A 71,230-nucleotide genomic window follows, 5' to 3' on the forward strand; every position below is an offset into this window, starting at 1 on the left:
GCACCCACTGTTTATTTATTTATTTTTAAACCCTTACCTTCCGTCTTGGAGTCAATACTGTGTGTCAGCTCCATGGCAGAAGAGTGGTAAGGGTGGGCAATGGGGGTCAAGTGACTTGCCCAGGGTCACACAGCTGGGAAGTGGCTGAGGCCGGGTTTGAACCCAGGACCTCCTGTCTCTAGGCCTGACTCTCAATCCACTGAGCTACCCAGCTGCCTCCCCCCCCCCCCACTGTTTATTAAGCACCAACTATGTACCAGTACTATGCCAAAGGCCTTACAATTATAATCTCATTTGATCCTTACAATGACCCTATGAGGTAAATGTTATTGTGATCCCCATTTTTACAGTTGAGGAAAGTGAGGCAAACAGAAGGGAAGTAACTTGCCTGGGATCATCTTGCTAGTAAGTGTCTGGAGTTAGATTTGAACTCGGATCTTCCTAAGTCCAGGTCCAGTGCTCTATTCATTGCACCACCTGGTGGCTGTGGTGGCATAATGCATCAGTGATCTCCTCAGCAAAAATAACTCCCTCCACCAAAGGCAAAAGATTTGGTTGATAAACCCAGGGAGCTGCCTGAGACACATGGGACCCGCACAGAGATTATAAGGGCAGAGGTGAGATTCCTGTCCAAGCCCTCCAGGCTTAGCCCATCATTCTCTCCACTGAGCCAAGGTGTCTCTGTATCCTTTGCATGTAGTAGTTTCCTAATAAGTGTTTGGTAATTTTTTTTTAATCAGTGGTACCCTTGTCAGAAATAGGAAAGTCTGTAGGAAGGTGACTTTGGGAGGAATAAACTTGGTTTTAGAAATGTCTGCATTTGAGGTGCCTACCCAGGCGGAGAGGCAGGACCTGGAGCTCAGGAGATAGATGGGGGCCCTCTACAGGAATAGAGAAGGGCTGAGGGGGCGAGGGGCAGTGATAGACTATGGCAGCTGGTGAGATGAGAGAGAGAGGCAGAGACAGAGACAGAGAAAGGCAGAGAGAGAAAATCAGAGACAGGCAGACAGAGAGAGAAGCAAAGACAGAGAGATAGAGAGAAAGTCAGAGACATGGAGAAGGCAGGATGTCGATGATGAACTTGCAAAGGGGACTGAGCATAGTCAGACTGGAAGAACAAGTTGAGGGAAGAAGGGGGTGGGCTGAACAGTGACCAGGAAAAGACCACTGGGCTTGGCAATTAAGAGATTATTGGTATCCCATAATCCAAGAGATGGAGACAGAAGTCAGAGTTCAAGGAGCTGAGGAGTGAGGCGTGACAAAGTAGAAGAGAATATAGACAAAGAAGGTAAGAGATAGAATGATAACTTCAGAGCACCAAATGAAATTTTTTTGTTTTTTTTAAAAGAACCTATTTTCTGTCTTAGAATCAATACTGTGTATTGGTTCCAAGGCAGAAGAGTGATAAGGGCTAGGAAATGGAGGGCAGATTTGAACCCAGGACCTCTGATCTCCAGGGCTCACTTTCTATCCACCTAACTGGCCCAAAGTAAAGGATGACAATGGGGAGGGAAAAATCAGGAAATTAGAGAGAGGGGGGAATGATGGAAGGGCCAAATTCCTGGAGGAAACAGAATCAAGGACACAAGTTGAGAGGTTCCAGCCTTTTACATTCTGCTGAAAGCACTCTCCAGAGTTATCACTGAGCCCTCGCTTAGTCGCCAGACCTAGCGGCTTTGTCTGAATGCTCATCCCTCTGGAGCCCTCTGCCGTCTTTGACACAGTCGTCCTTAGTACTCTTCTCTCGGTTTTTGGGCCACCACTCTCTGCTGGTTCTCCCTCTATATCTATCTGGCTCCTCTTTCTCCGTCTCCTTTGCTGAATCCTCCTCCGGGTCATTCCCTTTAACTCTACGTCCCCCTCAGGGTTCCGTCCTGGGCTCTCTTCTCTTCTTCCGTTATGTTACTTTGCTCCCCTGGACCGAATGGCCATCTCCAGACCGATGACTCTCAAAATGACCTCTCCTGCTCTAAATTCTCGACTGAACTCAGTCTCAGATCTCCAACTGCCTTTCAGACATCTCAAACTGTATATCCAGGAGACATCTTAAACTCAGTAGGTCCAAAAGAGAACTCATTGTCTTTGTCCCTAAACTCCCACCTTCTCTGTTACTGTAGGGGGCAACACCATTCCTCAGGTTCAAAACAGAAGAGTCATCCTGGACTCCTCCTCATCTCTCATCCCCCCATATCCAAGTTGTCACCAAAGCCCACTAAGTTTACCTTTGCAATCTCTCTCCTGTGTGCCCACTCCTCTCCTCTGGCACTGCCACTACTCTAGTGCCGGCCCTTATCACCTCACGCCTGGATTATGGCAATAGCCCATTGGGCTCTGCCTGCCTCAGGTCTCTCTCTCCACTTCCATCTAATCTCCATTCATCCACTAATGTCTGGTCATGTTATTTGCCTACCCCACTCCCCCATCCCCAACTGGAACTCCAGCGGATCCCTATTGCCTCTGAGATCAAATGCAAATTGGCTCTGTTTGGCATTCGAGGCCCTTCATAACGTCCCTCTACCCTTCTAATATACTCTATTCTCCCACAAGTACCCTTGGATCCTGTGACGATGCCCTCCAGTCTGTTCTACCCCCGAGATACTTCATCTCTGGGCCTTTTCTTTGGCTTCCCCATGCCTGGAACATTCTCTCTTATCCACTGCAGCTACTGACCTCCCTGACTTCTTTTAAATCCCAACTGAAATCTCGCCTTTTACAGGAAGCCTTTCCTAACATCTCTTAATTCTAGTGCCTTCCCTCTGCTAATTATTCTCTCCTGATCCTGAATAGAGCTTGCTTTGTCTATATCTGTTTGTTTGTGTCTCCCCCAATAGATTATGAGCTCTTTTTGCCTCTTTTGAATCCCCTGTGATTAGTACAGTGCCTGGCGCATAGTAGGTGCTTAATAAATGTTGATTGATTGATGTTGACCAGAAGTCTCATCGTCTCAGACTGGACCAAGGAAAGAATAAACAGGTGGCATATGGAATTGATCTGAAGTGTGGAATTGAGGGGGGAGAGGCAGTTCACAACAGATGAAGTGACACACTTTTATATTCATCGCTTTTTTTGTTTCTATATTGTATTCTTATCTCTTAAAAGAAAAAGACAATTAAGTTAGTTGATAAATTTCCTGGACAGATACATGTTTAATTCAGTTCAATTCAGCAAACATTAAGTTATTACTTGGTGCTAGTTATTAGCTGTCTTCAGACAGATGCCTCACTTCCTCCATATTGGAATTGTTTCTATTGTGTCCAGAATTTCACTGGTTCAATGTCAGAGGATTTGCAGAGTTCCGATCTCACATTTAGTATTTACTCCCTATGTGACCTTGGGCAAGACACTTAACCTTTATGAGCTTCAGTAAACTTAAGGGATTGGGCTAGATGATTTTCTGGATCTAAATCTATGTTCCTATCATCTTATGAACCTCTGATCCCTTCTGAGCTAGTTTCCTTTAAATAAATTAAGGCCATGAGATCCAATCTACCCTTTCTGTGATCCTTTTGAGATCTGCTTAATGCCTAGATTTCCTCTCTTCTGTCAAAAATTCAGAAATAGTAGTTACTTTCCCCAGAAATTCCAGTTCTTCCTTTTTAGTGAATATTAGGTCCAGAATATCAGTTTCCCTTCTGACCTCCTCTACGATTTGAAAGAACAAACAGGGAATAGCTGAGTGATTTTTAAGTATGATAGACTGTTGGACTGCCAGAATGCCAGGAAAGCAGGACCTTAGTCCTAAGGAGGGTGATTTGAAGTCTTTTTGTTTTCTTTTTAAGACCTTACCTTCCATCTTAGAATTAATACTGTGTTTTGATTCTAAAGCAGAAGAGTGGCAAGGGCTAGCTAGGAAGTGGAGGTTAAGTGACTTGCCCAGAGTCACACAGCTGGGAAATATCTGAGACCAGATTTGAACCCAGGGCTTCCTCTATAAGCCTGGCCCTCAATCCACTAAGCCAACTAGCTGCCCCTCGTTTGCAGTCTTTAATTGGGCAAAGGCAAAACTTAGACATCCGAAAGACTTACTGACTAAAGTCAAATAATAAATACAAATCAGTTTGACAGAGACTAGAAATGGGAACTGGATCCAAAATTGTATAAGAAGATCCCAAGCGGTTCCATACTACAAAAATCTATCTTTAGAGTAGTGCTTGGGGTGCCCTTTACCCGTGAATTTCCTGAAAGCGACTCCAAATTCAAGGATTATTAGAGGGCAGCATCCACTCAAAGATCATAGCATGTAAGCCCCCACCAATCTGCTTCTTTAACACTCAAAGAAAATATAAATTCAAAGCAAAAGACATTTAATCAGTGACAAAAAAGATTTCCCCCTTATGTAGGAGGGTATACTTTCCCATGGGTCACCACAAAATCAGGAATATATGTGACCAGAAAACATGCACATAGGGCTAGGAGATACCACAGCTCTGAGCAACTCATGTTCCTGGTTGCTTTCCTGAAGCGCCAATGACTTCTTCCAGTCATGTTATCAGGCTGAGATAATTTGTGCTGTTGTTGCTGATCACAGGTGGTTGTCTCTGCTGCACTCCTATTATTTCATGGCCTCTTCCCTGTCTGAGGGAAGGGTCTATCAGCTATTTTGTGTGATAGCCCCAGGGGCTTTGTTAGCTCTTTTGATAGAGACCTCCTCTAAGAGTATCTAGCCAGAGCCAACCCACTGACTCGCTAGAGAAGCTCTTAGTCATTTCAGTCTATCTTTTGAACTAAAACCCTTCTGCTACCACTTGAACGGACTCATTTTAAACTCGTTTGACAAAATTCCTTTTAACTGCTATCCTTGTTGACCCCCCCCCCCCCCCCCCCTGGGCCCTGAAAATCATCCCTGGAGTTCTCAGCAAAATTACAAAGAAGCTGAGTGGAGCTATGATAAGAGGGTTCCTTTCAACTCCCATCACGCTTTCAGCCCATGCAAATCATTGAAGCTGGTGACCCTGGTTCTACTTCCCCCCAACAACCAAAATCAGATACCAACATTTCCCTACAATACTCTATGCTGCAAATCACTGAACTCCTCCGTCTTAGAAGATCCAAACTGTTAGGGGACCTGAAGGGCAATGAAAAGGTGGACGGGGGTTATCAGCAGGTTATATAGCCTAGACAATGACTGGTGGGAGAGAGGTGTCGAAAAAGATACCATCCAATGGACAGAAAAGAAAGGAGTCTGGCTGGGAAGGGAGCAAATGGCGAAGGCAATAAATACGTAGAGCCGGAGTCCTGTACGGTGTCTCAGAAATACCAAGCACACCAGAGGAAGCCCCCAGCACACGGGGTAGATAAGACGTTCGCCCGAGAGTCCCAATGGAGAAGGACGAGCGGAGGTCGCGACGGGCTCCCCCTACATGGACGAGATCGCGAGAAGACCCCCCCCAGCACGCCCATCACAGTGTCCATCCCCGAACGAGCCCACGACTGCGCAGAATTGCCTTACAAATAAATCCTGGACGAGATGATCCCGGAATCAGCGCCGGGCTGCAGAAGGAGGACCCGTGAGCTTGGAGCTGAAAGGCAGACACGACTCAGGGGGAGCAGAGAGAGAGCCAAGCCCCTCTTCCTCACTCGCTGACTCTGCTTCCTCATCGTTGTCAACCCGAAAAAACACAGGACCACCAGAGGAGTTATAATAATGGTCGTCTGTAATCGAGGCGGGAGGATGCCGAGAACCTCCGTCCTGGCACTTCTGATGGACTACAGAATGCGATGCGCTTAGAGAGATTTCTGGAGAGAGGGAAGGGCGGGTGCTCTGCCACCCACTTGGGAAGCGACAGCCACGGTCTAGAATAGCTGGGAGAGGGGCAAATGATGGAGAGATGGGAGGTTCTAGGTTCAAATCCGACCTCAGATACTTCCTAGCTGTGTGACTCTGGGCAAGTCACTTAACCCCTCACTGCCTAGCCTTTAGCACTCTTCTTCCTTGAAAGTATTGATTCAAAGACCAAAGGTAAGGGTTTAAAATAATAAATAAAATGGCTGGGAGACGACGGTACCTGGGATCGGCCTAGATACAAAGGAGAAACTAAAGAGACAGAAAGGATACCTAAAATTGCTTGTCAGCTCCGGGAGAGGCGAGGGAAGAGGGGAGGAAGAGAAAAATGAATCATGTAAACATGGGAAAATATTTAAAAATAAAAATAAATAAATAAAAATGTAAAATGTAAAAAGAAACAGTACCTAAGATTTGACTTCATATCTAGGGTTGTCGGGGGTGCTTCAGGGTTTGTAATTCAGTCTGGCCATGGGCCAGTCGGTGGGCTTCTCGAAGGCAGGTTATCAGGGACGAGGGTGGGCCATTTGGGGTTTCATGGTTGCCACCATAAAGTGGGACTAGAGATAGGGGAGCTGCTAACCAAAAAAGGTGGATTTGAGGAAAACCCTTGTGAAGCTGTAACGAGTCATACAGATAGGAGTCAGGGAGGTGGGCTCGACTATTATTATCTCTGAAAGTTCCTTCTAGCTCTAAGATCTCACCTTCTGTGACTAAGCCTCCCTTCCACCTCCTGGCCCAGGAAGGACTCAGCCTGAGGCAGATCTCTGTAGTTTGGGAGTTGGGGCGAAGGGAGAGAAGGGAACAGAAACTGTCAGACCCATTCTCCTTCCCATGCCAGAGGTTAAAAGAAGACCAAGAGAACGTTTAGGAACTCACTTTTTATTGCAGAAATTGAAATCTTTTCTAGTCCTTGAAAACTTGCGGAAGGCTGTTGATTGTAATAAGCTGGGATTATTGGGGGAAGGGGGTTGCAAATCGAATCGTGGGAGCTTTTCAAGGACCTCAGGCTGCTATCTCAATATTAGCAATGGGCAGCCTGAGAAGTATCTATATGAAAAAAAAGAGAGAGAGAGAGAAAGAGGTTTAAAAAAAGAGAAAAAAGGGCAGCTGGGTAGCTCAGTGGATTGAGAGTCAGGCCTAGAGACGGGAGGTCCTAGGTTCAAATTCGACCTCAGACACTTCCCAGCTGTGTGACCCTGGGCAAGTCACTTGACCCCCATGGCCCACCCTTACCACTCTTCCACCAAGGAGCCAATACACAGAAGTTAAGGGTTTAAAAAAATAAAAAAAGAGAGAAAAAGGCGGCAGCTAGGTTTTCAACATGCTCCTGGGGATACTTTCAAAGCATTTCTCTCATCTTTGGAGTCTCACAATGACTTGGTGTTGAAGGGTTTCTATTGTGCAGGGACAGTAGCTCTCTAGCTTTGGATTTCCAGCAGGGGGATCTAATTTTGTGTCCCATTTTGATACTTTTGTTGGCAAATCACGGAGTCACTTACCCTCTGTGAATCTGGAAAAAGTGGGAAAAGTTAGGCTTTCAGGACCTACCTCCCAGGGATGTTGGGAAAAAACAATTCTGTAAACCCAAAGTGCTCCGTAAATGTGAGTCGCTGTTTTCTTTAGCATTTTACAAAGATTATCTCATTTGATCTTCACAATAACCCAGGGAGGAAGGTGCTATTATGATTCCCATTTTACAACGGAAGAAACTGAGGCAGACAGAGGTTTGTCGTGTTTGTTTTTTTTAAGTAACTTGCCCAGAGTAACATGACTATAAGTGTCAGAGGCCAGGGTTGCAATGGATAGAGTACTCTGCCTAGAGTCAGGAAGATTCATCTTCCTGAGTTCAAATTCAGCCTCAAACACCTGCTAGCTATGCAACCCTGGGTAGGTCACTTCATACTGTTTGCCTCTGTTTCCTCATCTGTCAAATGAGCCAGAGAAAGAGATGGCAAACCACTCTAGTGTTTTTACCAAGAAAGCCTGAAATGGGATCATGAAGAGTCAGGCACGACTTTAAAAAATGACACAACAACTCCCTAAATCCTTACGGCTACTCTATCTATTGTGCCACCATTTTTCAGATGAGACCCAGAAAAATTAAGTGACCTGCTCAACACCAGCTGGCAGATTTGTGGGAGAATTGGGACCGTAATCCTAGATCTCAACAAGTAATCTTAGCCCTGAGACCCCCCCCCCCCGCATGGACGGGCCCCTCCTTTCATCCTCTCCCCCTTTCACTCCTAAGTTCTTTCCACTCCTCCAAGCTGTTCATCCTTTCTTCTTCTTTACCTGGTCCAAGAGGCCATAATACTAGTGACAGCTCGAGTGTCGTTAAAGGGTCATCCCCAGGATTCGAAGGACAGAAAAGGCGGCAGGAAGTCAAATCAGCAGCAGAAGCCACCCTGGGACCCTGCTGCCCCTCGGGGGTTCTTACCAGCCGCAGCGGGCGATCACAGGTAGGTAGTGTTCTGAAGAAAAGACTCGAACATCTTCAGAGCCTGGGCTGGCCGATACTGGGGAACCATGTGTCCCGATCCCTGCGGGTCAGACGGAGAGAGGTGAAGAGCCCCCCGGGAGGAGGCACGAACAAACGGGAACAAGGACACCGGCTCCCCGAATGTGGGCTTGGCGCGTGTGGGCCTGGCTGCGAGGGAGATGGGGCGGGGATGAAGCTACACAAGTACTAACATCCAAAGCCACGCCTAGGAAATGAGGAGAAGTGGGGCTGGGCGATAATTCTTGGCTCGGACCAAGACTATCCAGGAGATGCCAGGAGCACCGCAGAAAGAGAGCAGCCCAAAGAACCCGTCTCATGGAACCACCCAGGCCTAGGTCAGTTCAATGTCACTCTGTTGTGTGCAGAAGAGAGGCAACAAGGCCAAACAGATGGGATGTTGGACTGGGACAAGAACACCTAGATTCAAATTCTGCTTCCTACCTGTGGGATCATGGGTAAGTCACCTTAACTCTCTGAACCTCAGGCAACTTTTGAAAACTTTGAGTCATAGAAAGCTGCAGTGGCTAGAGTGACTTAAGAATGTTAAGAAGAACTGCATTCAAATCATGCTTCAGACACAACTCTGTGACCTTGGGTAAGTCATTTAATCTTTGCTAGCCTCAGTTTACTTATCTGTCAAATGGATATAACGACAACGACAACAACAATAACAGCACCTACCTTTCCCAGAGTTATCGTGAGGATAAAATGAGATAATATATATAAAGTTCTTTGTTAACCTTAAGGTGCCACGTAATTACTAGACACTATTAATTTATACAGTTGAAATCACAGGGCCTGGATATAGTGGATGTGTACAGAGCACCGTGAACGCTCTGTTCCAGCCAGGTTATCCCAGTCTCCTTCCCAGCCCCGCCACACCCTCCCCAACACAAAGAGATGGATGGGAAAGTGATGGAGATATAAGCTCAAGTCCCGATTCCTCTAGAGACACGTCAACAAGCACCCAGAGATTATCCAGCAAGCTCTGTAGAATGTAAGGCACGTGAGAACATGGATTGTGCCATCATGTTTTAATCACTATATTCTCACCACTTAGCACGATGCATTGAAAAAAAAAAAACAACAAACAAACCCTTACCTTCCGGCTTAGTAGCAATTCTAGCTACAAGAGTGGCAAGGGCTAGGCAAGAGGGGTTAAGTGACCTGCTTAGGGCGACACAGCGAGAAAGGATCTGAGGCCACATTTGAATCCAAGACCTCCCCATTACAGGTCTAGGTTCTCTATCAACTGGGCTACCTCGCTGTCCCTATAGTCTCACCACCTAGCACAGGGCATTGCACATAGTAGGTACTTCACAAATGCTGACTGAGTTCATCCCCACCAACAGTGGCTTTTCAGTCCTATTGATTGTGACCTCCTTTGGGTTTCAATTTCCCCATTTGCTTTCTTGAGATCATTTTTGGGGAGCTCCCATCCCCTCTGCACCATTCCCATTCCCATGAGGTCAGAAGGCTGATAGCCAGAAGAAATCTTACGGTTCAACTAGTCCCTGATTCTGTAGGTGTAGTCTAGGAGCCACTGGGGGGTCCTGGAGGTCAGATCTATTTTTATAATAATACTAAGATGTTTTTATTTCTAATGCAGTAAAAATCTACAGAACAATCGATTAATCCTTATTAAGTGTCTCCTATGTGTCAGGCACTGTGCTAAGCAGTAGGGATGCAAAAAGAGCAAAAGACAATCTGTTCTCTCAAGAAACACACAATCTAACAAGGGAGACAACATGCAAACAAACATATCTGTAACTCATCTGAACAAAAGCTCTTTGGTGGGAAGTTCTCAATCACTTTTTAAACTCTTACCTTCTATCTTAGAATCACTACTATGCATTTGTTCCAAGGCAGAAGCTAGGCAATGGGGGTTAAATGATTTGCTTAGGGTCACCTAGCCGGGGTGGGGGGGAGGGTGTCTGAGACCAGATTTGAACCCAGGACCTTTTGTCTCTAGACCTGACTCTCAATCTGCTAAGTCACCTTGCTGCCCCCATCCTCAATCATTTTTAAGTCTGTCCACCATATTATATCACATATATTTTTTAAGCTTTTCCCCTTCCTTCCTTCCTTCCTTCCTTCCTTCCTTCCTTCCTTCCTTCCTTCCTTCCTTCCTTCCTTCCTTCCTTCCTTCCAACCCTTATCCTCTATTTTAGAATCAATACAGTATATTGGTTCCAAGGCAGAAGAGTGGTAAGGGCTAGGCAATGGGGGTTAAATGACTTGCCCAGGGTCACACAGCTAGGAAGTGTCTGAGGCCAGATTTGAATGTAGGACCTTGGATCTCTCAATCCACTGAACCACCTACCTGCCCCCCCACCCAATCTTTTTTATTTCTTAAAGGTTCAATTAGTTGTATGTGAGGTGGAAGAAGGTTATCTATAAATAACCAAACATACAATAAAAGGTATCATTAAAATATTAAGAAACGAAGAAAAAAGTAAATATTTCGGGCTCTATCTTGCTCTTAAAAAAAAAATAACAAAGTCAAGTTGTAAAAAAAAACTGAAGGAGAGTTGTAAAGGGGTCCAGAGGCCCAAAAGCTTTCCATGCTGATCTAATCCAACCCACAGCTTTACAGAAAAAAGAAACAGACCCCGAGAGGCTGAGTGATGTGCAGGTCACACAGCCAGGAAGCAGGAGGAGAACACAAAGAAACCCAGATCCTCGGGCTCTAAAGCAGATGCCTCCTCACTCTCCCCAGCTGCCTCTGTCCATTCCCTCCTAGTTCTGATGTTCCTGAGGTTCCCTTCAGGCCTTCGGAAAGCTGGGCAAGCTCTTTCCCTCTAAGCAGCCCCCGGGATCCAGCGTGGCTTCGAGTCCTTTGAGGGCTGTCCCATCCTCTGCAGAATACGGGTGAGCAGAGGAGGGAGCGCCTTACCTTGACGGTCAGGAAAGTGATCCGCTCATACTCCTTAAAGAATCCCGCAACCTGGTTTTTGTAGTACCAAGGCTGATAGGGGCTCATCACCTGTGAGAACCAGGGAAAGGAGGACAGCCTGAATGACTGATCTGTCAACAGCAATTCCACGAAAGTACCTACTGTGTGCTGAGCTCTGCCCTAGGCAAGAGAGGGTGCACAGAGCCGTCCTGCCCCCCAGCACCCTTCTCACTCTGTCATGGCCACCCTAAGGGCAGTTGCCCAGCCTCCTCCTGAAACTGCAGCCAAGAGAGTGGGGCTGACTCTTAGACATTCATTTGAACATGACTGCCTTCTTTTTTAAACCCTACCTTCTGTCTTAGAATCACTACTGTGTATTAGTTCCAAGGCAGAAGAGCAGTAAGGGCTAGCCTTAAGTGGGGGTTAAGTGACTTGCCCAGGGTCACACAGTTAGAAAGTGTATGAGGCCATATTTGGACCCAGAACCTCCCTTCTCCAGGCCTGGCTCTCAATCTACTTTGCCACCTAGTTGTCCTCTAACTTCCCTTTCAAAGCTCTTTTCTACATCTCCCCCACACCGGAAGGCAGTGTGTCCTTTTGTAACTCATTTTAGAAATCAGATCTTCCTAGATACAAATGTGTTCTAAGCAGGAGGTTCCCACACTTCCTCCACTTCCCCCTCCACCACCCCCTTCTCTTCTTACGGGCTGGTTCAGGGACTCCACAAACTTCTCGGCTCCCAAGAAGTTGCAGGCCATATCAGTGTCCCCGTTGTACACCAAGACACGGATGTTGTTCTGCAGTAACTCCTGGTAGAAGGGAGCCATGTCCATGTACTGTCTCTGGTAGTGAGAAGTCACCAGCGTGCTGTAGGGAAGAAGAGAAAAAGGAGCAGCAAACGTATCACTGTGGTAGAGGGAGAATGAGAGTCAAATCAAATCAACAGACATCAATGATGCCCCTAGTCCGTGCCAGGCATTGGGCTGGACATACAAAAAGAGGCAAAAAGGCAGCGAGGTGGCCCAGTGGATAAAGCACCAGTCCTGGAGGCAGGAGGGTTCAAATTTAGCCTCAGACACTTCCTAGCTGTGTGACCCTGGGCAAGTCACTTAACCCTATTTGCCTAGCCCTTACCCTTCCGTCTTAGTGTTGTTACTAAAACAGAACGTAAGGGATTTAAAAAAAAAAAAAAAAAAAAGAGGGAGAGGCAAAAGATAATCCCCGTCCTCAAGGAGCTCATCATCTAATCGGGAAGATAACATGAAAACAAAACAAATATTTAAAAAAGCAAGCTCTATTCAGACTAAATAGAAAATAATTAACTGAAGGAAGGCACTAGAATTAAGAAGGGCTGGGGAAGACTTCTTGTAGAAGATGGGATAAAAAAAAAAAAACCCTAACATTCTGCCTTAGAATCAATATAATGTATTGGATCTAAGGCAGAAAATGAGTAAGGGTTAGGCCAGTGATGGTGAACCTTTTAGAGTTCCATCCTCCCCCCTCACCAACTGCCAGATGAGCCCCCCACCTTTACCCCACGCAAGGGAGGAAAGAAGTGCTCCCATTGAGCTGCTGGGTGGAGGGATAGGTGAAGTGTAGAGACGGGGAGGAGAGCAGCTCCTCCTGAGTCTCTCTCTGCCTTTCTAGTAACAAACTGGGGAGTAGGGCAGGGGAATAGGGCAGCCATGTGCCCACAGAGAATGCTCTTTATGCCATCTTTGGCACTCATACCATAGGTTTACCATCACTGGGCTAGGCAATGGGGGTTAAATGACTTGCCCAAGGTCACACAGCTAATATCTGAGGCCCCCCAAAAAACGAGTCTTCCTGACTCCAGAACCAACAGTCCACCTACTTCTCTACCTAGGTGTCCTATGATTTAAGTACTAGAGATTCAAATAGAAAGTGGGGATTACCATTACCACCACCATAAAAACCAAGGGACCTTTCCATTTGACTTAAAGCTGAAATCTCCCACGTATGCTGTCTCCCCACTGGAATGTGAGCTCCTTGAGAGTTGAGAATGTCTCCATTTTTCATTTGTAGCCTCAGCACTTAGCCCAGTGCTTTGTACATATTGTGTTTAATTAAAGCTTTTTCATTAAACTCATTCATTCATTCATGTCTCATCAGTTTCTTTATCTGACCTCAACAAGTTTTCTCGACTGAAACACAATCTCATCCACTTAGCCTCCAGGGTAAGCCCCAAAGGAAACCCCTAAAGCCCCCCTGGGGGCTCCCCCATCTCTTCTTCCCCTGAGCAAGGACCATCCAGTCACTTGAGGGGCCAGGAGAGACCTCCTCCCCCCAGCAGAACAGGCATCTTCTATGTCTGGGAGTAGGGATGAGGAGAGGATGGAGAAAGCTCACCTGCAAAGTTCCCAGTTGGGGAGGAATGCAGGGATGTGGAGGGCCTGCCTCACGTTGTCCTGGTTCAGCCACACGTACATAGCAGTGGCATTGATGCACTTAGGGACTCCGGGAACGGGAGCTCCTGGGGCCTAAAGGCAAACAAGGAAAAGATTAAATACACAGCAAAAGCCCAGAAAGCCCTGGACCAGATTCCTGAGCTGCACCCTCCCACTCCCCTATCCCCAGACTGAACCTTCCCAAAATCCTATTTGAAATTAATTGCCCCCCCCTTTAAGAAAGCCTCCCCCTCTCCTCTTTAAGCCTTCATCCCAAGCCCACCTCTTCCTCCCCAACTCTGCTCCCATCGTGGAAATAACTCATGTATAGAATATTTCAGAACCTCATTTCCTCCTCACAACTCTATGAGGTACATAGTGCGAATATTACTGTCTCCATTTTAGAGATAAGAAAACTGAGGCTAGGGGGAGGGGTGCTCCTCCAACTACACCTTGCTGCCCCCATATAGCAAGAGAGAACTCTGGGCAGGGAAGAGAAGGCAGAAGCAGTCTTAAGAATGAAATGGATGCTGTGTGACCCTGGGCGAGTCACTTCACCCCCATTGCCTAGCCCTTACCACTCTTCTGCCTTAGAACCAATACATAGTGATGATTCTAAGGTGGAAGGTGAGGGTCTAAAAAAAAAAAAGGAAGAAGGAGAATGAAATGGGTATCAGGAAGGGGGCTGTATAGAGGTAACCGGCCACTTTGAAGCCTCAAATCACCCCTGAATGGACACTTCCTCAGAGGTCCTGGCCTAGGCACTGAGGGAGATGGCATGGTGGCAATTCTGGAATGAATGAACTAATGAACTGAAGTGCTTAGAATGGGTAAAAAAGCACTGGGGATAGACGGAAGATACAGTCTTGGCTCGAAAGGAGGGCCCATTCTAATGGCACGCGCACAAATAACCGCAATACAAAAATCAAATACATAAAAATATATAAGAAGCAGATCGGAGAGGGACAAACATGGTTCTTTGTGAGGTTCTAGGAGGATCAGGGAAAGCTTTCTGGGGAAGGTGGCCAAGCAGCTAGGTGGCACGGTGGCTAGAACCCCAGGCCTGAAGTCTGGAGGACCTGGGTTCAAATTTGTCCTCAGATACTTTCTAGCTGTGTGACCTTGGGCAAGTCACTTAGCCCTGCTTGCCTAGCACTTACTGCCCTTTTGCCTTGGAATGGATATCTAAGACAGAAGGTAAGGGGAAAAAAAAGGTAGGAAAGTAACAGGTGCATTTCAGGCAAAAGCCGAAGATCCTAAGAGTAAGAATCTCAGCCTTTGGACTTTTCTTTTGGTTTTCTACAGCTTTTAGGGCCGGTCTACTCAGCACACGTCCCCCTCCCCCATCTCCACGGAAATTAGGAACAAGGTTTTCTTGGTACAAAATGTTCTAGTAAACTGCTACAAACAGTTTTCATCCTCTTAGATCAAGGGTTTTAACTGGGAGTTCATGAACTTGCTTTGAGAAAAGGGTTCTTTGGGTTTTTTTTTTTTTTAAACAACAACTCTTATTTCAGTCTAACTTGATTTCCTTAGAAATCCCTCCATTCGTTTTCTGCATTTAAAAACCCGATCTGAGAAGGGCTCTAGAAGTTTCACTAGAGTGCCATCGAGGTCTATGACTGACGCAAGAAATCCCATGGAGGGATGGAGAGCCAGGCTGGGAGACTTGGGTTCAGATCTTACCTTGGGCGCTTCCTAGCAGTGACCCTGGGCAAGTTATCCCTTAAGCCCCATTGCCTGGCCCTTTATGGAGCCCATACACAGTACTGATCCGAAGATTCAAGGAAAGGATTTTTAAAATAGAAGGAAAAGAAAAAGCATCTTGAGACCACCCCCCCCCTGCCCCGTCTGCCTCTTTTAATGCCTTGTGCCTACTATAGAGCCTTGCTTTTTTTTTTCCCCCCCAAATCCTCATCTTCCCTCCCTTTGTATCAGTTCCAAGGCAGAAGAGCAGTTAAGGGCTAGGCAATAAGGGTTAAGCGACTTGCCCAGGGTCAAACAGCTAGGAAGTGTCTGAGACTAGATTTGAACCCAGAACCTCCTGCCGTCTCCATAGCTGGCTCTCCATCCACTGAACCACCTAGCTGTGCCCTCCACCCCCAAGTCTCGCTCTTAACGAATTGAATTAAACGGGAATCCCTCCTTTTCCACTTATTGGATCTCAGAGAGGTAACAAGCGCTCTCCTCCAATCACATAATATTAGCGCCGAAAGAGATTTATCGGTCCGGTCCTCCAACCCGCCTCCCCTCCCCACCCCGGACTTTACTGGGGAGCCCTGAGGGATTGGGTGAGGGAGCCGGGACTCGATCTCAGGTCTTCTGGCTCTTTCCCTCACACCGAGACGAGGCTCCCCCGTTCAGCGGGGCTGCCGCCCAGCGGGACTGCCAGCCCGGCCCCCTCTGCCCTGCCTGATTCTTCTCACTTACCGGCACGGCCACGTTGAACTGGTATTTTCGATAGAGGTTGCTCATATCGGCGGCATAGCGGTCCTGGTAGCCCGAAGCCCCCCAACAGGGCGCGTAGAGGTTGTAGACGTTGAGGCCTACGCCCTGGATCATTCTGTAAGCCTCCAGGATCTGCGGGGAAGCCAAGTGCAAGCCGCTGCTGAAACTGCCCCCCCTTCCTGGCCCGGGGCTCTTCCTTCTCCCCCCGGCCACCCTAAACCTGGCCAGCCCCTCGCGCAGCCCAGCCCGAGGCCAGGGGCGGGCGGGGCGGGACGGAGCGGAGCGGGGTTGCAGAGAGGACCCAAGGAGGGGGGACACTGCTCCCCCTGCGCTGGCCGGCCGGGCTGGAATCCCCGGGCCCCCAAGTGCTAAAGGTTCACCTTGCCCTCCAGGCTCTGGGATGTTTGTTCCTAGAGTTGCAAACAGGAGCCGGCCAGCCCTGGGGATCAGGAACCTTTAACTTGAGCTCGGGGGTCCCCTCCCTTTTCTCCCCCCCCCCCCACCCCCCGCCCGGGAGTCCAGGGAAACAGGGAGAGAACGAAGAGCCCCAGTCCTAGCTGGGGCACATGGGCACTTGGTGTGCCAATGAGGGCCGCCTCCGCGGGCAGGCCAAGGTAAGGGCTCACGGAATCGAAGCAGTTGTCTTGGGTGCTGTTATAGAAGTTGCAGACGCCCTCCGAGCAGCAGTAGGTTTGCAGAGAGTCCCAGAGGCTGCAGGCAGAGTGCAAGGGGCGTGAGAAGCGGGGGAGTGCGCGCATGGGCTTCGCGCTTTTGCCCTCCCCCAGAGGGAATTTGCACCCAAGCCAACCCGAGCCCGCCCTCCAATCCCCTGCAAGGAGTAGCACAGCGGAGGCCCTGGGGCTCGCATCCGGCCGCCCCCTCACTACAGCAAGGTCACGGATCTGTTAGACTAACTAATCCTCTATTGAAACGGCTACTCGTTGGCATCCATTCCCAAGGCATAGTTCCATGGGGCTGGGACCAGCGATCACATTGAACGTTAATATACATTCTTAATAGTACGCATTCGAATACATGCGACCCCCTCAGAGGCCATGGATGTATCTGTGTGACCTTGGGCAACTCACTTAACCCTTCTGAGTCTCAGTTTCCTCCCCTGTAAAATAAGCGGGGTTGGGCTGTGTGATCCTGGGATGTGTAAGGCTTGGGCGGGGAGATGAGGGTCATTCTGGGGGCCAGGACTCCGTCAGTCAGGCAGCAGGCATTTGTTCTGCCTTCATTCTGTGCCCAGGCTCCATGCTAAGAGCTTACCCTGCTCTAAGACCTTCGGGGCACCCAGGGTTTGGGCACCTTTTGTAGGAAGAGCAGGAAACGAAGCAGATGGCCACCCCCTGGGGATCCACCACAGAGATGTGGTACTTGACCGCAATGGGATATCACTGGCTGTTAGAAACAGAGGACGTAGAGAAAGAGGGGAGGCATGGGCAATCTTCCACGGACTGACTAATGCAGATGGATAGTGCATAACCAGGAGCCCCAGGGCACCTGGACCACAACGTGGTAAGGAGAGAAAAAAGAGCAGTAACACCATCACCACCAAAGACGATCAAGACCGAGTGTTCCCTGGTAACTGTGACCCAGCTTGGCTCCCAGAAAGAGACGGGAAAAGGCACCTCCCTTGTTCCTTTGCAGAGGTGGGGGACTCCGGGTGAAACAGGGCATACACTGTGGCTTAGTCTGGAAGAACTGCATTTTTCCCTCTTTCTTTTGATTCTTTATTATAAGGAATAGCTTGTTGGATGGAGGCAGAAAGAGATATAAGGAAATAATCTAGGTAGTTTAAGGGAAAGTGCTGGGCTTGGAGTCAAGAAGACCCAAGTTCAAAGTCACCCTCACAAGCTTACTAATGTTGTGATCCTTGAACAAGGCACTTAATCTTTGTTAGCCTCAGTTTTCTCATCCATAAAATAGGGACAATAACAGCACCCACTCCCAAGGTGGTCGTGTGGATCAAATGAGAATATTTGGCAAACTTTTTTTTACCTTAGCCCAGTGGTTCCCAAACTTTTTTGGCCTACTGTCCCCTTTCCAGGAAAAAAAATATAACTTAGCGCCCTGGAAATTATGAAACTATTTATTGAACTCAGAATAGAATGTAATACAAAAAAAGTGTGGCCATCACCGCTTTTCTGGATCCCTGAAGCACCCACCAGGGGGCGGTAGCGCCCACTTTGGAAATCACTGCCCTAGGAAATGGGGGTTTTACTAGTGACTTGTCCAGGATCACACAGCTAGGAGATATCTGAGGTTATATTTGAACCCAGAACCTCCCATCTCTTAGCCTGACTCTCAATCCACAGAACCACCTAGCTGCCTCATTTTACAACTCTTACAAGCATTCTATCAGTGCTAAAGCTCTTAGAAAGGTGACATAAAAACAAACCTTTTTAATAAAAGGTTTTAAATGTCTACCCTATACAAAGCCACTGTAGTGCAGTATACAAAAATGAATGAAATAGTCCCAGGATATTATAGGTATATAATTAATATAATATAGCAATATAGGAAATTATCATTTAGTAGGAAAACTAAGGCAGACATGTGTCTATGTTGGTCATGATAAGGATGGCTTATATTTATAGAGGGTGACAAAGTATTTCATAATCATGATCTCCTTTGATCCTCACGAAAACCCTTAGGGAGAGCCTAGGAAAAATATAACCCCCATTTCACAGAAGAGAAAACTGAGTCAGAGAGAAAGACAAGTGATATATAGATAGTGTCAGCTCAAGAATTCTAATGGAAACCTTCTGTCTGTTAGTCAATTGATCAATCAACAAGAATTTATTATATACTTATTATGTGCTGGGTCCTCCTGGATTTTAGGGCTCTAAAGGCTGTAGCCACTAAATCCCACTGCCTTTCCCAGATTTATTGATATTTGAGGTTACAACCAGTTAACCCCCCTTGGTCCGTTCTCTCTCCTGATGATTACAGTGTGTCTTTTACAAATAAACCCGTCTAGCTGTCTCTACCTTTCTCTTAAGCTGAGGACCGCCTGGGACAAGAGAAACCTTGTTGAAGAGTGGAGGAGAGAAGGGCAGAATGAGAAAGAAGAAGCACATACTCACAAACTCCCTCTGAACTTACTCGTCTCCAATGATGCCATGGTAGTAACTGAATTCAATCAGTGTCACATCATTAAGCTCGTAGTCGCTCATCCCATTCCCTACCCCAAAGCCCTGCATGGGAAAGATAGCTAAGTAAGTCCAGAAAGCCCCATCACAAGCTACATTGCTTTTCCATCCCAGATCATCTGTGGTGGAAAGGCATTAGATGAAGGATTTGGAAACAAACCTCCTCCATGTAATTTCTGCTCCCCCGCTTAGATCTAGGTAGAACTGATACCTATACTTACCTTGAAGTTGATGGAGGCTGGACCATTAACAATCTGAGCACTGAGGGAGGGCACATAGACCCCACCATAGCTCTCTCCAAATACATAGAAGTCATTGCTGGTGAAGCTGGGGAACTTGGTGAAAAAACTCTGTAAGGCCTCGTAATTATCAGCTGCCACCTAAGGACAAAAACCAAATAGCCATAGGATCATAGAATGCCAGAGATGGAAGGGACCTTGGAAGACAGAACGTCAAAACTAAAAGAGATCTTCTCTAGAGCATTGAATGTTAGAGATGGAAAGAAATGAAATGCTAGAACAGAGAATGATAGATAAAAGGAACTTAAGAAAACAAAATGTCAGAACATGAGATGATAGCTAAAAGGAACCTTAGAAACTAGAACATGGAATGACAACTAGAGGGGGACCTCAGAAGATAGGATGTTAGATCATAGAATGACAGATGGAAGAAACCTTAGAAGATAGGATATTAGGGGCAGCTGAGTAGCTCAGTGGAAAGAGAGTCAGGCCTGATGATGGGAGGTCCTAGGTTCAAATCTGGCCTCAGACACTTCCTAGATGTGTGACTTTGGGCAAGTCACTTAACCCCAAATGCTTAGTCTTTACTGCTTTTCTACCCTGGAATCAATACTTAGCATCAATTCTAGGAGAGAAGGTAAGGGTTTAGAAAAAACAGAGAAGCATGTTAGATCGTAGAGCTAGAAGGGATTTTAGAAGATAGGACAGGGAATGACAGCTAGAAGGGACCTTGGAAAATAGAACATGGAATGACAGCTAAAGGGTGACCTCAGAAGATAGGATGTTAGACCACAGAATGAAAGATAGAAGGAACCATAGAAGATGGAACAACTGGAAGGAACCTTGGCAGGTAGAAGTAGAATGCTAGAATTGGAAGAGACCTTAGAGATCATCTTTTCTCACCCTGTTGAGGCTTATGATGGGGCCATTTTTGTTCTTGGATTTAAAGGATTGGATTTAATATCTTTCTTCCAGCCCCTCACACATACAGAAACCCAGGCCCTTCCTGTCATCTTCACTCACCTGCTGATCATTGACTTGGTAGTTCTGGCTGGAAGAGTAGGAATAACCCACGCCAGCTGGTGACTCCAGATATAGCACATTAGCCACTAGATTCCAGCTATAAGGGTTCATGTAGAGGGAGCCATCATCATTTATCTGCACAGAAGGACAGACAGAAGGCATTAGCCTGCATGATGTCACCATTCTCTGTTTGAGATTCTGTCCTGGCCAGGACAGAAAGGGAAATCCAAACCTCATTTTCTCTCCAGCCCATCCTTCACGCTTAGAAGTTTTCCCATGCTCACCCTGAAGGGGCCATTCTCTGCCAATAGACCTTCCATGGAGCTGCAGCCAGGGCCTCCATTCAGCCAAAGAACCAAGGGGTCAGACTCAGGGTTTCCTTGGGACTCCACAAACCTATAAGACCAGAAAGAGAAAAATCCCTCTCTGGTGAGCTAGGCAGCTTCTCTAAAGAAGAAGGTGTTCACAGAGAGGGTTCCTTGTTCCTGGGAGTATTTGAGAAAAGAATGAGAACTTGGGAGTGACTGAATTTTTGTGGGGGCCAGGTATATGTTATGAAATGACTTAGAAGACTTTTTTCCTTCTACATCACCTCCAACATAGCATTAGTGCTTGGTCTAAGACCTGAGAAGCAGGAAAAATTCCAGAATCTAGACTCAGTCCTTTCTCAGGACTACAGAGATGGATAGGGAGAACTCTTTCCTCTTGGGGGTGGGTTTTTGCAGAGGGAATTGGGGATTGACTCTTCATCTTTTTCCTTCTTGCCTATTCTTTTCTATTACATCCAGTCCCCTAGCTCCAGTACTTTGTTGACTAATTGGGAATAGGATAGTAACATTTTTCTCTTCTATAGGGAAAGGGTTTAAGCTGTTGAGTTAGCTTTATAAGACAGTAGGATAGGGGGCAGCTGGGTGGCTCAGTGGGTTGAAAGCCAGGTCTAGAGACGGGAGGTCCTAGGTTCAAATCTGGCCTCAGACACTTCCCAGCTGTGTGACCCTGGGCAAGTCACTTGACCCCCATTGCCTAGCACTTTTACCACCTTGGCCAATACGGAAGGTAAGGGTTTAAAAAAAAAAGATGATAGGATAATTCTACACTGGAAAGGGCTTTAGAGAACATCTAACCCAACTTCCTCATTTTAAGGAATAGGATTCCCCAGAGATTGTGTAAATGACTTTTCTGAAGTCACTTAGCCAACTATGGCTGAGCCAGAATTTGAGGGTTCAGGGCTCCTTCCATAAGCCAACAAAGTGGGCAATTCTTTCCTAACTTCCCAGTGACATCACATAGAACATAAATTAGTGCTGCCCTTCAGATCTCAGCCTAGAGCAGGGGTTCTTAACCTGGAGTTCTCAGAGGGGTCTGTGGATAGATTTCTAGGGGTCTGTGAACTTAGGAAAACAAATTATAGACTTACATTCACTAATCTTTGATTTTCTTTATAATCCCATGTTTATTTCATTCATTTAAATATAGGATTCTAAGAAAGAATCTACAGGTTTCATTAGATTGCCAAAGAAGACGGGGATATAAAAAAGGTTCTATTCTATGGGTTTAGCATCCTGGACAATAACAGAGCCAAAGGCAGGGCCTTGATCAAGAGAACTGAGATTCCCATATCTTTCTCACTTTATTTTTCCTTCCTTTCTCCCTCCCTCCCTCCCTCTTCTCTCTCTCTTTCTTTCTTTCTTTCTTTCTTTCTTTCTTTCTTTCTTTCTTTCTTTCTTCTTTCCTTCCTTCCTTCAATACTAAGTGTGTTCTAAGGTCAAAGAGCCCAGGACTAGGAAATTGGGGTTAAGAACTTGCCCAGGGTCACATAGCTAGGAAGTGGCTAGGGTCAAATTTGAACCCAGGACCTCCCATCTCTAGGCCTGGCTCTCAATCTACTGAACCACTTAGGTTCTGCCCCCTTTCCCGCGTCTTCCCCAAGTACTGATGTTGTCTGGCCTGGGCAAGTCAGCAGATCTCTGGGACCTTGGAATGATCTTTCTCATATCCAGAACTCACCAGTAATGGAAGTATTTGTCAGAGCCAGCCTTCAGGTAGCCAGACCACTGCTTGAAGCTGGGCAGTTTGGCCAGGCCAGGCAGCGAGGTGATAAGGTCTGGGGCATATTGACTGGTGCCGAGGCCCCAGCAGAGGCTGGAGAAGGCCAGGAGCCTGCACAATAGTTGCATAATGGCTGGCCTATAGGACTGGAGTGGCCCCACCAGCCTCTCCCACCTTTATAGTCTTGGGGCTGTTTGCTCCATTGATAACGACTGATAGGTATGACCTGCAGGCCAGCTCGGTACCAGCCATTGGGCTACTCCCCGGGGGGTGGCGATTCACCTTGAATGCCATCAAGATTCGCACAGAGCAGCCCCAGTCGCTGGTCCTCTAGAGGAGAGGGAGTGGAGGGTCCTTCTAAGAACAGGGCTGGGGGGTTGGGGGGCTCGGGGGCTCCGGGGCTCGGGGGAGAAGGCCATCGTGTTCAGGGGGTCCTGATGTCATGGCTTTCTTTTCACACGGAAGGACTTTAGAGATCATCTGGTTCAGCACTCATTTTGCTAATGTGGAAACTGAGGCCCCAAGAGGAGGAGGGAGAGAGGCAGGGACAGGGCTGACTGCTGGGGCTACAGAGAAGGACAGAAGACGTGGGCTGGAGGACAGAGCAGCCCAAAGGAGAGGGCTGACATCTGGAAAAGACTTTTTGCCCAACGTAACACGAGCTGCGTCTCCTCCAGCGTGTGCCGGGTCTGCCTCCTCCATTCACTCAGAAGTTACCGGCCCGAGGTTGTACCAGAGTTAATGGCAGAGTCCTGATTTGAACCCAGGCCTTCTGACTCACAACCAAGGCCTCACAGTGCGGCTCTGAGCCCCAGTGCGGACAGATGCCAGGAATGGACTCGGCGATCTGCGTCTACTTCCTGTTCTGCCGCTCTCTGACTCAGTGACTTTGCTAGCTAGGTAACACGATGATTAGGACAGACGACTTCCCTTGTGCCTCAGTTTCCCCATCTTTAATTGAGGGTGGATCAGAGCTGTCAGCAAAGCCAGCGATGATTACAGGGCGAGCTAACTCCCTCCTCGCCTGAGAGGGCTCCAAGTCCCCTTGATCTCCCAGCTGATGACAGAGTTGTTCTGCTACTTTGGCGGAGGCCACCTCCCCCTCCTTTGTCAGCAAACATGGTGAGCATCTGTTTGGAGCGGAGCTCCAAGGTCAGCACTGTGGGAGGAACCCAAGGGAACAGAATGTAGATCATGGGGGACACAGTCCTGGTCCTTGGGCACCCAGCCCAGGCTAATGGGGGAGATAACAGAGATAATCCGGCAAGACTTCCTGAGAAGGACGTGATTCTCGGGCACGGTTTCCCTAAGGGGAGGAAGGCAGATGCAGGGAGTGGCGCGGACGCAATCCCATGAATGTGTCTGCCTCATCCACTCACCCAGAGGAGGGTGAAGTCACCTGCCACAGGGAAAGCACTCAGGGAGGGGCAAACATTCTCCCGATTAGGACAAGGCCTGCTTCGGTCCTTGGCCGCCATGAAGGGGTTTTCTGGGGTCCCAGTGTTTGAAGGGGAGGCCGATCAGCCGTCCCTCTCCTAACCCAGAATCAAGCACGTGGGAAAGGAGGAATCGAATGGATAAATGCTTAGTGGCTTGATGATTTGATGAGGGCAAGAGCAATTTCTATCCTTTCTTAGGTTCAGGGAATAAGGGGGCAGAGGGGTAAGCACTTATGGAGTCCCTACTATGTGCCAAATATTGTGTGAAGCATTTTACAAAGAGCTCATTTATTGGGAAATCATAAACTTTCACAGGGCAGAGACTTGGCCTTACGTTTTTTCGGTGGCACAGAAACCACTCTGTGGTTAGACTTCTGGACTTGGGATGGGGAAGACCTGGGCTTGACCAGCCTTGGAGATTTTTTTAGCTGTGTATAAACCCTGGCACACTTAGCCTGCCTCAGCCTCGGTTTCCTCATCTGTAAAATGGGAGATAATGATAGTACTTCTCTCCCAGGGATATCTCAAGATAAGAGAACCTATGTTATATGCTCTGCAAACCTTCAGGCACTCTATTACTGGTTGTGTTATTATTCTGTTATTAGAATAATGAGATGTTGGAATGGAGAACGTTCCAGTAGAGCTGGGCAGAAGCCTTAGTACACATAGGCTGGTGGAGTTAAAGGATACCTTAGCAATCAGTTAGGTCCTCTCCTTCGCTTTACCAAGGGGGGGAGAGAGCTTTTAAGTGGTCAAAGATTATAAAGGGGTTTAATGGTAGAGCCAGGGATAGATCTAGTATCTTTTAAGATTAAATCCAGGGGCAGTTAGGTAGCACAGTGGATGGAGAGCCAATCCTAGAGATGGGAGGTCCTGGGTTTAAATCTGGCCTCAGCTACTTCCTAGCTGAGTGACCCTGGGCAAGTCACTTAACCCCATTGCCTAGCCCTTACTATTCTTGTGTCTTAGAATTAAAATTAAGAGAGAAGGTAAGGGCTTAAAAAAAGACTAAATCTTTTCCTTTCTTTTAAGTGGGCCCAGTCTCCTTATGGGTCCTGTCTCTGGCACCTGTCGCCTCTCTTCTCATATCCTCATACTAACAATTGAAGATGGTATCTTCTGAATCCTCTCTAGTCTCCTCTTCTCCCCCCCCCCACATTCTCCCTTTAAGCCCCAACACCCACTAGAGCAGGGGTCAGCAACCTATGGCTCTCGAGCCATATCTGGCTCCACCTCCCAAACAGCCAGTCTGAGCAGAGCCCCAGGATGTGCCCCAGGGGGCCTGTCAGCCCCTGCCCCATATTCCAGCACCTTCCGCCTCCATCCTCCTCCTTCCGCAGGCGTTTATGGCTCTCATGGCCAAAAAGGTTGCCAACCGTTGTACTAGAGCAGTGATGGCAAACCTTTTAGAGTCAGAGTGCTGGTCCCTGCCCTCACCTCCTTCCTCAGACCTAGGGCCATACCCACCCACCCCCATGTTGGGTATATCCCACCCCCAGCCCCCCTTACCCCACATAGGGGAGGGAGAAAGCACTCCTATTGGGCTGCTAGATGGAGGGGCAGGTAAAGTGAGGTATGTCCTCAGTGAGTATAGCGAAGGGGAGGGGAGTGGCCTGAGTGCTCCGCTCCCCTCCAGCTCTGCCACCTGTGAGTTGTCAACCTCATTGGACTGCTGGGCAGAGAGGTGGGTGATGTAGAGAAGGGGAGGGGAGCAGCTCTGCCCAAGTCCCTCTGCCTTTATAGGATTGAACTCTGGGGGTGAGGAGGAGGGTGGCTGAATGACCAGAGAATGTTCTACATGCCATCTTTGGCACCTGTGCCATAGGTTTGACATCACTACACTAGAGAGTTCTGCACATATTAAATCAAAGGTCAACCAGAAAATATGTTTTTAGTTACCTACTGTGTGCTAGGCACTATTCCAGGGCTAGGGAAACTAAGGAAAGGCACTGGGTCTGTGATTTCACTGGTATAAGGAGCTCCCTCTACCCTTGCTCTTAAGGAACTTACATTCTAAACTGGGAGTGACTACAAGTACATATAGGGCAACTGGGTGGTACAGTGGATTAGTCAGGAAGACCTGAGTTCATGTTCAGCCTTAGACACTAACTAACTATGTAACCTTGGGCAAGTCACTTAACTCTATTTGCCTCAGTTTCTTCATTTACAAAAGGAGCTAGAGAAAATCACTCCAGTGCCTTTGTCAAGAAAACCCCGAGTGGGCTTATGAAGAGCTGGACGCAACTGAATAACACCACCACAAATACATATTTTGGAGCCAGGAAGACCTGAGTTCAAGTCCATTCTCAGACACTGATTAGTTGTGTGACCCTGGGGTAAGTTACTTCACCTTTGTTAGTCTCAGCGTCCTTAATTGGAAAATAAGGATAATAATAATACCTACTTCCCACGGTTGTTGCAAGGATAAAAAAAGAAGTATAGTATCTGGCACATAGTAGGTACTTAATAGGTGTTAATTACTCTTATGATCTAAATATATGGAGAATAAATACATGTAAATACAGAAGTTATTTAACTAAGGTAGTTTGGGAGGGAGAAGAGTAGCGACTGGGAGGGATTAAGAAAGGCTTCACGTAGAAAGTGACTCTTTCTGAAGCAGAGGTGAAAACAAAGCATATTCCAGGAATAATCAGTGCCCTATTTAAAAAAAATTCTTAGGGGCACCTGGGTAGCTCAGTGGATTGAGAGCCAGACCTAGAGACGGGAGGTCCTAGGTTCAAATCTGGCCTCAGACACTTCCCAGCTGTGTGACCCTGGGCAAGTCACTTGAACCCCATTGCCTAGCCCTTACCACTCTTCTGCCTTGGAGCCAATACTCAGTATTGACTCCAAGACAGAAGGTAAGGGTTAAAAAAAGATTCTTCTGTCTTAGAATCAACTCTGTGTATTGGTCCCCAGGCAGAAGAGCTGTAACAGCTAGGCAATGGGGGTTAAGTGGCTTGCCCAGAGTCACACAACTAGGAAATATCTGAGGTCAGATTTGAAACCAGTACCTTCCATCTCTAGACCTGGCTTTCAATCCACTGAGTCAACTAGTTGCCTTGGGCCAGTGCTTTTAAAAAATATGGAGACAGGAGATTTTTTTTTCCTTCTCTTTATTAAGTCTAGTGCCTTCCCTCTCTCATTTACTTCTTATTCTGTTTATAGCTTCTTTGTACCTATTTGTTTACTGGTTATTTCCCCCATTTGATTGTAAACTCCTTGAGGGCAGGGACTGTAATCTGACTCAGTATCCCCAGCACTTAGCACAGTTCCTAGAACATAGTAGGTGCTTAATAAATGTTTATTGATTAATTGAGATGGAGAATTAAATATAAGGAAAAGAGAGAAAGCTTCTTTGAGGATTGCTCTACCGTGATGGCCCATGGGTCATTTATTCCATTACGTGAGAAACTTGGACCTACTGTCACCAGAGTTCTCAGAACTTGGTGACCAGGACTTCTTGGTCCCCACAGGCACTGCCGGCCTCTCACATCCCTGGCCAACAGCTTTGTAGGAGATAACGAAAAATCAATATTTATGATGTTAATAGGATTTTTTCCTCTCCTCAAGGACAACTTAAGGTTACAATGCAGATTAGCTCCACCAAGGCTGCTCCATCCTCAAAACTCCAGGGCTGTTTTTGGGTCTGGGGCAAAAGTGATGGCCAACCCACTCTACTGTCCATCAGGAGAGAGAAGCCACCAATGGCAGGAAACCATACTAGTCTGAGAATGGGAAGGCAGACTAAACAGGTTAGTGATTCTCCATGCCCAAAAGCAGGGAGTAGAAACCTGGCTGGCCCAGAAGCCCACACCCTGCTTAGTGGAGGAAAGGGAAGGCAAGGACAACTCCCTTTTCTTCTGTTCCCCCATTACTCCAAGAGTCTACTTGCTTCCTCATCCCACTACCAATAACCTGATTCTCTCTGATTTTCAGTGATCTTCTCGAGCAGCATCATGAAGGCACTGTTTACATGTGTTAGTGAAGAGTCCTTTTGGACTCTTCTTTGCAACTGGTAGCCAAAGCCAGAGAGAACGACAGAATCTCACACTTGGAAGGGACTTCAGAGGTCATCTAATCAGTACGTGAATTGGAATCTCTTTTTTTGTCATTTCTAAAAAGTTATGATCAGGGATAGCAGGGTAGCACAGTAGATTGAGAGCCAGGCTTAGAGATGGGAGGTTCTAGGTTCAAATCTGACCTCAGACACTTCCCAGCTGTGTGACCCTGGGCAAGTCACTTGACCCCCATTGCCTACCCTTACCACTCTTCTGCCTTGGAGCCAATACTCAGTATTGACTCCAAGCCGGAAGGTAAGGGTTTAAAAAATAAATAAATAAAAACCAAAAGTTATAATCCAGTCTTTTCTCAAAGTTCTTCAGTGGGGAAGGACCTGCTAACCATCCCACTTTGGGACAAACTCTAATTGTTAAGAAGTTTTTCCTTATTTCCGTCTAAATCTGCTCACCCATCCTTAAGGCAACAGGCATTCTTTATTAAGTCGCTCCCACTAGTTTCCATCCATTACCTTTAGTTCTGCCCTAAACTGAATAAATCAATCTCCTTTCTACATCGAAGCACTTAGAGATAGTATGACTTCCTCAGTCTTATTATCTCTTCCAGATTAAAATATTCCCAAGTTCCTAATATGCGAGGAACTCGAATTCCCTCATTATTCTTTTAAATGGTTTGTCATTTCCCTACTGAGGGTGCATCAGGTATTCAGGGAGGCCTTTGTACCTCGAAGGTGAGGGCTTGTTGAGCCCTTTTCAGGGCTGCTCATCTATCTCTGGTGTCCACTTTTCATCCAACGCTCACCTGTGGCTCTAAGAATCTGTAACCTGCGTAGCATCCACTTCCTGATAAAACTATCTTGGCAGATGGTCTAAACCAAGCTGAGGATAACCAACAGGCTTCAAACCTCTGGTGAGCTGGGGCAGGGATGGGGGGAGGATGTCTATCCTAAGCATGTGAAAACTTTCCCCACAGAACAGGAAGATAAGAACAATTTATTCAATGGCCATTAAGGCAGCTGAAACAGGCACGGTGGAGCCCTTAGAGCCTGGCCACACAAGGAAGACGCTAAGGCTTTCCACTGCATCTTGGGCCATCACCAGACCTGTCAGACTTTTGTCTCGCCACTGGAATTCAGTGCCCGGGAGAGTGAGGCTGACCACTTTGGGCAATTCTGTCTCACTTAAATCCAATTCATGCATGGCTCAAGACCTCACCTGAGATGTCGTTGGTCCTCTTCAAGATGAAAGACAGACAACATTACTCATTATCTTCCCTAAAGGCTGCTGATGATATCTGCCAGAGAACTTCAGAAGTTTTCTGACCAAGGAAAAAAAAAACAAGGAAACCATCCCCTTTGCCATAGACCTTATCACCCTTTTCAAAAGAAACAAACAACCCTTCCCTTCTATTTTAGAATCAATATTAAGTATTGGTTCCAAGGCAGAAGAGCACTAAGGGCTAAGCAATTGAAGTTAAGTGACTTGTTTAGGGTCACACAGCTAGGAAGTGTCCAAGCTCATATTTGAACCCAGGACCTCACTTCTACAGGCCTTGGCTTTCTATCCACTGAACCCCCTTGCTGCCCTGCCTTTAACAATCTTGATGCAGCCTAAGCTCATACTCTTTACTAGGCTGCCTTGTCATACTGCTGGCCCATACCAAGCCTGCAGTCCTACTCTTTGTAAATAAAAAACCAAATTTTCTTGGAAATGATTCTTGGTCTTTAAATCTTGTTTCTTATTCTATCCAGTTTGGGAGGGGGGAGGAATTTAAGTAAAGACAAACTGGATTACTAGCTGTTCTCTGAACTTGGCATTCTATCTTCTATCTCCTTAGAACAGTCTGTCCCTGGTGCCTGGAATTTACTCCCTTCTCACCTCCTCCACCTCTTAGGATTCTTAGTTTAGAATGAGATTCAAGGCTCAGTTCAGATGTGACATCATCTATAATGTCTTTTCTCACTATCCTACAGAGATTACTAGGGCTTTCATTGTCTTCAAATGACCTAGTACTTATATATTTGCTTCATGCTATATTCTTTCATTAGAATGTGGGCTCTTTGAGACCTGGGACTGGTTTCTTTGTCCTTCCAGTACTGTGCCTAGTAGGTGCTTAATAAAGGTTGTCAAACCCCCCCCACCCCCCCATCTTCTTTGGACCGGATGCTATCTAGCCTACCTCACCTGTCTCAAACTTATGAAATTGATTTTTTGAACCACTGAGGGACTTTATATTTATCACAATTATAAGTTATCTCCTCAGATTCGAACCATCATTTTGGTCTATGAAGATGTTTGGGGATCCTGACTGTTACTCAGGGTATCAGATATCTCTCTTAGCTTTGTACCAGCTGACAATAGTGTAAAGGGAATTCCCGCCCTAAGAACCAGGAGTTTTCAATTTAACTTTCGCATAATACAACAGGTATGCCATTTATCTCTTCACCTAAATTTGTTGAGGAAAATTTTGAACAGTGTCGGGCTAAGGGCATATATTCGCAGTGGTGCAAAGTGGGGAGTCACCATTTTCTGTTCATGTCTTCATTCTTAAAACTTGATCCAGGTTTACATAGATGTAACTGATACCTCAAAACACCTTTATATCACTCTCTGCTAATCTGTGGAGACTGATTATTCAGTGCTCGTTTCCTGTATGAGAGATGGAGTTGGTAAGAGTTTGAAGGAACAAAGATCCTGGTCTTCAGGCTTCCAGTTATTTTTTCAAACCCTTCCCTTCCCACTTTTGACTGTGAATTCCTTGAGGGTGGGGACCAGGTTTCTGCACTTCTTTGTATCCCTAGAGCTTGGCACATAGTAGGTTCTTTTAAAAATTAAGACAACAAAAACCTTTACCTTCTGTCTTAGAATCAGTACTGTAGGGGGCAGCTGGGAGGCTCAGTGGATTGAGAGCCAGGCCCAGATACAGGAGGTCCTAGATTCAAATCCGACCTTAGACATTTCCTAGCTATGTGATCCTGAGCAAGTCACTTAACCTCCATGACCTAGCCCTTACTGCTCTTTTGCCTTAGAACCAATGAACAGTATTGATTCTAAGAAGAAGGGAAGGGTCTTAAAAAAAAAAAAAAAAAAGAATCAATACTGTATATTGGTTCCAAGGTGGAAGAGTAGTAAAGGCCAGACAATGGGAATTAAGTGACTTACCCAGTGTCACATAGCTAGGAAGTGTCTGAGGTCAGATTTGAACCCAGAACCTTCTATCTCCAGGCCTGGCTCTCTATCCACTGCATCACCTACCTGCTCCCCTTCCTACCCCTACCTTTTTTCTTAGAATGAGTACTAAGTATACATTTCAAAGTGGAAGTACAATAAGGGTTAGGCAATTGGGATTAAGTGACTTGCCTAAGGTCACACAGCTAGGAAGGGTCTGAGACCAGACTTGAACCCAGGTGTGACTCTCTATCCGCTGAGCCAAATAGCTGCTCCCTTTCCCTTAGCTTTTATTCATTGCCAGCAAGAAGCCCCGATGGGACAGAATCTGGTGCCCTTTGTGGCTTACTGCCTATAGCTGCTATCTTCCTTCCCATTGGAATGTGAGCCTCTCGAAGGCAGGGCCTGAGTTTTGGCCTCTCTTGGCTCGGTGATGCGTAGTAGAATAGCTTATAGAAATGCCTGTTATCTCACTGATTCCTTCCGTAGCTCACTCACATTTCTAGTCTGCGATAATAGTCTGGTCTTCAGGATATCAGGCTTAGACACACCAGAGAAATATTAGGATATGAAAACGAATGATGCTCAGGGACAACCGGAAGGAAAGCTGGAACCCAGGCTTGGTGACTCCAGAATCCAGGGCTCTTTCCTTTACATCCCAGGTTCCTTGGGTCTTCACTGCTCTTCCATTCGGCAGAGCCAGACAAGGTCATGCATCCCTAATTCCCTCAGTGGAGCCTCTTTTGCCATGGTTCCTCATCTCTTTACTAGCTCGATGGCTCCCCTCTTCTGGATGAATTCCAAGCACCTTGGAATGGGTAGTGGGGAGTGACGAGTATAGGGAGAAGCATGGAAAGAGAGGAATGATGTGAAGCTCTCTGAGGGTCAGTTTTTGTTGTCGTTTTCATGCAAAAAAAGGACAGGTAGGTGGTATGGTGCATCGAGTGCCAGTCCTGGAGTCAGAAAGATTCATCTTCCTGAGTTCAAATCCAGACTCAGATACTTCTTAGCTCTGTGACTTCAAGGCAAATCGCTTAACTCTATTTGCCTCAGTTTCCTCCCCTGTAAAATAAGCTGCAGAAGGAAATGGCAAACTACTCCGGTATCTTTGCCAAGAAAAGCCCAAATTGGGTCATGAAGAGTAAGATTGAAACAACTGAGCAACAACGATGTGCAAAAAGGCTCCTTTTAATCTAGTTGAGAAAATAAGATATATACAAATGAAATAATTTGTGGATAAGAGAGCTACAAATTGGATTTCTGAAACAAAAATATAGGAAAGATCACTGATTATGGCAGAATGGAGAACTTTCCACCAACAAAGATACAACCTGTCAATGACTTCGATAAATTCTTGGGAGTTATCTGAGACACCAAGAGATTCAGCAACTTGGCTGGTCACTGCTAAAATGTATTTTGTAAAGCTGATAATGGGGTGTCCCAGAAGTCTTCAGAAGTGTCAATGTTACACATTTACAAAAGTGTCCTTTGAAAGTTTCATTATTTAAACTTCTTTCACACTAATTTACTTTTTTTAAGTCTTTTAGAATCAATACTAAGTATTGGTTCCAAGGCAGAAGAATGGTGAGGTCTAGATAAGTTAAGTGACTTGCCCAGATTCACACAGCTAGGAAGTGGCTGAATCCAGATTAGAACACAGGACCTTCTGTCTCCAAGCTTGGCTCTCAATCCACTAAGCCACCTACCTATTCCTATACTAATTTAATTTTGTAAAATTTGAGTAATAACATTTTTATTTTAATAAGACTGGGCACTCTGTGATTGTACATTGCATGTGTGACAATTTCTGGATGATGTTCTCCCAGGTCACTGGATCAATAAATATGGTTCTCTTGCTTGGCTACTTCAGCTACCTGATCTGTCTTCATTAGACCTCTTCTTGTGGGGTCAAGTCAAAACTGTTATGGATGCATCAAAACTTCCTTCTTAAGGGATAGACAGGTAGCTTAGTGGATAGAGAGGCCTGGAGTCCTGGGTTCAAATATGACCCGAGATATTTCTTAGTTGGGTGACCCTGGGCCAGTCAATTAACTCTTATTGCCTAGCCCTTAATTTTTCTGCCTTGGTATCAATATTTAGTATTGTTTCTAAGACAGAAGGGAAAGGTTAAAAAAATTCCTTCTTTAGGTGCTCATAAGGCTAAGATGAAAATGCAATCCTTTCAGTCACTGAGGAACAACTATTGATGATTTGTATAAAGTGATTTTCTAGCGTGATTTATAGCATGAGATGAGACTGTGGTTATGTTCAATTTTAATACGAAGCTTATCAGTCTTAAAAAATTTAAATACTTCCTATGGTGAATCCTTTCTGCAAAAGGAATCTTTTTTTGAAAACCCCACCTTCCATCTTAGAATCAATACTGTGTATTGGTTCCAAGGCAGAAGAGTGGAAAGGGCTAGGCAATGAGGGTTAAGTGACTTGCCCAGGGTCACACAGCTAGGAAGTGTCTGAGGCTACCTTTGAACCCAAGACCTCCTGTCTCTAGGACTGGCTCTCAATCCACTGAGCCACCCAGCTCCCCCCATGCAAAATGAATCTTGATTCATCTCGTGCAAACTCAACAAATGAAAGTATTTTGAAAAGCACAAGGATCACATTAATATAATATGCTATTATTAAATCTCGGTGTATTTTTGGAGACTACATTATTATTCTATTTTTTCCAGATTACATGTTGATACAAATTTTAATATTTGTTTTCTGGCATTTTGCCATTCATGTTCTCTTCTTCCCTCCCACCTCTCACCCCTCCCCAAAAGATAGGTAATATAATATAGGTCATATATAAGTTATTGTGCAATACATATTTCCACATTCATCATGTTGTAAAACAAGTCACATATTGCTTACACTAAAGAAAAATTCATGGAGGAAATAAAATGAAGAACGGCATGCTTCAATCTTCATTCAGACTCCTTCTATGGTTGTGGAAAGCCTTTTTTTGTCATGGATCCCTTGGAGTTGTCCTGGATCCTTGTTTTGTTGATATTAATTAAGTCATTCACAGTTGATCATCATGCACTACTGTCATTACTATGTACAATGGTCTCCTGCTTCTACTCATTCTCTTTTTATCACTTCATATAAATCTTCTCAGGTTTTTTTTTGTGGTCATCATTTGTCATTTCTTATGGCAAAATAGTATTTCATTGCAATCATATACCACAGCTTGTTCAGCCATTTCTTAATTGATGGATATTCCCCTCAGTTTCCAGTTCTTTGTCACCACAAAAAGAGCTGCTAGACATATTTTTGTATAGGCAAATTCTTTTTTCCTACCTTTAATCTCTGGGATATAAACCTAGTATTAGTATTGCTGGGTCAAAGGGTTTGTACAATTTTATCCCTTAGGCATGGTTCCATATTGCTCTCCAGAATGGTTGTATCAGTTATCAGCTTCACCAACAATGTATTAGTGTCCCAATTTTTCCCCATCCCCTCCAACATTTATCATGTTAGACAGGCTAATAGGTGTGAGAGACCAGATGCTTTCATGACAGAGGAGATAGGGAATGCTTTTATCCATTACGTCAAAATGACAGCTGCCCAAGGTTTATAGTCACTCTCTGCACAGGTCTCCTCCTCTTTTCACATCCCACCTCCCTTCCTTTTATCTGACTGAGAAATTCTAAGTCCAGAAGAGAATCCCAACCTTTGATCCTAAGAGTATGCTCAAAAGACGACTTACTACCTCCAGTACTCCCTCCCTTTCTGAACTGACTTGATTATTCTTGTATGTGATCTTTTTTGCCAAGTTGTGCCTTCCTTTCTTCCAGAAGCTGTGAGAAAACACAATCGAATTTGTTTACACTGTGAAGGGATATTGTTACCGAAAGAAAAAATGATACCAAAGGCATTGGCATTGTCAAGAGATTCTATTGTTTCGTGTACCTGCTGATGTGTTTCTGTTGTTGTTGTTGTTTTAAATCAACTTGGGATGACTTTTAAAAAACAAAACAAAAGAAAAAACCCCCATGAGTTTCTACTTGGATGAAACTGGTTTTTAGGATGGTGTGGTGAGGACTGAGGGACAGGAGAGCAGTATTCTGGGGGAATAAATCTATTTTAGAAATAATAATATAACAGATTAAGAGAAAATGGAGAAATCTTGTATGAATAGATGCAAGGTGGAATGAGCAAAGGATATGAAGAACAATCCCCATGATGATCACAGTAATACAAAGGTGGTCAACTTTGAAAGACTGAACTCAGGCCAATGGAGTGACCAGTTATGACTCCAGAAGGCTGCCCGATGCAGAGGGCTGACCAAGTAGAGGAGTAGAATGAGGCATACATTTTCAAATATGGCTAATATGTTGATTATTTAAAAATTTTCTTTTCTGGCTAAAAAAAAACCCTTATCTTCTGTCTCAGGATCAATACTATATTTTGGTTCCTAGACGGAAGAGTGGTCAGGGCTAGGCAATGGGGTTGTGACTTGCCCAAGGTCACACTGTTGCTAATTGTTTTTACTTGTGACAAGAAAGAATTTCTAATTGAGTCGAGGAGATGTAGGTTGGTGGGCAGTGACGAAGATGCAAGAAATTCTCGTTATTAGAAGATTGGTTACTGGTTGATACACATTTTTCCCCCTGGCCTTGACAACTCAAAACTATTTATGGAGGGTATTCTTACAAGGACAAAATCCTATCTCTTAAATATTGGGTAGATACAATGGAACTCTACTGGCAACATTGTGGATTTTTTGGTATGTTGCTCTGTAAGCTTTGCTTCTCCCTTTCAGATCACAACTTTACCTCCTCAGCTATTTCTTAAGTCTCTCCTCATTCCAGCCACCCTCCACTCAAGGCCAAAGTAATTTTCCCAAAGGATAAACCTGTTAGTGCCATCCCCCTATTCAATACCCACCAGTGGCTCCCTCTTACTTCCAGGATCAAATAGAAAATGTTCTGTTTGGTCTTAGAGTCCTTCACTCTTCCTTTCCAGGCTTTATTTCTCACTTTGCTCTCTTTCACATGCCCTGTAAACCAGGCACCCAGGCCTTTTGATTGTTCCTTCTATGCCATATTCCTTCTCCCAGCTCTGCTTTCATTGGCTGTCATCCAGCCGCTGTGCTGGATATGCTTTTCCTTCTTACCTGTTTCCTGGCCTCCTTGACCACCCTAAATACTCGATGTCTCTATTTCTCTCTCTCTCTCTCTTTCTCCCTGTTTCTCTTTCTCTCTGTCTCTCTCCCTGCCTCCCACCTCTACCCCTCTTTCTATGTCTCTCTTCCTTTCTCTGCATTTCTGTTTCTCTGTCTTCCCCATCTCTGTCTCTCTTCCTCCCTCTTTCCCTTCCTCCTTCTCTCTACCCTTCTTTCTATTTCTCTCCTTCCTTCTCTTTGTTTCTCCCTCCCTCATTACCTCCCTCTCCCTCTTTCTGTCTCTGTCTCTTTCCCTCCATCTGTCCCTCTCTCTCTCCTTTCCACATTTATGTCACCGTCTGCCTTTCTCTTTCTTTGTTGTTCTCCCTTTACCTCCTTCTAAGTCTCTCTTTCCATCTCTCTTTCTCTGTGTCTCTCTGTTTCTCTTTCTCTCTCCCTTCCTCTCTGTCTCTCTTCCTTTCTCTTTCCCTCTCCCATCTCTACACCTCATTCTACGTTTCTCTTTCCCTCTCTGTCTCTGGATCTCTCTATTTCTCTCTCTCCCACTCCCTTATTCCCTTCCCCTCTCTCCCTACCTCCTTCTCTCCCTTTCAGTCTCCTCTTCCTCTCTCTCTGTCTCTGTCTTCCTCTCTTCTTCTCTCCCTTCCTTCCCCATCTCTCAATCCCCCTTCCCCCCTCACACACAATGGTTGCTTGCATGCTATCTCACTTAAGGATAATGAGATCATTGATTTTAGAGCTGGAAGGGACCTTAGTGTCAAATTTGGACACTTTCTAGCTGTGTGACCCTAGGTAAGTCATTTAACCCTCATTGCTTAGCCCTTACAGTCCTTCTGTCCTGGAACCAATATGTAGTGTTCATTCCAAAACTGAAGGTAAGGATTAAAAAAAACATTTTTTTGTTGTTGTTGTTAAAAAGAGCCTACTTATCAAGTGATAACATTCATACAACCCAGTGGAATTGCTTGTTAGCTCTGGAAGGGGGAGGGAAAGAAAATGAATCATGGAAACATGGGAAAAAATCTTTTTTAAATCCTTACCTTCCGTCTTGGAGTCAATACTGTGTATTAGCTCCAAGGCAGAAGAGTGGTAAGGGTAGGCAATGGAGGTCAAGTGACTTGCCCAGGGTCACACAGCTGGGAAGTATCTGAGGCCTGATTTGAACCTAGGACCTCCCGTCTCTAGGCCTGGCGGGAAAATATTTTAAAATAATTTTTTAAAAAGAGCCAACTGGGGGCAGCTGGGTGGCTCAGTGGATTGAGATCCAGGCCTAGAGATGGGAGGTCCTAGGTTCAAATCTGACCTCAGACACTTCTTAGCTGTGTGATCCCGGGCAAGTCACTTAACCTTCATTGCCTAGCCCTTACCACTCCTCTGCTTTGGAGCCAAAACACAGTATTGACTCCTAGAACAAAGGTAAGGATTAAAAAAAAAAAAGAGCCTGCTGTGTGCCAGGCACTGGGGATACAAAAAAAGCAGAACCCCGATTCCTGCCCTCAAGGAATTCAGCCTAAAGAGGGAGACAAAAGACAAACAGCTATGTAAAAAAACAACAACAACAACAACAACAAGATAGAATCAGGATAAACTGGGGGAAATCTGAGAAGGAAGGTGCCACCATCAGTGGGGACTGGAGAAAGACCAGTGATGAGCTTAGGTCAGACTCCCGGGAGCAAGCAGTACCCTGGTCAGATCCAGGGAGATGGATATGAAACAAAGGTGACCCCTAGTGGCCAGAGGGGGGAAGCGAGGACCTGTAGAGCTATTGACCTTTTTTCCCCCTAATCCATCTGAGGGATATTAACACCAGCACACTCACTGGTCTTGCTGAGCTTGGCACTGAGTTTATGCTTTTCTCTTAAATTTTACTTCATCCTCACGCTGATGTGCTGCATGGTTTCTAATACTTGGTTCAGACTTTGTAATCATGTCATCGGAGACTGAGCAGAAGGATTGGAGGGATTTAGGAAAGAGTCAGGGCTTTTTTTTGGTGGAGAGGGGCAGCTGGGAAAGATGCATGTCTGCAAGTATTAGAAGGGATGTCCTGGGGAGGAGCAATTAACCTCATTCTACTTGGCCCCAGAAGGTAGATCTAGAAGCAATGGGTGGAAGGGGGAGAGAGATATGGATTTAGGCTTGATAGAAATTTGTCAACTCAGTCCAAAGACAAACTATGACTCAGTCCCTCCTCTCAAAGAACTTTTCTTCCATTGGGGAAACCAATGGGTCCACATTTAAGGATATCCACAAAGTAAACACAGGGTAATTTGGGGGTGGTGGCAGGAGAATCTAGCAGTTGGGTAGATCAGGAAACTCATAGATGTCCTTTCAACTGATTAACTGATTTTTTTAAACCTTCACCTCCCATCTTAGAAGCAATACTATGTATTGGTCCCAAGGCAGAAGAGTGGTAAGGACTAGGCAATGGGGGTTAAGTGACTTGCCAGAGTCACACAGCCAGGAATATCTAAGGCCAGATTTAAACCAAGGTCCTTCTGACTCTAGGTCTGGTTCTCTCTCTACTAAGCTACCTAGCTGTCCCCTGAATTGAGTTTTGAAAGAAGCTTGGGATTCCAAGAGGCAGAATTGAAGAGGGATGTCATCCAGGTATAGGGGATAAGCCATGCAAAAGCAGGAAAGGGAAATGTGTGTGAAGAACATAAAGACTTCTTTGGTAAAGTGAAGTAATATGGAAAAGTGGGTTGGAGGCAGGATGTGGAGAGCTTTACATGCCAGAGAGGAGTTTGTATTTGATCAAGAGTTAAAGGGGGCAGCTAGGTGGCTTATTGGATAGAGAACTAGGTGAAAAGGTGGGAAGTCCTGAGTTCAAGAAACTTCTAGCTGTGGGACCCTAGACACATTACAACCCCAAATCCCTAACCCTTACCACTCTTCTTCCTGGTACTTGGTATTGATTCTAAGACAGAAGGTAAGAGTTAAAAAAGGAATTAATAGAAGTTCATTGAGCAGGTAAGGGGAATAAGACCTGATCTCAAAGTGGAATGGTTGTCTTAGGGTGATAGTGGAATATCCCTCACTAGAGAGGTCTTTTGACCAAAATTTGGATGAGTTATTATCAGATGTGTTTGAGTAGAGTTCTTGTTTAGGCTGGACTGTCTCCAAGATCTCTTCTAAATCTGAAATTCTATTACCTTCATTTAGACCATTTGATACTTAAAACAACCTTGTGATAGAAGATAGACTCCTTGAGGTCAAGGACTATTTAATGTTTGTCTTTGTAACCCCAGCGCCTAGAACAGTGCCCAACCCATAGTGGGCACTTAATACTTGATTAATTGGTTGAATGGGTGGGACAGGAATTATTATCCCCTTTTACAAAGGAGAAACTCAGACTCAGAAAGGTCCTATTTGGCAGAATCAGGACCTTTATCTCCTGGGCTCTTTTCCCAGCATAATTTTGGGGATGAGGGTAGGAAGGATGAAGAGTGGAAGTGTTATGAAAATCTAGGGAATTGTGATAGAACTAATTAGAGATGATTGAGATAGTAATTAGGGGATATAAGATCCTAATTGGTCACCTAGATAGAGTAGTGATCCCAAAAGGTCAACCCCAAATATAGTTGGTATTGTAGGAGAATGTGTGGAATCTCCTCACTCCAATCCCAAGACATCAAAACAGTTGAATAGGGCTAACAATCTGACCTGAAGGAATCAGCTGATTGGAGAACACAATTGAGCCTTGTTCTTAACTGAAGCCCTAATAGGTTGATGGAGATGGCTTATTTCCTTAACTGACAAGCTAAGAGACCTGAGTATTAGTTCTATCAAGACTAGTTAATCAACTTGTTCTGACTGTGGATTGAACCTTAAATCTTGAATGAAGGAAATACTGAAAGTAAAACCCTTTTCCCTGGCTGTCACAGGCCTCTGACAACTGAAGTCTCCCACTGGAACTTTGAGAATCACAGGTGAGTAAAACTGGCTTCTTGAAAGATGATTTAATTGTTGTAGAGTCTAAGGAAAAGGGAAACTGGGTAGATGATGGAAAGTGGGAAATGGGATATATTAATCTAGGTTGATAGATAGTTGTTGGATTTTTAGATGATGCTTATTAATCAAGGATCTTTGTATGGCTGACAGCCTGGCCAGGCCTGGGTGGCCCAGCCCTTGGTCAAGGCTTGACCCTGCTGCTGATGGATTTTCTTTGTGTAGATCTTATTGGTAATAAGTCAGAAAACTGAGGTTGATGGATACAGTTGGATGAGTCTATAGTTGAAGTTGTTTTGTGAGTAATGAGAGAATTAGCTCTGCCTAAGTCCCTATTCTTCCTTTGCCCAATATCTCCAGACTGAGACCAAGAGTAGTTCAGAGCTGCTCCTTATATAGGCAATTTCCAACTGCCCCTGGCTCATGCCAGGCTCATGTCAAGCTCACACCACCTCAGTTCATTCTGCATTCTAAGCAGGTAACTGACTATCACTCTAGACCCAACATGGCTGCCATTAAATTTCTTTACAGAAGGAAGCATGTTCTTGTAAATAGAACTGCAGTTATAAATCATTTCCAACACTTGAAAGCTACAGGATGATGGCCAAATTCCTTTACCCCCTGGAGTTTCCATTTTTCTCATCTGCAAAATGGGCATTCCCGAGATATCAGTCATGAATAGTGCCTGGAGTCATCTGGTCCTTTCCATTCCAATCCCTTTAAGGACATTAAACACCAAAGGAATCTATACATATCCCAGTTTGTCTGGGGGCACTGGGCATCCCTTAGTAAATCCCTCAACTTGGGGAGGTTGAGGCCAGTCCAGAAATAAGAAGCAGTGAGGTGAGTTCCTGGAGGAAGTATGGTGGCACAATGATGGTTTCTCCAGGGGTGCAGCTGGAATTAGAGCTTCCACAAAATGTTGGTCAAGTGTTCAAGCTCACAGCAATCTCTTCTTTCCTGGGGAGGCTTCATAAAGTGCTCAGTAAGGTCAAAATCCCTTCTCCAACACAATGTGGGATGAAGAGTAAATTGCTTAAACACTCTAATCTCTAGTTTCCTCAAATGTAAAATGGGAATCATATTTATAGGACATACCCCACAGGTTGTGAAGAACCAATGAGCTCATGTACACAATTTACTAAAGCTCTATGAGCTACTGTTATCATACTTTGTATTTTCTGCCCAAGTGTCTAGTAGACAGCTGGGTACTTGTAGGCATTCAAACATTTCCCAAGTTGGTGAGCTAAATGGAAGACCCACATGTCCAAAACCCAACTGATCTTTCTCCCTTAACCCTCTTCCTTTCCAAACTTGTTTATTATAGTCAAGGGGCCCATTGTCCCCCGAGTCACCCAGGTTCACAACTTTACTCTGTCCATCTCTCTAAAAAACACCTCTTCTATCCATTGCATCTCTTCCCCTGACACTGACCCCTGGTACAGGCCCTCATCAACCCACACCTGGACCATAGCAGTAGTCTGCTAGGCCTCAAGTCTCTCCTCACTCCAGTCCATCTTCCACTTAACTGTCAAGTCATCTTCCTAACGTGTAGGTCTGACTATGTCACTAACCCTTCCCTGGACCCCCCTCAGCTTCTTCCAAGTATCATTTGCAGTTCCGTTTTCTACGAGAAGACTTTCCTATTCTTCCTGAATGTCAGTGCCTTTCTCTTGAGATGATATCTAGTTTATCACATATATCACACACACATATACACGTCTATCGTGTTTGTAGTTTGCATAGTGTCTCATTCATTGGACTGTAAGCTTGTGGAGAACAAGGGCTCTTTTTTGCTTTTCTTTGCATCCTCAGGGCTTGGCAGAGTGCCTGGCAGATAGCAGGTGCTTAAAAGCTTGATCACTTGAAGACCCCATCTGAGGAAGTCAAGTTGCCTGGGCCCAATCCCTGTCTTGCCACCTCTCCAATTCAAACAAACTGTCCCTTTGCCAACAAGGCTTAAATCACACAAAGACAACTCAGCAGCACAAGTTCCCTTTTATTATGTTTTCTCATAGCTGAGGATACATGGGCAGGAAGAAAAATCCCAGTAAAAATCACAGATGTGGGGGGAGGCAGAGGGAGAACATTGGGAGGTGTGAGCCAGAGACTATCCTCTTTTCTGACTTGACACACCTAGTCTGGGGTTGGAATCTCCTCACCCCTGCTTCCATCTCAACTCTCTAAAGGGGCAGCAGACACGGGTGGCTAGAGCAGACCACTTCCCCCGCTGGCAGTGCCAGGTGAGAAGATAAAAGCCCATAACTTGGCAAGAAGTTGGGCCTGTATTACTGGTTAGGGGAAGGAGAGAATGGGAGGAGACTGAGGCTTGTTACCTAATCTTGGCTTCCCACACAACCGAACCTGGAGGCCCAGGTTGTTTATATGGAAAGAGGGAAGACCAGGTCCTTAGCTGGACCTTCAAGAGTACAGTGTTCTTAAGGGGAAGACTACTCTCTATAAACCAACTCCTTCTTCTGGATCCATCAGCATAGAAAAACCAATTGGTGAGCTGGAGAGGTTTGGGGTCTCTACCTCCGAAGGGTGGTGGCTTTGGTCTGGAAGAAGCAGGGTGGTAGATCTAGAGCTCTAGTTTATGACCCTTGGTCTTCCTGAGATTATCAAAGCAAGCAGGGGCTGCTGAAGGTACCCAAAGCCACATGGCTTAATGGAGTCACAGACACTGACACAAAGGTAAATGGATAGCATGGGTTGTCTGAGATGGAAAGTCTTAAAAGTCGACAATTCTTAGAGGCCTGGCCCTTACCCTCTGGGGACTTCATCCTTCATCTCATGCTCCTAAAGAATCGAATACAATGTTCTCAGCACTAACTATCTCATGAGGATGCCAGACCAGGATGTTTGCCTGTGGGGTCTAAGGGAGGGCAGGAGACTGGCTCAAGAGCTGACTGCCCCTTTTCACCAGATACAAGAAAAGAGGAAATCAAATGAAGGGGATCATGGCACAGGAAGTAGGCTCTCTAGGCATGGAAAATCATCGCTGCCTTATAATCTGGTAGGCTGCAGAGAGGGGGTCTGATCCTCTTTTATGACCAGTGTCACAACTCCCATTGACAGTCCAATGCCAGATGGGTCTTTCCCCACCTAGGGCTGTATTCACCCTTAAATAAAATAGCAAATGGAAGTCTGGGCAGAGAACAGCAAGCGAACATGGGCTGGGAGCTTCTGAGAACAAAGGAAGCTGAAATAGCTGTCTTGCTATCCTTTCCTCCTTTCTACTCTTTAAGGAAGTGCCAATTTGGAATTTGTGAGGGAAGAGAGAATTTCTAACCTGGAGGTAACAGATGGATATACATGAAGCACCATTAACATGTGTTGGCTCCCTCCTGCACATAGGGAAGCCCAATAGTCTCTGTAAACATTAGACTTAGTGAGATTCTGGGGCTGGATGAGACCAAGAAGCCCAGCCCTGGCCTCTTCAAGCCCCTCTGGAATGTAGTGAGATGGAATTGTCTCAGTGGCCATGGAATAGTGGTCTTTACTCTTCCTGGGTTCCAGTCTACATGATGCTGGGAGGAAGAGACAGGGTTCCAAAAGGCCCGAGTATAACTAATGGATAGTGTAAAGATGTTTACCAGAACAAAGCGGGAGCCTGGAATTGACTTGGGTCTGATCCCTGCCTTTTGCTGGCCAGGGAAAAATCCTCCATTTGGGGATGATCATTTACATGATTTTGGAAATGTGTGAGCTCCTGGGTTCACGTCTGAACCGTACACTTGAAGTTACAAGTGCTTCAGTGACTGTATGTAGTGTTCCCAGCCTGAAGGCCTTCCCAGAAGTGCCGGGCTCTGCTCCCTGCCTCATGCCATCTTTCTGCAAAGAGCTTTCCAGCAGAGGAAGGGATTTTCTCCTCACTGAAGTGAAACTAGGTTCTCCCTTCAGGGCTTTTCCTGCTCCTCTCTACCAAATGGTAAAAGAAATAGGATCTTAATTTTAGATGTGGGGCTAATGGGAGATCCTTGAGAAGATTCAGGACTGATTCTTTCCCACCATCCCCAGGACTGTCCTCTGACCAGAAGAGCCCCCTGGAAAGGAGGCTCCAACCCTCTGCCTCATGAGGATACTAATAATGATGGGATGTGATCAAACAAGATGACACATGATATGGTTCCCCCCGGTAATAGCCAGGGGCTAGTGGTGTATGGATGCAGTTCTTCAAGGTCTCAGCAGAAAAGGCCACTTTTTTCCCTTTGGCTGTCCAGTCCCAAGCTGAGCGGTCAAGCCATGATATTCATGAAGATGGCATTGGTTGTGGTTTGGCCAAAGATGAAGGCTCCAAGGGTGACCATGAGGACTCCATAACTGACTAGTGCCCACCAGCTGTAAACAGAGAGGAGAGGGGAGAGGACTCCATCGTGGGACCTCACGATGTGTGTTGAGATGGAAAGTCCTTTCCATTTGTTTCCTTTCTGCTATTTTCACCCATCCACTTTTGGAAGCACTTATGTATCTCTAGCAGATAGGCTGGGAACTCAGGCTCCACGAGGTAAGTGACCTTTGCGCAGAGCTGGGCTTGCACCCTGGCTTTCTAGGCCCTTCCACTGCCCCATGTTGCTTCTCCCCAAGAGCCCGGAGGATCAGAGGTCATGAGACAACACTGAGCTTTACCTGCTTGGTTTGACTTCTTCAATTTCAGAAAGTTTGGCTTGAATCAGGCACAGTCCTAGGAGAAACCAAATCTTTGATCAACCAATCGGCCAGCTGACGTCAGTCAAGGACTGCCCAAGAGTCTGGGTCTCTTCTTCATTGACTCCCTCCTCTGACCACACACAGATACTCCCATTCTACTCGGCCAGTACAATCTGTCTGTGCCTCGGACGGTAACTGGAGGGGGCACCTGAGCAATGGGGGTGTGAAAGGCTGGAGACTAAAGATGGCCAGTGTATATTTGGAATTGGGGAGATGCCATTTAAAAGTATGTTACAAATTTTCTGTGGACACGTGGGGACTATCAGACTACATTTCCCGTGATTCGAATGGGTTTCTGGTTTCCGGTTCTTTGGGCGTAGGGACGTCTACGTCCCCACGCATAGGACAGTTTAAATGAGAGGAGGGCCTAAAGAAAGCCCTTGGTCTTCCTGAGGAGCTGGCTGGCGAGCGGGAGAGAGAATGGGCTCCGTCGGTAAATATAAAAGACAGGCGCGGTCTTATATATATTTTACCAACATGGCCATGGCTTTAATTAAACTACTAATTTCTCTTATTAAATCAGTCTTTATCATTTTTAATTGTAACACCAGAAGAGAGGGGGCATTCCAAGTCAGTAATGACCAGCAGGGCCCTGCACGCATAATGGAGGGAGATGGTGGGGGTGCCCATACCTGGGAAGACGAAGATGAAGCAGGCTGCGAGGCCACCAATGATGGAAATGACCTTCCCGATGTCTGGGATGAAGAGGGCCAGGAGCAGGGTCAGCAGGAACCAGGTGACGGTCTGTAGCACTCGACGACGCCTCTCCCTGGCTACATCTTCCTCCACTGTCTCGCCCTTATATCGCAGCCATAGGCCCTCCAGAACAGCCCTGTGCACAAGCTCACAAATCAGAAAAGGGGTGGGCAGGGGATGCCTCAGTCTGCCTCTGCCACACTTTCCCCAGGATTGGTACAGCTTGAGGGGAAGAGTCTGGCTGAACCAGGAATCTCCCAAAATGAAGTCAGGCATACAAACCACACACAGACAAGTTCAGGAAAAGGAGGGAGGTCGAGCTAAGGGGGAACGGAACAGTGAACTGAGGACTTGGGGCAGGGTGGCCAAGCTCTTGCAGGAAAACCCAGGACCCCCAGGCAGTCCTCTGGGGCATGGAAATGTCTCCTCCCTTATGGAAGAGACGGCATTCCCTTAGCTACACATGAAGCTCACCCCATTCAGAGGGCCACAGTGCCCCCCTCTCCACCCCAAATTGAGGCCTCACCGTCCACAAAAGTGCAGAATGGGGTAGGAGGTCAGCACACTGATGATGATAAAGACACGGGCAATGGCAACAAGGACATCATTCGAGGGATAGGAGAGGAGCACATCTGGGTTCACATTGACTCCAAAGGTTAGGAAGCCACAGATGCCTGAGGGGATGGATGAAGAGAGGAAAATCCAGTCATTGGGAACAGTGAGAAAGGAAGATTAAAACAGAAAGGTTCTTGGGAGGAGGGGAAGGCCCAGGACGAGTTGGTGGAAATGGATCTGAGGAGTCAAGGACAAGTTTGGGGGTGTCTGTAATCTTTTGGTTTCTCTCTTGTTGGAGAAGAGTCTAAGGTACAGGTTGGGAGAGAGGTCATGGGCACATGAGTTCTAGCTGTAGCAGAGGCTGTGGAGAAGGTAGAGGGCATGAGACTCTGAACGATGCCCAGCTCTTCCCTAGAAAGGGAGGCAATGGTACGGGAAGAAGCCTGGCTGCCAAGTCTGACCCTCCGCCTTCATCCCCTGGAGACTGGACTGGAACCCTCAGCTTCATCTCATCCTTCCCAGAAGAGTGCTCTGCCAGGGCTACCTTACCTGTGCCCATGTAGACACAGAGGGCTATGACCATCGCTGCTGTTACCACTCCACCCCAGGTCTGCACCTTGGGCTGCCTCATGCTGTTGAAGACGGGAACACTGCTTACGTGGCACTGCCAAAGTGAGAAGAGCCAGGCTGATGACGGGTTATAAAACCCTGCCTGTGAAGTAGCTTGTTTGGTCCTTACAATGCGCCTCCCCCCACCTCAACACGGGTGACCGCGACTGTCATGAACCCCATTTTGTAGCTGGTACCTGGAATCCAAAGCAGATCGTGGGCATGGCATTGAACACGGCCATCCAAGAGGTCGGTCTGCAAGCAGAGCACAATCATGCTGGGGCCCGAGCTGAGGGACAGGCCAGACTGGAGCCCCCCAGTTCTGAAGCAAGGCCCCTCAGCTGTGCTGTGAGTGTTTGCATGAATTCTGATCTCAGCTGCTCCAGAGCTGGGACAAACTCAAGAGGGGACGGACCTCCATCCCTCCCACCCAACTCTGCCTTCCCCTGCTCTGGCCACAGAGAGATACACTGAAAAATCATCATTCTAAGACACACAGATGGGGAAAAGCTGCATCATCTCCTTTCGTTTTTATGACAGGGTCTTTCATTTAGGAAGATGTTTTATTCCATTTTATGGATGGAATCACCAGGAAGAGAGCTGAGAAGATAAAAATGCATAAAATAAAGAATCTTCTTCTAGGCTACATTTAGGCTTTTGAAAAGCCAAATTTGGAAAGGCAGAGCCTCCGACTGAGTCAATCTGCCTTTTGTTAATCCACCTTCCATGCCTCAAATGAAATGGTAATAATCCCCCAGGCAGAAGGCTTCATACTTTACGAAGTGCTTTCATATCCACTTTCTCATTTAATCTTTCCCAAGAAAAATGAGGTACCTCCATTTTATAGTTGAGAACTCAGAAAGGGCCCAGGAGATGGCAGGGCCACAGCCAGCACTGCCTGTAGCCTTCTGGGCCCCCTCCCCTAGCAAGTGAGTTGTTTTTTTTTAACTCTACTGGGCGGCCTTGCTGCTACACTGTCCACTGCTCCCAGTGGAACCTCAGGGGAGTCAAGTGAAACTGGCCATTATAAATTTACCTCCAACCTAGCGAGAAAGAGATGATCACATAGCTGGCTCTAAGCTGGTAGCCAGGAGCCCTGGGTTCTATCTTCACCTAGTTCTGTTGATGTAGCTGGCCAAGTTTTGTTCCAAGACTCAACTGGCTCACCTATAAAGTGGAGATGGGCAGCTAGGTGGCTCAGCAGACAGGGCACCAGACCTGGAATCAGGAAGACCTGAATGCAAATCTGGCCTCAGATGTCTAATAGCTGTGTGACCCAAAGCAAGTCACTTTATGCTCTTTGTTTGTCTCAATTTCCTCCTCTGTCAAATGAGCTGGAGAAGGAAATGGCAAAGTGCTCCAGTATCTTTGCCCAAGAAAACCCCAAATGGGGTCACAAAGAGTCAGACATGACTGAAATGCTTGAACAACAACGAAACTGGGGATATTTCTCTCTGTTTATCTTTATGAGGACCAATGATTAAGCTGTATACTAAGCACTTTCCTTAGCAGGAAGGGTATTGGATTAATACAAGGAATAGGATGAAATAAACCATCAAAAGGAGGCTAGAATTTCAGGCCCTGCAAGGAAGTCACAAAGATTTTTTTTTTTCTTCTCCTCAAGCGGAACAAATGTAGGGCTAGTCCTTATCGAGGTACCTCGTACCCAGTCAAATTGAAAGCTAACAGGTCCAATGGCTTGCCTTGGGAGAAAGTGACCTCACTGCCTGTGAGAATGTTTAACAGAGGCCAGACAACTCCCTGTGGGGGATTCATGCTTCAGGCAGTGAATGGACTCTGAGACCCCCTTTAACTCTGTGATTAAATCTGAGATGCTGTGATTTGAATCAAAAGGACAGACCATCCTGTTGGACACTTAATCTGATAAGGATAAAGGCCTCTAGGGAATGGCTCCAGGAATCTGCTAGGGGAGCTCCCCTACACTGGGCTCCCGAAATCTTTTACCTACCTGGTGGGTATATCCCCAGGGGACATCTCCTTATCGGGCCAGATGTATTTGATAACAATAATGGCTGTGACATACCAGGTGCCAAGGACACTCAGGGAACTGCCAGGGAAGAAAGAATCAGGTTCAGATGAGCAATATCCATGCTTACGCTCACCCCCAGCCCAGTCCTCCTGCCTGTGGTGCTAGTAAGAAACAATATCCTGTCCCTGATTACAGAGATGAGTCTTCCTCTGTTTAATAAACTGGAAGCTATACAGATTACACTTGGAGTCCCGCTCTAATCATGGAATCGTGAGCTCATCATCACTGCTTCCCCCCGCCTTTGGATAAACCAAACTGAACATACAGAGCTCCCCATCCAGCATGTCAAGAAAAGACATTCGGAGGAGAGAGGGAAGTTACTGCCCACCAATTCAATATGGACTAGGGTTCCTCTAATAAAGATTAGAGCTTTATCTGAGAGGGTGTGAAGGAGACAGAAGAAGAGAACAAAGCTGGCTGACTGAATAATCTAAACTGGTACAAGGCCAAGAAGAAGCTGGTATCAGTGTCTCCTACCAGGTCAGGAACAATACAACCCTGCTTATGGGAAGGGGGCTTTCAGGGGACATGAGGGGAGTGTACAGGAGAAAGTACTTAGAGAAAAATGAGCAAGAGACTTGGAGACAGCCTCTTTCCTGAGTGCTGAGATTCATCATGTTCTTTGCTATAACAGAACAAAGCGTTATGATTGACCTAAGCTTGATTTTATACCTCCCTAATTCTTTAATCTTTAGGTCCTATTCCTGGAAAGCAAGTGGGTAAGGAAGAGGAAGAACCTAAGGGAGCCTGGGCCTGAGAAGAAGTCTAGGAGCCCTGAGACCTCCTGACCCAGGGCATCCCCTTGAACTTGTTTAAGGCAATAACTTCCTCACCTGGCATATTTCTGGGAGCCAATCTCCCTGGGGATGGAGAGGGGAAGAATGAAGAGAAAAGCAGTGAGGCTGATGGTGAATTTTCGGTCTATATACCAGGGGGTGTTGACTGCCTCTTCCGACTCCTTTACCAACACAGCGATAACTGGGGGGAAGAGTCAGGAGAGGGCCATCACAAGGTGGCAGACCCATCCAGCAGGGACACCTCCCTTCCCTCCCATGGACTCATCGTGTCTCACACCCTTCCCAATAATAGATTCAGTACTTCTGATCTTAGGGATGTAAGGGAAGCCTGAGTGGTCAATTCTCTGGGCCATTAGAGGCTGAACCTAGATGGTGATGGGAATGGCTTTCTCCCTTACTCCCTATTTCCCCCAACCAGAGGCAGCCCCAAGGGGGACAGGTAGGGCTTACTTTTGTCTTGCTGGTCCCCAATGATGATGAGGAAGGCAATGCAGGTACCAAAAGTGTACACAGCAATGGCGACCTCGCACAGTACCCCAGTCAGTTTGCCACAGACTGCCCACACCACCTCCTGGTAGGTTCGTTCATTGCTGGCCTGGGAGCAATATGCCAGGATGACCAACCCACTGATGATGAAGACCAACATGCCCTGCAGCAGAGAGAGGGATACAGGCCCCAGAGGTTCAGGAGGGGATGCCCTTCCATTGCATATAACCCCAAGCCCCTCTCCTTCTTTGCAGCCAAGAAGTCCGGCTCCATTCTTCCCCCAAAGGAAACCCGGCCTCACTCACAATCTGCAGGGAGATTCCAGCTGCTACTCCCCCAGCTGTGCTGAAGGCAGCAGGGAAGTTTAGTAGGCCAGCACCCAGGCAGGCATTGACCACAATAAAGACAGCTCCCAATGTGGAGGTGGTGGCCCCGTTTGTGGCTCCTGGCTCCTCCTCCTCTCCTTTTGGGATTCCATCCACGATGGGGCTCTGTAGGAGGCGAGCTCGCTCTCCAGCATCTGAACTCCAACTCCAATCCCCATAGTCACTGTTGATGACCATACTGGTCTGAGCCATAGCCACATGGGCCCTCCGTCTGATGCTGGTCCCTGCCTTTCGTTCTCAATCACCACCTCATTTCCCAGCAGGCATGAGAGAAATATGTGTCCTGCGGGCAGCAGTCAGTATTAGCATGACCAAGGGCTAGCTGCCTTTGGAATGGCACTGTGGGACCCTAGAATAGAACACAGAAAAGCAGCATTACCTTTTGATTCACTAATACCATTCCTAGCTCTATGCCCCAAAGAGATCAAAGAACAAGGAAAAGGGAATTTATAAGAATAAAAATATAGCAGTTCTTTTTAAGAGTGGCAAAGAACTGAGGATTAAGGGGAGCCCGTCAGTTGGGGAATGGTTGAACATATTAGGGTAGCTGAATGTAATGGAACACTAGAGTTAAAAGAAATGACAAAAGGGAAGAGAGAAGCCTGGGAACATCTGTATGAACTGAGGTAGAATGAAGGCAGCAGAATTAGAAGAATCATTTATACGTTAATAACAATACAGGAAAGATGAACAATTTTGAAAGATTCAAGAACTCTGATCATTGTAATGTCCAACTGGGTCTCCAGAGGCCCAATGAGGATACTTTCTGAGAGAGCGGATAAGGCTCAAGATGCAAGAGGGATACATTTCTGAACAAGCCAATGTAGGGATCTGTTTTGTTGACTAGACATACTTGCTATGGTTTTCCTTTTTTTAACAGGGGAAGAGAAAAAAATACATGCTTATTAATTAAAAATAAATTTAAGTGGGGGGCAGTTAGATGGCTCAATGGATTGAGAGCCAGGCCTAGAGACAGGAGGTCCTGGATTCAAATATGGCCCCAGACACTTCTTAGGTGTGTGACCCTGGGTAAGTCACTTAGCCCCCATTGCCTTGCCCTTACCACTCTTCTGCCTTGGAATTAATACACAGTATTGACTCTAAGATGGAAGGTACGGGTTTAAAAATAAATAAGTTTAAGTTATAAAAAGCAAGATTAAGTCAAAGAAACAAAGAACTACGTATTGGGGTATGGCCACAGTTTGCGTAACAGGTCCTGGAGTTCAGTCACAGACTCTCAGGGTTGGAAGGGACTCTTGAAGTCATCCAATACAACTCGCACCTGCACAAGAATTCCCTCTATAACAGATGGTCATTCCAGCTGGGCTTCAAGAGTTCCAGAAAGGGGAAAACGCCAGCTCCTAAGGGTGGCCCACTCCATTTCTGGACTGTCCTAATTGCTGGTGTGATGTGTTTTAACTTTGTTCCTTTGCAAATTCTCCCCACTACTACCAGCTCTGTTCTCTTGGGACAAGCATAATCCTGTGACCACTTTTTAAATACTTTAAGACAGTCACAGAGTCCTTCGCACTAGGCTACAGGCCTGAGCTGGGCACTAAGTAAGAACCTGGCTGAAATGCTAGTTTCAGCTTGTACAATGGACAGAAGCCCAGACTTGGGAGTCAAGAAATCTTGAGTTCAAGTCCTGTCTCAGATATTACCTACCTGTGTGACCCTGGGCAAGTCCCTTGACCTCTCTCTGCCTCGGTTTCCTTATCTGTACAATGGGGATAAACTGGCACTTTGGACTATAGGACTCTCATTCCTGCAAATGTTCCATAGACATCAAAGAGTTTTCCATCACCCTCTCCCCTTTATACAGTAAGTGGTCTAAACTATAGCAATCTGGTGTTCTCTCTTGGTCTCTGTCTCCCCTACTACAGCTCATAAAGAACATAATCAGAATCTGTCACTGTGATTGGCCACTCCTCAAAACAATGGAACTCAGAATAGCTGAATGGAATCCAGAACCAGCCATAAGCTTTCCCCTTCCTCCTGATAACATGCCACCAGGAATTCCTTTAGAAGGAGTCTAAGGCAAGGAGAACTGAAACTAGGCTGCTTTTAAATCTAAGAGCCACAAAACACGAGGCCTGGAAAACATCTCAACATCCCCAGATCACAAAAGGGAAATGTGGAGCAGGTGGGCTTCCTCTTATGCAACCTGATCCCTGGGTGGGGGTCAAGGCCTGAGCAAAGATCAAAACTAAGCCAACACCCAGGCTGCAGAGCAAGCTGGGAAAAGCTCCCTTTTGTTTGAGGATGCACAAGTTACCGGGTTTGGCTTTTCTTTCTTTTTCAAAAAGGGTGGGGGGGAGAGGAAAGGGGAGGGCAGGAGATGAAGTAGATTTTTGGTAGCTGAAAGAGAAATATAAACATTTGCAAAGTTCCCGCAGCAAAGTGGGGATTCTTGGGTGTGGGTTTCAGCTCCAAGGACTTCCCTTCACTGTCCAGATGTTTGGGGGGAGGGGGAGCTCCTAGAGTTCTGCAAACTCCTGGCTCAGCTTTAAAAAATGGTGAGAACACTGGGAATTCGGGTCACGTGTTACGGTAAAGGGGTAAAAGGACACCATCCAGCCCTTCTGGGGCAAACTGCCAGGCACTACAGCCCGCCGGCTCCTCCTCCGGAGGGCGGCTTGCCCTCTCTGCCTTACCCGTGGCAAGTGGAACAGACGGAGTCTTCTTTCTCTGGTAGTACTCCCGTGCCCTGCCCTCCCTTCAGTCCAGGGAGAGGTTCAAATGCAGTACTGAAGTTAGAAGACCCAAGTTCAAATCCTGCCTCTGACACTCCCTAGGGGGGATGCTCGGCGAGTTGTTGAAACCCGTCTGCCTCAGTTTCCTCACCTGTAAAATAGGGGGAGGGGAGAGTACCTGATGACTTTGGAGGTCCCTCCCAGTTCCAAGCCCCCAGAAACGCCCCTTTCAGACCTGCCCTTTAGGAGTGCGGGGAAGGAGGGGGGAACGGGCCGAGGAACCCAGGGAGGACGGGGCAGGATGCCGGAACCCCTCTAGAAGGAAAGAGGGATCTCTGGGTTCGAATCCCGCCTCTGTCCCGGACTCGCAACCTTCCCAGGCCTCAGTTTACCCTTTTGTAAATGGCAAGGCTGGTCCCCACCGGGGTTCGGGGTCCGTGGAGGCCCCGGATGCCGAAGCCAGGGCGCCTCCGTGTCCAGGGGGAGAAGGAGGGCCCGAGGAGTTCCCCTGGGCTCTTTCTATGTAGCCCCACCCCACCCATCGGGGGGCTCACCGTGGGCTGCCCGGGCTGCTCCGTCTCCTCACCTCGGGCTCTAGCTGCCTAGCCAGCTGACTTGCTGGTCACGTGAGTGCGAACTTCTGTACAGAGCACGCTGGGACTTGTAGTCCATCCCTTCTTCGGCAGTGCGAGGCAAAACCTGTCAGCCTTTGTAGACACGACATTTGACATCTAAAGACTGGAGGCAGGAAGCCTCCCTGTGCCAGGGACCCTGCCCTGGGAAACATGACGGGTTCTGCTAATTGACTTCTGCCACACTGTCTCGGCGAGTATTCATTAAGCGTGATCCAAGCCAATCCCATAGATTTAAGGCTGGAAGGGACCTTGGAGCTCGTGGCATCCAACCCGCTCTCGTTTTTGATGGGGGAAAGAAGCACGAAGAGACCCGAGGATCGTATTTAGGGTTGGAATGGACCTCGGAGGCTAGCCCCTTCATTTTACAAATGAGTAAACTGAGGCACGCCTCACAGGTGAGATTTGGATTTGGGCTCAGAAGGCAGCCCCCTCTGGTGCCAGGGATAAAGGCTGGATTCAGAGGCAAGAAGATGGGCTCCTATTTTGACCTCAGACACTTTCTGGCTGTGTGATCCTGGCCAAGTCACCTCATCTCTCACTGTCATCTTTTGAGATAGAGATAATTACAGCATAGGGTTGTGGTAAAGATAAACTGAGATCAGCTTTGTAAATCATAATCCATTTTGTGAATGCTAACTCTTATTGGGATCAGAGCTTTGTTGCAGGAAGGGATCTGAGGGGTCTTCTACTCCAAACTCTCTCATTTGGTAGAAAAGGAAATTAAGGACCAGTGTCACAGAGGTAATAAGAGAGATGGCTGGGATTTGAATCCAAATCCTCTGATTCCAAATCCAGTGTCTTCGGATGAACACCCAGTGGTATATTTTAATTTATAAGAATTCAGTGAAATGAGCCTCTCCTCTTTTTGTTTTTTTAAAACCTTACCTTCCATCTTAGAATCAATACTGCATGTTGGTTCCAAGGCAGAAGAATGGTAAAGGCAAGGGTAGGCATTAGGGGTTAAATGACTTGCCCAAGGTCACACAGCTAGAATTGAGGTTCTCTTGAAAGTTCCATCATGATATGTCATAATCTACTGAGAACTGCAAAGTTCCCTGGTTCTTCCTGATCCCAGGGTTGACCCCTTTGCTTGAATCTTGTAATTTGCTCATAAACACTTACTAATGCATGTTAATGAATTTCTGGAGTCTTTGTGCAATACGTATATATTAGAGTTAATAAAGCTTCTTAATTAATAGGTTCTTGTGAGCCAATATAGCTTTTAAAGCTATAATTCAATTCCTGTTGCTTCACCTAACAGCTCACCCCGCTGATAGCTTGTATTTGGCATCGATGACATCATTTGGGGTGTTGCTGATTTGACATCAGCTCTCCACTTATTTCTATCACAAAGTCAAAGATGTGTGACTTTGGGTGAAAAAGCTGGCCATGGATTAGTGGGAACACAGATAAGAACTCTGCCTGCTTATTCCAGCAGTCTGCAGGCTACACAACCCTGGGCAGAAAGAACTTTGTATTGGCTAGGGTAGTTTCCATTTGTTACTGTTCCCACTTTATCTGGCCCCTGATAGGGCACTTTCTTGTCAAGCCCCCTACAATGGCCTCTGTGGCATATTTTGAACCTACTAAGACTCCTTGACTTGATGGGAAGAGCCAACAAAAGACAAGATGATTAATTAAGTGATCAGATATTATGATAATATCAGCAGATATTATAATGCAATAACATTACAGGCATCCCTTCCACATCTCGGGGACTAGTGGCATAGCACCCCAAGATCTGGAAAATCTGAGTAAAATGCTTTGGCCCTCCCTTTATTACCAGAGAAGGTCTGATTTTTTCTTTTTCTCTAATGAGGTGTTTAACTGAGTATATTTACAGTATTAAAAGCTATTTTTGCAACAGAGAAAACTGAGGCTTATCGAGTGACTTATTTTAAGTTTGCATAGATTTTAAGTGAAATAGTATGCCCCAACGGACAGAGTCAAACCCAAGATCCCAGTCTCCAAATTTAGCACTCTTTCCATTGGACCACAATCACTTTGTTTTCTAGGCAAAGTGAAATCAGCAGCAAAAGTTAGCCAGCCTTTTGGGTCTTTTAAAGAGCCAATCACAGTGTAGTAGATAGAACCCTAAATACTCTAATTCTAAGATCAGTTTAATGGCTTATTTTGAGACCTTGGGCAAGTCATTCTATTGGTTTCAATTTCCTCCTCCACAAAATAAAGGGATTGTCGATCTTCTCTATTGTGTTATCTGTGAAAGATGGTGTAGTAGATATTTGCGTGTGTATTTTAGCTTAAGATACTTTGAGGGCAGAGACCTTGTCTTACTTGAGCACTAAGTAGTGATTATTTTTCTAGCTTCACTCTTTTAGAGTGAATCTTTCCCTTAGGGGGAAGACATAAGGGCAAAGGATACCTTGAGTGTTTGGGGCTATTATTTCTCTGATTCCACTGGCTTGAGCCCCTGCCTGTTGTGTCTCTACCTGTTAGCCATCAAGGACTAGCACTCCATTTCCATGTAACAGGGATACGTTTTTACAAAGGGATATTTATTTCAAAGATATGACAATGATCAAAGTACAAACATTGCCCTCATCCCCGAGGATACTCTTCCATCCCACTTGTGTGGGCTCAAATTTGGCTCAGTTCCTTCATAGCACTGGACCTATCATGTTCACATCCAGATGTACCACGACTGCTAAATGAGTCCCTGTCTCATCCACTGTTGGCTGGGTCCTCTTCTGAAGATCACTCTTTGTTCCTCATGTCATGGATGCTGGGCTGGCTGCAAAATCTGGACCCCAAGATGCCCAGAGCTCAGTCTTCAGACTTTTTTTCAAAATTTATCATGTGGAATCTATCGTCCCTTTACCTTAAACAGAAGAGAACAAATAGAGACAACAAAGGCCCATTTTGTAGGGCCACAAATCAGCCTCAATGGACTGGACTGAAGTCCTTTCTTCTTACAGCATCTTTTTTTTTTTTTAATAATATTATTGGTCTTCTTTATTTATTTTATTTTATTTTATTTTTTTTAAACCCTTAACTTCTGTGTATTGACTTATAGGTGGAAGAGTGGTAAGGGTAGGCAATGGGGGTCAAGTGACTTGCCCAGGGCCACACAGCTGGGAAGTGTCTGAGGCCGGATTTGAACCTTGGACCTCCCATCTCCAGGCCTGGCTCTCAATCCACTGAGCTACCCAGCTGCCCCCTCTTACAGCATCTTTCCTAAAAAACAGCTACAAAGGAGTCAAACCAAAGACAAGAGCCAAATTGGACAGGTACCACTCTAGTTGTTTCTTTCTTTTTAAAGGCTAAGAAGTGGTCTAGGGCTGGATTTGAACCCAGGATCTTCTGTTTCTAGGCCTGGCTCTCAATCCACTGAGCCACCTAGCTGCTCTTGATTCTAAGACATAACATCAAGGGTTAGGCAGGCAGAGTTAAGTGACTTGTCTAGGATCACACAGCTAGGAAGTATCTGAGGTGACATTTGAACCCAGGTCCTCCTGACTCCCATTCTGGCTCTCTATCCACTGTGTTACCTGGCTGCTTCCATAATCATCTGATCTTGTTGATTTCTCAAAATTTTCTGCTTCATCTAATTTCCTCCTTAACAGGAAGAGATTTTTCAGGATCAAATCTTAACACTCATTTGTAAGTAGATGCTTTTTGTTCCTAAGTTCATTGGCTGCCCAGATGAATTTGCTTATATGTGGATAGAATTTGTTCCCCAGGACTCTATTACCTAGCATCCCATTTGCGTGCTCACTTAGGTACATCTGATAAAGTTTTCATGGAACTCCTCCTTCTCTCTCTGCTCCCGGGAGGGCGGTTATGGAGATTGGATGAGAGCCAGGCAGGAGAATTTTACCCACGTGGCTTTACTTAGGCTTTATACTTTTTTTCTTTTATTTCTTCTATTTCAAGTGATTATTAATACATTTTATAAAATATGATACTTGGAGTTATTGGACATTAATTTAAATCTTACACTTAAAAGATGCTTAGGTAACTCCAAATATATCAAACAAAAGACTTGGGATAAGATGTATAAATGTACTAAATGATTAATGCCAAATTGTATTTAAAGAGTAGTGTGTTGTTGTTTAGTTATATCCAACTCTTCATGACCCTATTTGGTTTTTGTTTCGTTTTTTTTTTTTTTTTTTGGAGAGATACTGGAGTTGTGTGCCATTTCCTTCTCCAGCTCATTTTACAGATGAGGAAACAGAGGCAGAAAGAGGTTAAATGACTTGCCCAGAGTCACATTGCTCGTGTCTGAGTCTGGATTTGAATTTGGGGAGATGAATCTTTTTGACCCTAGATCCAATGTTCTATCATTTAGCTGCCCAAATGCTTTACTAGCTCTGTTAACTCCAGGCAACTGTCATATAGGTAGCCAAAAGTATGATAGAATATCACAGCCAGGCTTAGAATGAATAAGGTCAGAAAATTTCTTGTATGGGAAACTGAATTGAGGGGGAAAGTTACCAAGGTCAAATACTCCCTGATGGCAGTTTATAGATCTCATTCCCACTTAGCTGCTGGCATTTTTCTTGAAGAGGTGAAACATTGGCTCAATAACATAAACATGCCAAAATTAAAACTCAAAAAGGAAATTCACATTCTCAAGATTTTACCTTAAACAGCAAAGTTTCACTAAATCATAGCTTAGGGCTGGATGCAGCTATTTTTACTCTCAGGATGTTGTAATAAGTTTGTTAGCAACTGTAATAATGAAAGTAAAATATTAAATGTAATATTAATTTAAAAAATTGTTGAGGTCGCCATTTATAAAATTAACTCTTAAGTCACAAGTCTGTTAGAAGCTCTTAACCATTAAGATTTAATCAAAATGGAGATAAAGTAAAAAGAGGGAAATGTAGGAAGGAGACAGACAATACCACCTAGCTAAAATACCCTAAGCTGAATCAGGAAGCCAAAATCTGAAGGCTGCCCAGACGCCAAAGTCCACAAAAGCCCCTCAGCACGCAGTAGGCACCAGAGCTCCTACTCAAGCCCCTGATCCATCCCAGCACAGAGAGAGAGAGAGAGAGAGAGAGAGAGAGAGAGAGAGAGAGAGAGAGAGAGAGAGAGAGCGCCCTCCGCATCCCACACCACACCTTTCTCTTTCTTTCCCCTCCCATCACACAATGTACACACCCAAAAATGGGATGCCAGGTAGAAAGAGCTTGGGGAGTGGATTCTATCTACATACAACAAAAATTTACCAGGACACACACATACATTTCATTCAAGATCTTTTCTTTTTCTTTTTCTTCCCCAGTTTGAACTCATCCTGGTGTCAAAATCAATCATTTGAAATCAAGAAAATAATTACATTTTGGAATCCTACAGAGATAGTGAATATATGACAGCTCACCCAACTCCCCAAACCCAGGAAAACACTGGCTAATTACTGTAAATCTCTAGACCAAGAGATATTCATCTCTTAAGCTATTGTATGTTAACTCCTTAAGCAAAATTAAATCTCTTAAGACTGAAGTCTGTTAAAACTAAGTTGGGGGGGGGGGCAGCTGGGTAGCTCAGTGGATTGAGAGCCAGGCCTAGAGACGGGAGGTCCTAGGTTCAAATCCGGCCTCAGACACTTCCCAGCTGTGTAACCCTGGCCAAGTCACTTGACCCCCATTGCCCACCCTTACCACTCTTCCATCTATAAGTCAATACACAGAAGTTAAGGGTTTAAAATTAAAAAAAAAATTAAGTTAGGGGGTAGGGCAGCTAGGTGGCTCAATGGATAGAGCAGTGATGGTGAACCTAAGGCGTGAGTGCCAAAGATGGCATGCAAAGCACTCTCTGTGGGCACACAGCCACCCTCCCCCCCCACTCCTCCCACCCCCAGAGTTTGTTACTAGAAAAGCAGAGGGACTCAGGAAGAGCTGTTCCCTTCCTCCTCTCCTCTCTACTGAGCCTGATGACATTTTTTCACATCACTCACCCCACTGCCTAGCAGTCCAATGGGAGCACATAGTGGGTACGGTGGGTGGCTCACAGGCGGCAGAGCTGGAGGGGAGCAGAGAGCTCAGGCCACTACTCTCCCCATCTCTACCCTTGCTGAGGACATTCCTCACATCACCCACCCTTCTGCCCAACAGCCCAATGGGAGCACTTTCTCCCTCCCCTGAGTGGGGTAGGTGGGGGAGAGGGGCATGGCACTCCATCTCTAAAAGGTTCACCATCACTGGGATAAAGTCAAGCCTGGAGATGGGAGGTGCTGGGTTCAAATCTGGTTTCAGATATGTCCTAGCTGTGGGACCCTGGACAAGTCACTTAACTCCCATTGCCTAGCCCTTACCACTCTTCTGCCTTAGAATAAATACTTACAATTGATTCCAAGATGGAAAGGTAAGGGTTAAAAAAAGTGTAAGTTGGTTCAAGATATATGTTCAACATATACTATAAGTTCAATAATCTATTTCTGGTATGATGATAATCATAATTATCAGTCATCACATAAAATCATTATTATACTATAAACAAGCATATACATTTTCCCCTCTTTGATCACTAGATCATCACTTTTTTGTAGGGTGATTCTATGAGATTGTTAACCTGTTCATTATTAATAATAGGTACTGACATCATTTTTTAAACTCTGTTGATTCTAAGGCAAAAGAGTGGTAAGGACTAGGTAATTGGGGTTGTGATTTGCCCAGGGTCACATAGCTAGGAAAAATCTAAGACCATATTTGAACCCAGCACTTCCCTTCTTCAGCCTTGGATCTCTATCCACCAAGACACTTAGCTCCCCCTTCTATTGTCATTTTTTAACATAAGTGTTTCCAGGCTCCCAAGTTTCTGGTGGTTTCTTTTTCTTTCAAGCCTATGAGGTGGCTAAAATTGATATCGGAGGGACCAAGAATGTGGGGAATATGAGAATGAGAGAAATGTAAAAGACAACCTCTTAATTTGAGAATTTTTCAACATCTCTCAAATAAGCCCCCTTCTATCCTCTGGCACTGCCTGATGAAGACACTCATCTCCTCACCTGGGGTGGGAGATCTGTCTGCCTCAAGTCTCTCCCCACTCTAGTCTATCCTCCATTCAGGCACGAAAGTATTTTATCTAAAGCTGAAGTCTGATCATATCTTATGTCTGATAAAGTCTCATCAGAACTGTATTAAATAGGGAAAAAGATATGCATCTAGTTGGGTATACAAGTCTTCTTGACTTAAAGAGAAAGAGGAGGGCAAGGGGATAGGATAAGGGAAGGATTCTTATAAGAGTATGTGGATTAGGAAGGCAGTGGTCAGAAGTAAATTAGATTTCTGAGGAGGAACAAGGTAAAGAGAGACAGACAGACAGACAGACAGAGACAGAGAGAAAGAGAGACAGAGAGAGAGACACACACACAGAGAGAAGGATAGACAGTGGGGGGAAATTGAATGGATGAAAATGAACAACTAGTAATTATAATTTTGAACGTCAATGGGATGAACTCACTCATAACAAAGAAAAGGATAGCAGAATGGATCAAAAACCAAAGCCCAACAACATGTTTATAAGAAACACATTTAAAAATGAGAGACGTACATAAAATAAAAATAAAGGGCTGGAGTAGAATTTGTTATGCTTTAGCTGATACAAAAAAAGCAGGGGTAGCAATTGTGATCTCAGATAAAGTAAAAACTAAAATGTATTTAAATAAGAGATAAGCAGGGAAACTTTATTACATTAAAAGACAATAAAGACAGGGGCTTTGTGGATAGAGCACCAGGCCTGGAGTCAGAAGGACCTGGGTTAAAATCTGGCATCATTCATTTAACTCTCATTACCTAGACTTCATCATTCTTCTGTCTTAGAATTTATCCTAAGACAGAATGCAAGGGTTAAAAAAAAGGTTCTACAGATAATGATGCAATATCAATATTACCAATATGCACCAACTGACATAGCATCCAAATTCTAAAAGGAAAAGGTAAATAAATTTAGGCAGAAATAAATAGCAGGAGACTTCAATCATCCTCTCTCAGAACTAGATAAATCTAACCAAAAAATAAGTAAGAAAAAAAGTCAAGGAAATGAATAGAATTTTAGATAAGCTAGATATGATGGATACCTGGAGAGAATTTAAGGGGAATAGAAAGTTGTAACATGGCACCTTTAAAAAGGTGACCATATGTTAGGCCATAAATACCTTTTAATACATTTTAATCAAATTCAGAAAAGCAGAAATATTGAGTGTCCTTTTTAGGTCAAAATTACATTTGATAAAGGAAACAGAGACTAAAAACTAATTGGAGACTAAATCCTTAACCTTAAAGATGAGTGGATCAAAGAACAAATTATAGAAACAATTTTCTTAAAGAGAATGACAATAATGAGACAACATGTCAAACCTCATGGGATATGGTAAAAAGAAGTAATAAGAGGAAATTTTATATTGCTAAATGCTTACATGAATAAAACAGAAAAATCAGATGAATGAATTAGGCATACAACTAAAAAAAACTAGAAAAAGCACAAATTAAAAATTCCAATTAAACACCAAATTGAAAATGCTGAAAATTAAAGGTGAGGTTAAATGACATTGAAAACCAATGAATTAAATAAAACTAGGAGCTAGTTTTAAAATCAATAAAATAGACAAACTATTGGTTAATATGATTTTAAAAAAGAGAACGAAGCCATATTAGCAGTATCATAAATGAAAAGGGGGAATACATCACTAACAAAGCTGAAATTAAAGCAATTATTAGGACTTGTTTTGCCCAGTTACATGACAATAAATTGAACAATTTAAGTGAAGAACATTTACAAAAATATAAATTGTCCAGATTAACAAAAAAGAAAATAGAGTAAACCTATTTTATAAAAAGATTATATCAATAGCAAAAGCAAAAAACATATTGTATAAATAGATTCAGAAAAAAACATTTGAGGAAATATAATCCTCATTTCTATTAAAAAACATTTGAAAGCACAGGTATAAATGGATTTTCTTCCTTAAAATGATAAGAAGCATCTACTTTAGTCATCAACAAGCATTATCTGTAATGGAGACAAGCTAGAATCCTTCCAGTAATAGTGCTGACTTAATCAGCAAGAGGAGCTTGTGTTGCAGCCTCAGCCTCTGCTCTGGACAAGTACAATATTTCCAAGGTTGTTGATTAAACCCTGAATTTCCACAGGAGGGATTCTAGATTGCTCTCCATATTCAATGTACTAAAAAGAAAAAAGGAAAAAGAATTCATTGAGTTGGGAAATATGAGAGTGAGAGAAAGGGGATTTATTAATTTAAAACTTTTTCAATACCAATCCAGTATGCTCCCTTCTGTCCTCTGGCACTGCCAGCACCCTGGTGAAGACTCTCTTCTCCTAACCTGTCAGGAAGGGTCTGCCTACCTCATTTCTCCCTATTCCAATCTATCCTCCATCTGATCTTGTCAGCCCCTCCCCACCACACTCAGTGAAGTCCAGTGACTCTATCACCAGCAGAATGTTAGATTTAAAAGCAATATCTTCAAAGTTCTTATTTTCTATGAAGTTTATTAATGATCACTTGAAATAGAAAAGATAGATAAGCAAAATGCTCTCTGGAATTTCAAGCCCTTGATAACCTGGCTCTGCTCCTACACACCTTACTCCTCCATGTGCTCAGGGATCCAGTGACACTGGTCTCCCGGGCTGTTCCTACACAAGACAGTCCACCTCCCGACTCACTGGCCATCCTCCATTCCTAGAATCCTTTCCTTTCCTTGTCTCTGCCTGCTGACTTCCCTGTTTTCCTTCAAGTCTAAGCTCAAATCCCACTAACTCCAGCTTTTGCCAGTCCTCCTCAATGCCAATTCTTTTTCTCTGAGATGATTTCCAGTTTGCCCTGTATATACACTGCTTGTACACACCTGTTTTTGCATGTTAGCTCCCCTGATTAGACCATGAGCTCCTTGAAGCATCGTCTTTGTCTTTCTTTGAATCACCAGCACTCAGCACCTAGGCACAGTCAGCACTAAATAAGTATCTCTTGAACTGACTTGTTTTTAGGGTTTTTAATTCTACGTCCTTTACTTCTTGGTCCATTTGTACTCCTGTAGAACATGGTCCTGTCTTGGCATCATAATTACTTTTTACAGAGGTTAACTGTAATGCAACTAGAAAATTGAAAAGGTTTTCTCTGTAGTGCTCTCTCACCAGCATAAATCTCAAATTCTGGTATTAATATAGTAATGACATATAATGGAATTGCCCTTTGAATCTGATTATCTATCCTTTTTATTTATTTTATCATTTGTTCACTAATTTAATTAATTTATTAATCAGTATTATTTATTAATTGTAATTAATTTAAATTATTATCACTATTTATCTATCCTTTTATTAATGAAACGGAGGTTGGCATTTGAATTTCTAGCAACCTGATCAATATGTTTACTCATTAAGATCTCTTTAAAATTCTTCAAAAAACTGATGTCCAACCAAAATGAATAATTAAAATGAGCCATTTTGGTGCTAGAGAACACATTTTTTTTAAAAAGCACCATTATCAATCCCACCATGCACCCCCCCAACCTCCGAAGCCAGAATTGAGGTATTACAGGTAGAGAATGTTTCCTATATTGTTGGAAGTTAAGAGAAAATAGAGATCATGTATAAAATAGTTTAGTGTGAGAATCAGAAGAACCAATCAGATTTTAACTTAAGAGCACAGACTCCATCTTTTGCTGCCATTTGTACTTTTCTCCATTTTATTGTTTTTCCATTATTCATCCATGAGAATCTAGACTATATGTCATCTGTTGTTGATATGGGAGTACAGGCTCCCCCTAAGACACCCCAAAACTCCAGAAATGCTCTAGATCAAAGAGGACTTACTAAACTCCTTTCTGCTTCCAAAAGAAGCATCCCCCACCCCCTTTGGACTTTCCCCTAGATCTCCAGTTATCATAGATATGCACCACCTGCTCCCACTCTGATGTGGACTTTCCCCCTAGACCTTCCATTAACATAGATATACACCTGCAGGTTCTACTCTGATAAAACACTGGATGTTACCTAATCTAATCATCCTTTGCGTTCTATAGGCCATCCCCTACACCCCCAGCCTCAATGAAATTATCTCATTCCTAACTCACCCCATCCCTCTTTTTCTTATCCCGTAACTTCTGCTGTGAAAGGGGCATAAAATCTCCTTATCAGGCTTACCCTCTCTCCTCAGGGAGGCAATGTCCCACCTGTACGGTCCTCCCAACCACTTCAACATGAATATCAAATTAATAAATTTCTCTTTTTTTATTTCTAAACTAAGTTTTGGAGTCTTGCATTCTTGCAGAGGTTACCTGTCCAAAACCTGGGGTTCATCTCAAGTTCTCCCACAACATTGTGGTTATAATTAAGCATCATCTTTTCATTTTAAGAATAGAAAATCCTGAAACTTACTTATCCCGATCCCAACTAGGCTGAAAACTCCTTCCTCCTTCCAACTTGGAAAGCCCTGAAACTTTTTTTCCAATTAGAAATCAGATTATTTAATTTTGTATCCTGGTAAATTGTTTTTGTTATAATTAATTGATCTTTTAGATGTATTTGATTAATTGTTTTTTTGTTATAATAATTTGATTGGCTATATACTTGGGGTCTTTGGACTAACTGAGGAGTCCATAGACTGTTACTTTTTGACTTCCTGGCCAATAAATCACTTATAAATTGTTCCTCAGTCACTATTAAATTTTCTATAACACAGAAAAGGTCCTCTTGTTCATTGTCTTTGCTTAATTGCTTTCTTTATTATAAGGGAGAATTTAAGGGAGGATGGAAGGCTGATATAAAAAACTAAAGTTATCAACAACATTTTAACCCTACTTTAACACATCCCTTTCAGACTGAATCTTAACCATAAAAAAGGTACTTGTGATGCTTGCAAATCAACCAAGGGGAGTTATAATGGAATAAACTACATAAGTAATGTTGCTGGCCTTCATAAAAAGTGGGACAATTAAAAAAGACAGAAAGAAAGGAAATATATGAGTTTGGGAAATAATTCACACATATGAAAAAAGGAATGATACAATAGTGATGGGGAACTTTATTCATCCAGAAATTGCTACAACTCTCCCTGCTAAAAGCATGTCAGTCAATCCCTTCATGACCTGACTTAATTAAAATTTCATCTTCCAATTAGTCAACAAAAGCAACTCTTTTAGAACCAAAGGACAATGGGAAGACAGGAGAAAATCTAATGGGCACCTCCTGAACCCCCCCAAATGAAAACCTGTGAGAATATCATAGCCAAATCCAGAGCTTCCAGGTCAAAGAAAAAATTTTGCTAACAGCCAGAAAGGAAAATCCAAGTTAAGTACCAAGGAGCCATAGTCAGGATCACCTAAGATATAGCAGCAAGCACGATACAGGAGCAGAGAGCTAGGAAAAGGATATTCTATGGGCAAAAGATATAGGATTACAATAAAAATAACTTTCTCAGCGAAATTGAGTATGATTTTTTTTTTGGGGGGGAGAAGGTTATTAAATTAGACCCTTAAAGAAAAGGATGGACAACTTTGATGAATTCTTGATAAAAAGACCAGAGCTTAATAGAAATGAAAATACAAACTCTGTCTTCAAAAGAGATATAAAAAGGCAAATACAAACAAGCAATCACAACAGATTAAAAAAAGGATGAAGTGTTCAGACCCTACTGGGAGAGAGGATGCAAGTGTTCCCTCAGAACTCTAATGTCAAGAATCATAAAAGGAAATATGGTCTTAATAGAAAGAGAGGAAAGAAAAAGAATACAACAGAAGAATTCAAGAAAAGCAGGTGTTTCCCAAAGGGACTTATGAAGATGCAAAGGGAACTCCTCATTCAACTTGGTTTTTTTTTTTAATAGGTAGTTTTGCAAGATGGCAGTTATGGGAGGTGAGAGAGAGAGAGGGTAAAAGCTTGTCATGGCCCTATAAAATTGGCAGAAGTGCTGAAGTTAAGAATGAGCTGAAGGTGGAGATTAAGCCAAAAATGAAAAGAAAGAATGTAAAAAAAGTCACGGGGGTAAATTATGGCGTAATAAAAGGAAAAACCTAAAAGAAGCTGACCAGAAGAGGAATCAGTGGGCTGCCTCAAGAGCCAGAGGGCTTCTGGGGATCTTTAAGCCAAAGCTAGATGGACCTTTATCAAGGGAGCCCTTTTACTGTGCTAGCTGGACTAGATGAGACAGAGATCTCTTTCTACTTTCAAATTCTATTATTCTGATGGGGAAGACAGAAAGGATGAGCTTGGTATTACAGGCAAGAAAGTGGTCCATGAGGATAAATTTATTTAGACAAGTTAACAACAAATGGACAGCAGGTAGTTAGAAATATATGTCTAGTGCTTGGCAGAGATCAAGGCTCAGGATATACATTTGAGAATTCATGTGCATAGAAGCTATACTTGAATGTAGTAAGAATAGATAAGATCACTCTGGGTAATAGAATATAGGCATGACAAAAGGCAGTAAAATTTACCTGGTCTGAAACTTACTTCCACATAAATACAATTATCCCTTCCACATCTTGGGGGTTAGGAACATGGTGTCCCCGCAATCTGGAAAAATCTGTATAAAATTTTTGGCCCTCACTTCATACCAGAGAAGTCTGAATTTTTCCTTTTTCTTTCATAGGGTATAGTACCTTATTGTAAAATTTTGGGTGAAGTATGCATTTCTGAGATTCTAAACAATTTCTTTGTTGGCAACTGGCCTTCACATGTCTTCTATGGCTTCTGCAAAACTCCAAAAGATTCCCATTTAATTTCTCATGCCAACCCAAAATATATCAAAACCATGACGGGGAAAGTTGTGACATGGAAGGGATAACTGTATATTAAAGACTGCTGGAGTTTAAAAAACTCTGCCTGTTCTATAGTACTATTGCTTTAAAATGTAATAATCCATTTGCAAGTTGGATCACATCAATGAATTCTATAAGCGCTCATAAGTTAAATATTAGTTTATGCCTCTAATTAGCAAGGCTAATGACCTACCATAAAACTGCATTATTTAAAAGAGCATAAATATCAAAACCTGGAAAAAGAGGTTATGAGACATTTATACATAAAAAGAGGTTATGAGATATTTATACATAACAAATTACAAAATGAATAACAGATAAACTTTACATAAAGGGATTAATAGCTCACCTCAACTGAAGTTTGGCCCAACTTTTCACAAATTTAGATGCTGAGGAATCACATTTATTAGTAGTTGTTAAATATTGTTTATATTGTGACCCAAGATAGAAAAGGACTCTTCAAACCGAAACCCTGAAGCCTTTTGTTCAGTTTGTAACTATTGATGACCTTGTTTTATGGAACCCCCAAATTTGCCTTTGTCCCTTGGGAACTCACCTTTGGGGAAGTCCCAGACTGAACCTTGCCTTTGGATGAACAGTAGACCTTAAAGTACCCAAAGATCTCAGCCTAGATAGAATTAGTAGATAAAGTCAAATCTTAAGTACCCTTTTGTCTTAGAAGTTTCTTCCAGGCTGAAAATTCCCTGGCTGGAGTTCTCTTTCCCTAGTCTCGATTGTAAGTCAATTGATTGTCCTTCCTATCCTTTATTTCCCCAAAGTGTATATAGGATCCCAAGTTCTTTATCTCATTGGAAAATCCCCTTACGAGGTGCATTTCCCCAGAGACAATGTCCCCAGAGTCCCACAGCTTGTCTCTGTGTGGTATCTTGCTCATCATGACTGTGGTGGCCCATAGAGCATCATCTCCCTCGCCTGATTAAAGACTTGTTCTTTCTAACCACTTTGGTGGTTCTGTGTTTGTCAAGGTTGACACCATAAAGCACACTTACCTCCTTCAGGAGATTAAGGAACTGGGGAAAGTGACCAGTGGTGGCCAAATGCCAACCCAAATGGGGATGGCCGTTTAGTGTGTCAGAGAAAAAGTCATTTCACCAAAGAATACGAGAAACAGAAAAGACTTCAGTGCATGGAACGACCCCAGTTCTCCCCTAAAACACAAAACTAAAGAGCTCAGCTGTTCTTACCAAGACCGTTATTGTCATAATATGGTAACCCAACTGCCCAGAATGTAATTAAAATTTAATATTTAACTTCAACTAACTGATGTCCATCTATAATGTTTGCATCATTGATTTGGGTCACCAGCAGGCACTGAAATTAATCTATTCAGGTGGCACCATGCAGGAAGAATCTGGCGTTTCTGACCTAGATCTTTGCTTCCATCTGCAGAGAGAACGTTTGGTGTGAAAACTCCCTTTCATAAGACAGATTAGCCACTTCTTGATAACTTACTGGAAGAGACACTAAGAGGATCTATGATTTGTTCACAGGCTTATGAGTAGCATTAAGAAAGAACTTGAACCCAAGTCTTGTTGGCCAAGTTTCTTCCTGGCAAGACTTCTATATACTCTTTAACACAACCTTAAGGAAAGAAAATTCTAAAAGAACAAGAACCAAGAATACTTACTTATTTTAAAATGCATATAGTGCAACAATCCCCAAATAATACATTTTGAATTCATAAGGTTTGTGTGAGGCTTCACAAACACAGTTTAGGGACAGGCCAAGTGCTGTGTCAGGAACTAGCCCCTTTTCTAGGATCCCACCAAATAGGCAGGCTGATTTGTACAGCTTTCATCAGGAAACTGGGGGAGGGGGGGAACCAATATTCCTCAAATGAGGTCATCAGCATGCAATTAAATACTTCTCGTACCCTGTTCCCTTTTAATATTGGAGTCCTTAAACCTCTGTAACATTTCTAATGCCCGCAAAAACAAAAACCAAATTGTTACCAAAAGCTTCACTCAACAAATTCACAATTTTTGCAAGAGGAAATAGTAGAACCAAGAAACAATACTGAGGGGCAATCTGTGTTGTAGTAACTTTGCCTACTCCTTCCCTCCTTATCTCCATTAGCCCATTTGCTGCCAGGGCACTGACTCCCCAACTCTGCTGCACCCCAAAGACCTTCCCTGCCGAGGACACAGACAATCTCTTGCTGGATCTGGAGAAATTCTGGGAACTGCTGTCATCTCGGCCTTCCTTCCTCCCTGTGGCTTAGAAACATTTCTTTTCCTTGGCAACGGTAATAACCACAGCACGCATTGAGATTTGCAGACCCCTAACAAATGTCACCTTGTTTGAGTCTCACCATCTGGGAAGACGGATGCTGTTATGTCCATTTTACAGGTGGGGAAATCAAGGCACAGGTGAAGTCACTTACCTGGAGGCAACCAGCTATGAAGTAACTGACAGTGGATTTGAACTCAGGATGAGAATCTTCTTGATTCTGGCAACTCCTTTAGCTGCTATACCACGTAGCTGCCAGCATAGCTTTGAATGGTCAAAAATGACCCTCGGTTCTTGATTTTTTGTTACAAAGCTTTTCCCCCCAATTTGTTGCTTCCCTTTTAATTTTGGTTGCATTAGTTTTGTTTGTACAAAACCTTTTTTAGTTTAATATAATCAAAATTAATTATTTTACATTTTGTACTTTTTTCTAACTCTTGTTTGGTCTTGGACCCTTGGTTCTTGAGAGTAAAACCAAAATGGCACAGAAGTTGTGGGAAGTCCTACCAAGATGCTGAGGCTTCCACCTTGAGCCCTATAATGGACAAGAGTCTGCTATCCAAGAATCAATCTTGCTAAGGCAGATGAGGCTCATCACCATCTCAGTAATGGCCAGCTGAGGGATGAATTCATTGGCCATGGTGTACCCATACTATGAACAAAGAACTAGGCGACTTTACTCTTCCAAGGGGTGTCTTACCCTACCAGTAGACAGAATTCCATGGAAAGAGAAACCTTGTAGAGTTTGTAACAACTTTGTATCTCCCCTAGCAGTTAGCAGAATGTTGTACAAACAACAGGTGTTTAGTAAATATTTCTTGGATGAATGGGTGGATGGATGGATGAATAAATTAAGTGGTAGAGAGGATTATCAAAGATTTATCTTTATAAAGATTTAAGGAACTTTAATTTAATAGGAACATCTAATTTAGTAGACAAGGCTTTGTTCTGAGGATGGAGACCTAGAAGAATAAGGCAAGGTCCCTACATTCAGGGAACATGCAGCTTGGCAGAAGTATAGAGAACAATTGGATGCTAGTTTAAATCAGATCCCATACAAGGCATGCTAATATATATTGATGGGTCCCCTTGATAAAAGCAAGAGCATAAATTAGAATCTGATAGAACACAAAGAAGGTGATAAGAAGGAAATAAGTTTCAGGGAGAAAAGGGTCCAAACTATGATGATAGTGCCAAGAAGGAAGGAAAGCCCAGAAAGTCTTCATGCAGACTTTCAAGGGAGGAGTTCCTGTTGGGCTGATCTGAAAAAGAGGTTTTGGATTTGAAACTGATAGTTAAAGAAAGATGTTTTCCCTTTCAGATTAGTCCAAAGGCTTCAGATATTTTAAAAATACTTCCTTAATATTGAGAGAGAAAAAAACAATTTCTTTAACTTAAAAACTA

The 71,230-nt window shown here is 44.6% G+C and overlaps 2 protein-coding genes across 2 annotated transcripts; both read right to left on the reverse strand.

Moving 5' to 3' along the window:
- Positions 1–6,666: 6,666 nt before the first annotated feature.
- On the reverse strand, positions 6,667–22,634 carry LOC123234560 (lysosomal protective protein-like). Its single transcript, XM_044660465.1, has 12 exons — positions 22,465–22,634; positions 20,742–20,853; positions 20,458–20,592; positions 19,417–19,575; positions 19,149–19,240; positions 16,664–16,748; positions 16,020–16,169; positions 13,552–13,682; positions 11,886–12,048; positions 11,182–11,271; positions 8,223–8,325; positions 6,667–6,832 (listed from the first exon to the last, which is right to left on the reverse strand). The coding sequence occupies exons 1-11, from the start codon at positions 22,632–22,634 to the stop codon at positions 8,239–8,241; spliced, it is 1,374 nt and encodes a 457-aa protein (XP_044516400.1). The 3' UTR covers positions 6,667–6,832; positions 8,223–8,238.
- A 19,556-nt stretch (positions 22,635–42,190) lies between these two features.
- Positions 42,191–50,692, reverse strand: SLC38A7 (solute carrier family 38 member 7). The gene is made up of 10 exons (XM_044660466.1): positions 50,420–50,692; positions 50,079–50,277; positions 49,665–49,809; positions 48,751–48,849; positions 46,979–47,036; positions 46,722–46,836; positions 46,144–46,291; positions 45,554–45,753; positions 44,841–44,895; positions 42,191–44,552 (listed from the first exon to the last, which is right to left on the reverse strand). Exons 1-10 carry the CDS (start codon positions 50,690–50,692, stop codon positions 44,450–44,452), a joined length of 1,395 nt encoding a protein of 464 aa, XP_044516401.1. The 3' UTR covers positions 42,191–44,449.
- Between the last annotated feature and the right edge of the window lie 20,538 nt (positions 50,693–71,230).

This window comes from Gracilinanus agilis, chromosome 2 (genome assembly GCF_016433145.1).
Source record: "Gracilinanus agilis isolate LMUSP501 chromosome 2, AgileGrace, whole genome shotgun sequence".
Taxonomy (NCBI): Eukaryota; Metazoa; Chordata; class Mammalia; order Didelphimorphia; family Didelphidae; genus Gracilinanus; species Gracilinanus agilis.

Bases quoted from the DNA above. Each gene is read 5' to 3' on its own strand.
- LOC123234560 (XM_044660465.1), bottom strand. From the start codon at position 22,634: ATGCAACTATTGTGCAGGCTCCTGGCCTTCTCCAGCCTCTGCTGGGGC. The intron at 16,170-16,663 runs GTGAGCCCTTAC...GCTTCCCCGCAG, and splicing joins AAGACAACTGCTTCGATTCC to ATCCTGGAGGCTTACAGAAT. The intron at 13,683-16,019 runs GTAAGTGAGAAG...GTTTGCCTTTAG, and splicing joins AGTTCAACGTGGCCGTGCCG to GCCCCAGGAGCTCCCGTTCC.
- SLC38A7 (XM_044660466.1), bottom strand. From the start codon at position 50,692: ATGGCTCAGACCAGTATGGTCATCAACAGTGACTATGGGGATTGGAGT. The intron at 49,810-50,078 runs GTAAGCCCTACC...TCTTCCCCCCAG, and splicing joins TGGGGACCAGCAAGACAAAA to TTATCGCTGTGTTGGTAAAG. The intron at 47,037-48,750 runs GTAGGTAAAAGA...CTCTGCTTGCAG, and splicing joins CCTGGGGATATACCCACCAG to ACCGACCTCTTGGATGGCCG.